General features: G+C 43.0%; 2 protein-coding genes and 1 long non-coding RNA gene across 3 annotated transcripts; all 3 read left to right on the top strand.

Moving 5' to 3' along the window:
- Positions 1-24,413: 24,413 nt before the first annotated feature.
- Positions 24,414-35,930, top strand: LOC147624844 (pentatricopeptide repeat-containing protein At5g27110-like). The gene is made up of 4 exons (XM_086818072.1): positions 24,414-28,481; positions 28,561-28,655; positions 28,767-28,856; positions 34,914-35,930. Exon 1 carries the CDS (start codon positions 24,728-24,730, stop codon positions 28,151-28,153), a length of 3,426 nt encoding a protein of 1,141 aa, XP_086674198.1. The 5' UTR covers positions 24,414-24,727; the 3' UTR covers positions 28,154-28,481; positions 28,561-28,655; positions 28,767-28,856; positions 34,914-35,930.
- Positions 34,941-35,930, top strand: LOC147624845 (uncharacterized). The gene is made up of 2 exons (XR_015268860.1): positions 34,941-35,072; positions 35,391-35,930. It is a non-coding gene; the product is annotated as an uncharacterized LOC147624845 (long non-coding RNA).
- Positions 35,931-63,578: 27,648 nt separating this feature from the next.
- LOC147624846 (uncharacterized) lies at positions 63,579-66,962 on the top strand. Its single transcript, XM_086818074.1, has 2 exons — positions 63,579-63,695; positions 63,792-66,962. The coding sequence occupies exon 2, from the start codon at positions 63,870-63,872 to the stop codon at positions 66,456-66,458; it is 2,589 nt and encodes an 862-aa protein (XP_086674200.1). The 5' UTR covers positions 63,579-63,695; positions 63,792-63,869; the 3' UTR covers positions 66,459-66,962.
- The last annotated feature ends 5,127 nt before the right edge of the window (positions 66,963-72,089 follow it).

The following is a 72,089-nucleotide window of genomic DNA, read 5'->3' on the forward strand; positions in this document are numbered from 1 at the left end:
ACAATTTTTATTTTATCCTGAGGAGCTCTTGCTGGTGGAATCATGAGGATGTTTTTCATCTTTGGGTCTATAAGCTCTGCAGGGTGTAGAAGCTTCTCATACCTCCACCTAAGCCTCTTCAGTGTCTCACTATCCTTGGGCATTATAGTCATCCTATGTGCGTGGGCACACACAACACACAGGTCATTGAAGTACTCTATGAGAAAGTCTTCAGCAACCTCCTGTAGACAGAGCAAGGCTGTCCTCTTCCACCTTACGGATAGGCTCCAGTTCTCACATATAGACCTGCACACCCTCTGGAAAGGGAGCTTGGGAACACATAACTCTACACAATTCTGCGCCTTCCTGATCTCCCTCAGAATGTAGAAGTTCTGTGAAAATCTCCTTGTTCTAGCCTGCTTCAGAATATGGATAGGTTTTCCTTTCCTTGGCTTCTTCTGAGAAGCAGCCTTTGCGGCGGCGACCAATCCAGGACCCTTACCCTGTCTCCTTGCAGTGGCCTTTGTTCTCACCCCATGATCTACCAATTAGCATGGTAGAAAGAGATATAACACAATCTGTGTGTGTGTGTGTGTGTGTGTGTGTGTGTGTGTGTGAGAGATTGATTTTGTATGTCCTATGTTAGATTGCACCAGCGAGGCCTCTATAATAATAAGTGCGATTGATTTTGTATGTCCTATGTTAGATTGCACCAGCGAGGCCTCTATAATAATAAATGCGATTTGGCGCAATATCAACTTGCGTTAGACATGCAAGCGCCATATCATGCCAAACCGCAAAAATACCTCTCTCTCTCTCTCTCTCTCTCTGTGTGTGTGTGTGTGTGTGTGTGTGTATTTATGGATGTCATGTAAGTGTATATGTGTGTGTGTATGTGTGTGTGGTTTGGCGCGATAGAGCTCTTCAGTTTGGCTTCAAAGCACCTTATCGCACCAAATCGCAAAAAACCACGCACTCTGTGTGTGTGTGTGTGTGTGTGTGTGTGTGTGTGTAACATTACTGGATGTGTATGTCTATGTCGTATGTGTTTCTCCGTGTCTATGTGTTCCTGCATGAGTGTGTGTGTGTGTGCGTGCGTGCATGAGTGTGTGCAAGAGAAACACATACCAAAGCTGTCGGTGGCTTGATGGATCGCTATCGTGCTCGATGGATCTCTCTCTCTCTCTCTCTCTCTCTCTCTCTCTCTCTCTCTCTCTCAGGCGCACCAACAAATAGAATAAAAAAAGAGTCATTTTTAATATTCACAAACCCCACGTGTCAATTGTCAACATCACATGTGTTCGTTATTACTACACATGTGGGCTCGTTTAAAGTTATTTAATCCTCACGCCACTATTAACGGTTCTCATATTTGAGAGAGAGAGAGAGAGAGAGAGAGAGAGAGAGAGAGAGAGAGAGAGAGAGAGAGAGAGCATCCACCAGTGTTTTCAGGAACCCACAAACAGAGAGAGATTCCAGTGAGACAGAAAGAGAATCCAGCATCCACGCCCACGTAACCAGAAAGCAATGGCAACAGGTACGTTTGCTTGCTCCTCTCTCTCTCTCTCTCTCTCTCTCTCTCTCGCTCGCTCTCTCTCTCTCTCTCTCTCTCTCTCTCACACACACACACACACACACTCAGATACGCACACACAGACATGCATGCATAGACAGACACAATCTTTCTTACACACACACACACACACTCAGATACGCAAACACACAGACATGCATGCACAGACAGACACAATCTTTCACACACACACACACAGACACACACACATGTAGGAACAGATAGACACAATCTATTTCTCTCTCTCTCTCTCTCTCTCTCTCTCTCTCACACACACACACACACACACACACACACATAGAGAGAGAACCGTATACAACACAGACACACACATACAATACACTCACAAAGAAAGAGAGAGAGAGAGAAGTTTGTGTAGTTGGGTGCGATATGGCTCTTGTAAGGGTAATGGAGGTGCTTTATCGTGCCAAATCGCACATACATACATATACACTTATATCACATCCACAAATACACACACACACGCACACACGCACACACACACACACGCACACACACACACAACCATATACAACACACACATACATTACACCCAACGAGAGAGAGAGAGAGAGAGAGAGAGAGAGAGAGAGAGAGAGAGAGAGAGAGAGAGAGAGAGAGAGAGTGAGTGAGTGAGTGAGTGAGTGAGTGAGAAGTTTGTGCATTTTGGTGCGCGATATGGCTCTTGTAAGGGTAATGGAGGTGCTTTATCGCGCCAATTTATCGTGCAAAATTGCACCCACATACACCCACATACATATACACTTATATCACACACACACACACACACACACACACACACCAACACATATAGAGAACCATATAAAACACAGACACACACATACAGTACACCCACAAAGAGAGAGAGAGCGATAGATAGATAGATAGATAGATATATATATATATATATATATATATATATATATATATAGAGAGAGAGAGAGAGAGAGAGAGAGAGAGAGAGAGAGAGAGAGAGATTTGTGTAGTTTGGCGCGATATGGCTCTTGTAGGGGTAATGGAGTTGCTTTATCGTGCCAAATTGCACAAATACAATAAGGGGTTTCTCTCCTTTTCTAATTCATGCCAGTGTCTTACTTCTTAAAAAAAAGAAAGCTTAAGCGGGGAGTCACTGCGCTGGATCCTGAGTTTAGTGCTACGAGTAGGAGCGACATGTGGATGAAGTCTGCAAAGCTGCTGATGAGTACAAAGAAAAGATCTATTCACTTCACTACTGAACGACCCTGCAGAGGTTATGGCAAGGATAGATGAGCCACAACTTGTGAGAGGACACACAGAAGATCAAGGGTTTCCAACTGTGGAGTCAGGAGAATCAAGCTACCACTTTTACTTTGTAAAGGATCATAGTGATGAGGAACCCCATTCAGAAGACCAGGATGTGGAGGCAAATGAACAGGAGAAAGTAGGTGTTCTTCATCTAGTGTCCCTTTCTAAGCGACCTGCTCGCCAGAGTCTCTCTGTTAAGAGGGATTTTGATTTCTCAATGGAGGCTAAGGAAGAGATGCCGAAGAGGAAGAAGCAGAAGAAGAAGGAGCAATGTCTTAGCACTGACATGAAGGAAATGGAGGAAGTTTTTGAGAGCAATGATCTAGCTCTAATTGATGAAACTCTTTGATTTTGTCTGTAACGCGGGTGCTGAAGACTTTCACATTATTGCTAAGATGTTTAATAAGCCTTTGCAAGTGGAGTCAATTTTGGATCAGCATGCAGAGTACCTATCGAAACACAGGGACGATTTTGAAAAATTAGTATCCAAAGGAAGGCTGCTACTAACAATCAGGCTTATGTGCACTTGCTAGATTGTGCACTAAGCAAGAAGGCAAACAATTTTCTATACAAGAAGCACCAGGAACTCCCATCTTCCTACAAGCCTTCTTGGTGTACCTTGCACTTAAGTTGTTGCAGAGGCTGTTATATGAGCCATTTGGATTTCTCTGCTACCTGCAGTGCCTCTAGAAAGAGCTTCCTGAAAGGGGTGAAGAAGGTACTATCCAAGATAAAATTCCCTTAGAAGATAGGTTACCCTCCGAGGAGGCAAAACTTGAGGAAGATATTGAGTTAGTACTACAGGAGGAAGAGGAGGCAAAGTCGATGGATATTGTTGCTCTTAAGACATCAACAATACAGAGACCACTGGATGTAGATCTCTTCAAAGTGGACCAGTGTGGTTTAGTATGCCAGTGCTGCCAAAATTCGTTGTTGATAACAAATGTTTTGTACTGTTGACTGACATTCAGAATATTTTTAGCCTGAGGGAAGATTTTGCTTTATTTACTATTGCCAATTTTCAGGAAGAGGATAGTGGTTTTGTCTCAGAAAAGATGATCCAGATGACAACATTGGAGGAAAATTATAATAGTAAAGAGTGTCTCAGTATTTGTTTGGACAAAGCACAGAAATTCAAAGAGGATGGATTTGTGCCACATGATAAAACCTTCATGGAGCTGTAAGCCAAATATGGCTTTGATAAGTTGAATGACTCCACAAAGGAGTTTATGAACAAAGTAGGAGAAGATACTAAAAGTTCTATTAACCTTTGGCAAGACCAACTATGATAGATGAGACTCAGGTTCTCTCTCTCTCTCTCTCTCTCTCTCTCTCTTTTTGTGTATGTGTGTGTTGTGTGTGAATGTGATATGTAGACTTATGTTTCCTTAATTGTTTTGTTTTGCAGAGTACATTTGAAGTCAAAGACAAATTCTTGCAGCGGCATAAAAGGGAGTATTGTGGCCAAGACGCACCTCTCTCTCACTACCTAAGCAAATTGTCTAAGGCAAAGATTATAGTCTACCACAATGCCATGAGCCAGGAAGGGAAAGTTGCAAATTTTGTATTCAAGACATTGTCCCATTTCCTAGGTGCAATGATTATTCCTAAAAGTTATGAGAAGATTAATTTGATAGAGAAGTCTACTGCCTTATAAATTTTTGGATGCTACCCTGGTTATGCCGGCAACCGAAGGGGTTACTTTCATACATATGCTGCAGTAGCATTGTCTCTAGGTGGCATAGAGAACCCAGAGAAACTAGAAGAGCATGGCAAACACCGTTTGCTAAGGTATAAACGAAAGCCAGATTCACTGGAATTGCCAAAGTCATTAGAATGGAAAGATACATTGTAAAAGACTTATGTGTTACATATATCTGTCTAACGATGATTAATAAAAATCTTTTGTTCTCTCCATTTGTTCTATGCTTCTATGGCATATGAGTTTTTAAATGCTTCGGAATGCTTCAATCTCTTCCTTTCTATATGTCTGAGTGTCTGCATCATCTTGCATGACCTCAAGGTTTCTTTTTTATGTAGTTGTTGTAGTATCCTTCTATAGAACCATTGGAACACTTCTTGTAGGCTGTTTGCCTTACTTTTTCCATCACCATGTTGTGTGTGCCTGAAATATGCATTTCGAGCTATATAGTGTGATTTCTTGAGTCCTTATGTGTTCCAAATGCTAGGATATCCATACTTGTTGATAAAGTAAGGCATGTGGTTGTAGAGAATATACTGCATAAGAAAACATACAATGTAAGTTAGTATCGAGGGCTAGGAAACAAGAGTAAGCTAGAAATATACCATGTAGTGTGTAATGTTGGTGTCAGTCCAAGCAGCTCTGAATGCTTTTTTAAATGCTTGTAAGTTGTCTTGAAAGCTCTTTTTGTCTTGCTGGGGAGTAGTTGACTTTCTCACACATTTGGAACAGAGTATCAATTGAACGGCAAACATCTGCTTTGACATTCCTTGAAGCACCTTCATGGTCTTTCTCACTGCATTATGAAGCTTTTTCCACTGTTTGGTATTCGATTCCACTTGTGTAGGTTGTTGTATATTGCTGTCCTAACTTCGTAGGTTTGTGTTGCTGATTATTCATTGGCTTGGAAAGAAATCTTCTTGCCTTAACACCTCCATGGAGGGCTTCATTGGAACTTCCTTTTCATTTGATGGCTTTTTAGTATCCTTCAGAATCTGGACATTACCTCCATGAAGTCCAATTTCTGATAGCACCTTCTCCAATGCACTGATGGCTTCTTTCCTCTCTGCTACATTCTTGATCTTCCAAGCAAAGCCAATGTGGAGATATACCAATTTCTCTATGATACGACACAAAGCATGAAGCGTCCATATATGAACATTGGAAAGAGGAATCTCAAACATTGGTTTAAAGTTCTCATCCAAAATTTGTCTGTTCTGTGGTCGTCTCCACCACTTGGAGTCCATCACCCTTACGGAGTCCATGCAATCAAGGCATGGAGACTTGCATTGGCCCCTTTGCTGCAATTAAATAAGCACTTGAGAGTCTTCAAATCACCCGCAAGATGCCATTGGACTTGAAATTCCCTCCTTTTCTTTACATGGATCATCCTGGTTGCATCCATCTGTTCTTTGATGAGATTGGGGATATGTGTGATGAAATACCCAAAACAAGGATTCATGGTCCTCTTTCTTGACCTCAAATGAACCTAGCCACCAAATGTTCATCTCAGACTGCACACTAAAATACTTTGGATCATCCCTACTGCAATTACAAAGAGCCCTATTCATAAGTGTTATTGTGACCCTTCCATCTTTTTCTCCTTGATAATCTCGCACTCAGCAAGCTTGATGACAAATTGAAGTACACCTCCTACCTCCTCAAATATAATATCCTAGAATTCCACCATTCTCTTTTGCAAGAGCTCCAAGTCCAAAATTCATTTTCAATAATTATACTATGTAATAAATGTCTACATAACTAACTCTCATTTAATGAGATTATTCCATAACTATCTCTTATATAATGATTATTACATAACTAACTCTTATATAATGATTGCATAACCTTTATATCTCTGCTATAATCCTAATTTAAGCTATAACCTTTCTGCCATCTCTTTTTATGATTCCTTCTATTTTTTTTAAGTAAAGAGTACATCCTTGTATTGTATAGTTCTTAAGCAACTGATGTTAACCCCAAGTAAAGATGTCACCCTATGAAGTTGATGCTAGACAATAACGTCGTACGTGTGATTGATTAATTAATTGATCGTGAGAGAAAGAGAGAGAAGTACTAGTTGGTGGGGGGTCGTGCCCTTAGTGGGTCATGGTTTACCGCTGTGAGGAGTCGCCCTTAGTTGGTGGGGGGTGGGTCGCCCTTAGTTGGCAACCCCCCCACCCACTAAGCTTTGGTTGCCCTTAGTTGGTTGGGGGGGAGGGATCGCCCTTAGTTGGCAACCCCCCCACCCACTAAGCTTTGGTTGCCCTTAGTTGGTTGGGGGGAGGGATCGCCCTTAGTTGGACACCCCCCCACACCCACTTAAGGGTGACCGTCACCCTTAAGTGGGTTTAGGAGGGGGGGTCACCCTCCTAAACCCACTTAAGGGTGACGGTCGTCCTTAAGTGGGTTTATGAGGGGGGGTCACCCTCCTAAACCCACTTAAGGGTGTCGGTCGCCCTTAAGTGGGTTTAGGAGAGCGGGTTGCCTACTAAGGGTGACTTCCCCCACCCACTTAAGCCCACTTAAGGGCGACCGTTGATCTTAGTGGGCGTTGCCCTTAAGTGGGTTTAGGGGGGGGTCGCCCAGTAAGGGCGACCATCGTCCTTAAGTGGGTTTAGGGAGGGGGGTCACCGACTAGGGGGGGTCGCTCTCACTGGGTGACCCGCCTCCCCCAAACCCACTTAAGGGCTACCGTCACCCTTAAGTGGGTGCGGGGGGATCACCCTTAATTGGTGAACCCACCCCCCACCCACTAAGGGCGACGTGTTGGAATTAGGGTTGCAGGAAAGCACACAAAGCTTGGAGAAGAAGAAGCAAGAATGCACACAACACAAAGTGTATTAGATTGTGTCAATGTACAAAAGATAAGTTAGCCCTAGAAGGATGGGCGTATATACAAGCCGGGGGAAAAAACCTCCTAAAGAGGGAAAAAGTGCCCCGACGGTCCTAAGTGTGTTCACACACATCACTGCCTATATATATATGGCAACAAATCCCCCCTGGGAGTGATGGTGTGAACGAGAGCTGGCACTCATGTATAGGGGAGTGCCATGCCCGAAGTAGATCAGTCCACAAAGGGGAGCAAGCCCAAAGCTTTGCGGAAAGCTTCGAACTTCTCAAGAGGAAGCGCCTTTGTGAAAAGATCGGCGAGGTTGTCCCGTGTTGGCACATAGGCCAAGCTGATCTCTCCTGCTGAGAGTCTCTCCCTGACATAGTGATAATGCACCTCAATGTGCTTTGTGCGAGCATGAAAAACTGGGTTTCTTGCAACTGCCAATGCGCTCTGACTGTCAGTGAAGATAGAGGTGGCAGACTCCTGTCCAACACCCAAGTCAGCCACATAAGCTGTCTGAGCCACACACACTCAACCGTAGCTGTGAAAGCTTCCCTGTACTCAGCTTCACAACTAGAAGTGGCCACAGTAGGTTGCTTCTTGCTCAACCAAGATATGCATGAGCTACCGAGCATGAAACAAAAACCACTTGTGGACACTCTTGTGTCATAGCAATCTGAGTCCGAAAAAGCATGTAAATTTGGCGGCAACGATCCCCCCTTGGGATAAAACAACCCAAGATGTATGGTGCCACTCAAGTAGCGAAAGATGCGTTTAACTGCCTTCCAATGCTGAGACCCTGGGCTATGCATAAACCTGCTCACCTGTGAGACTGCAAACTGAATGTTCGGCCTCGTAATGCATACATAAATGAGGCAACCAACAGCTGTCTGATAGAGTGTGACATCAAAGTGATCTCCAGCATCATGAAGACTCAACTTCAAACCTGTCTCCATTGGAGTAGCAATAGGCTTGTAGTCTTCAAGGCCAAATCTCCGCAACAATGTCTCAATATACTTTGTTTGACACAAAGCAATACCTCCATCACACTGCTTAAACTGTATTCCCAAATAATGATGCAAATGCCCCAAATCTGACATCTCAAAAGAGGCATTCAAATCAGCCTTAAAATCAGCAATATGACTCTCATTTGGTCCTGTGAGCAGCATGTCATCGACATAGAGAGCAATGATTAGATGTACACCATCCACACGTTTAACATACAAAGTGCTTTCTGTTGGACTATTCTGAAACCCATGTGCAGTCACATATGCATGTATCTTTTCATACCAAGCTCCTGGAGCTTGCTTTAAACCATATAAAGCCTTTTTCAACCTGCACACTTTGTTTTCCTGCCCTCTTTGAACAAAACCACGAGGCTGCGATACATACACCTCCTCATGCAAATCTCCATTCAAGAACGCAGTCTTGATGTCCAGCTGATGTACATTCCAATCATTATGAGCTGCCAATGCACAAATGCTACGAATGGTAGTCATACGACAAGTGGGAGCAAAGGTCTCATCAAAATCAATGCCCTTTTCTTGAGCATAACCCTTTGCAACAAGTCTAGCCTTATAGCAATCAACACTGCCATCTGGCTTTCGTTTCAACTTAAAAACCCACTTACATCCAATAGCCTTTTTACCAATAGGCAAATCACACAAAGACCATGTACCATTCTTCATTATAGCATTATATTCACTTTGCATTGCAGCCAACCAATTTTCTGAATTTTGTGCCTCATCAAATGAAAGAGGTTCTTCCTCTTCACACATACTAGACACAGCCAAAGCATAACAATCCGATGTATAAGAGGCATGCTGAAAACCTGAAGGAGTACGACTAGTCATAGGTGCATCAATTTTACTATCACGCAAGGTTTGCACCAGCCATTTAGGCATACCTCTAGCCTGCTCATTTTCAGCCCTATCCTCAGAAATTACATCCTGTAAATCTGCATCAGAAATAGGCTGATCTATGATGTCGTTTGAAATATGCATAGGCTGAATATTTGCCTCATTAGGACTTACATTTGAATTCCCACCTGTAAACAGAGGCAACAATGTATCAAATACATCCCCCGTGAGCTTACACCTGTCTCTTTGGTACATGATAACAAAGGCTGCATAGCATCTTCCACAAAAACAACATCTCGACTAATCAAGATACGCTTTGACTGAGGATGATACAATCTGTAACCCTTGCTCTCAGCACTGCAGCCAACAAAAATGCATTTGACAGCCTTATCATCCAATTTTCTGCGTTGTTGCACATGCACATGCACTAAAGCATAGGCCAAGCAACCAAAGACATGCAAGTGACCAATAGAAGGCTTTCTGCCATGCCAAGCTTCGTATGGAGTAATAGACTGCAAGGCCTTAGTGGGACACCTGTTGAGTACATATGCAGCACACATGACAGCCTCAAGCCAAAACGCATGTGGCAAAGCTTGGCTCTTGACCATACATCGTGCCATCTCGATAAGTGACCTGTTTTTCCTCTCAGCAACACCATTTTGCTGAGGGGTATACGGCACTGTACATTGGTATTTTATCCCACGACTAGCCAGAATGCATCAAACTCTTTAGACATGTACTCCCCCCCTCGATCAGAACGGAGGGTGCCCACAGTACAATTGGGTACATTTTCAACCATAAGCATAAACTGTTTGAAGCACAAAAACACTTCGGACTTTGTCTTCAGTGGATATACCCATGCATGCCTTGAGTAATCATCAATGAAAGTCACGAAGAACAAGTGTTTACCAAATGACGGAGTTTGCATAGGCCCACATACATCACTATGTACTAATTGCAATTTGCGAGTGGCCCGCACAGAACCATCCTTTGGAAATGCAGAACGCTGCATTTTGCCCTGAATACAGCCTTCACAAACATGTTTCAATGGTGCCTCAAGAGGAGGCAATGAAGCAACCATATCAAATTTCTGCAAACGCAGCAAACTAGCAAAGTTCAGATGACCAAAACGAGCATGCCATAGTTTTGCATCTGAAACTGCCTTTTCATCAGAAACTGCATTTGCTGAATCTTCCACACACTTGTCATAAGAATTGAGCCTATACAGCCCACGAAACAAGGTGCCAGATACAATAATCGTATCACCAGAAGTCAAATCATGAACAGTACATCTGTCATCCACAAATTTGACTACAAGTCCAAGTCTAGCAAGCGCAGAGACAGACAATAGGCACATACAAAGTATCTGAAAGTGTGAAAGCGCTGCCATTTGCAGCAGTAAGCATAATTTTACCAATGCCCTTCACTGGGTAAGAAGCATTATTGGCACATGTGGCAGTATTCCCATTAGGGACAGCCTCAAGAGAAGTGAACATATCACGATGTGAGGTAATGTGCTTTGTAGCACCACTGTCAAAATACCATACATGAGAGTCAACAGAAACTGCCAAACATGCATCATGTACAGATGGGTCATACTGGCAATACACGCTAAACGCCCATTCTATATCCTGCACAACATTTGCAGAATCTGCATTTGTAGACGCATCCACTATTGTGGCTACATTTGACTCTTTCTTCTTTGCCTCTTTAGCCTTTAGCTTAGGGCAATTCTTAATGATATGATCATTTGCCTTACAATAGTTGCACCTGGTCTTTTTCTTGCCTTTATCAAGAGCCTTCTCAGACTTATGTTGTTGCTACCTATGGAAGGAGAAGAAGTTGCAGACCTACTAATAGGAGAAGAAACAGTGGAAGGGGCTGCCTTACCACTTCTTCTCTGCTGCTCGGCAGCAATAAATGCTTGATCAACTGCACGCTGCCTGGCCCTGTTTTGCCTGGACTGCACTTCTTGCAAGAGCTTGTTGACTAAAGTATCATACTTGACAGCATCAGGTTTGTCCTCATTAAGAAGTCTCCACGTGGAAGGAAAAGTCTGATATGTCTCAGGTAAAGCATCAAGAACAGTCTGCACAAGAGAATGATCAGAAATAATCTCACCTGCAGAAATCAACTGTTCTTTGAGATCTTTAATCTCAGCAAGAAAAACATTCATGTCATCATCTTCTTGCATAATCTTCAATTCTAGCTCTTTACGCAGGTAAGCGATTTTTGCCTCGTTACGACCTGCATACAAACCAGCTAGAATATTCCAAGCCTGTTTTGCTGTTTTAGCTGAACGAATATGTGGGGTGATGTTACGTTTGACAGAAAGTGCAATTAAGGCATGAGCCTGTGCATCTTTACCATCCCAACAAGCTTGTTCAGCAGTGGGTAAAACAGCAGCAACAGTAGAGCTGCTAGAGCCTGCAATATCCTCAACAGATCCTACATCCACAGAACCTGGACGTATATCCATACCCTGCACAATGTTCCACACTCCTTTTGCAACCAAAACATGCTGCATCATGTATGCCCAAAGTGGGTAGTTGCTGTCTCCATCCAATTTGTCATCAGCAGATAACATGCGAAATACATCATTGCTGTTATCAGCCATGGCCACTGACTGAAACTGATGCAAAAGCTACCTATAATGAAGCAAAGACTGAACAGAAGACAACTTGTGCTATGTAGCACGGTCCACAATAGAACACGTATGCCTGTTTTGCAGAAAACTGCACTATCGAAATTTCTGCAGAAAATGACGAAAACACCTGTGCAGACCTTGAAATGCAAAAACGGAGCCCGAAACGACCTCAGATGCGATTTTTGAGAACGCGTAGCCTTACGGGCTGATTTCCAGAGTATAGGGACCTAGAAGCGCTCGTGAAAGCTCACCTCAATCGGAGAACGTGAGTCGGAGGGTGCTGGCGGCGTAGCCGTGGGAGCCGATGCCTGCTCTAATACCAATTGTTGGAATTAGGGTTGCAGGAAAGCACACAAAGCTTGGAGAAGAAGAAGCAAGAATGCACACAACACAAAGTGTATTAGATTGTGTCAATGTACAAAAGATAAGTTAGCCCTAGAAGGATGGGCGTATATACAAGCCGGGGGAAAAAACCTCCTACAAAGGGAAAAAGTGCCCCGACGGTCCTAAGTGTGTTCACACACATCACTGCCTATATATATATGGCAACACGACGGTCAACTTTAGTGGGTGACCCCCCACCCACTTAAGGGCGATGATCACGCTTAAGTGGGTGGGGGGCAAGGGGTTGCCAACTAAGGGTGACCGTCGCCCTTAGTTGGCGACCTCCCCCCGCCCCCCAACCTACTAAGGCAATGGTCACCCTTAGCAAGTAGGGGTGGCGGGGGAGGGTCACCCTTAGTTGGCGACCCCCCACCAACTAAGGGCAACCATCGCCCTTAGTTGGTGGGGGTGTCCCACCCCCCCACTAAGGGCAACGGTCACCCTTAGTGGGGGGCGCACACACCCTCCCCCACCCTCTATTAAATGTGGCAGCCCACTCCCCCCTCCCCCCCCTCCCCCCTAAATCTAAACGTGGCAACCCACTCCCCCCCCTAAAGCTAAACACACTCTCCCACCCAAATCAAAAAGCCCTCTCCCTCCCCCCTAGAACTAAACACACTCTCTCCCCCCCTGAAGCTAAACGCCCTCTCCCCCTCCCCTCCTTAAAAGCAAAACTCTCACCTCTCTCCCATAAGACGATAGCCCCCTCTCCTTCTCTCTCATAGACTCTCTCCCTCCCTTAACCGTAAAAGGATAGCCCTCTCCCTCTCTCTCACACACACATTCTCTTTCTCTTTCTCTCACGGAACTCCCCTTTTCTCTCTCTCTCACTAACCCTTCCTTCACTCTCTTTTTCTTCTTCTTCTTCTTCTTCTTCTTCTTCTTCTTCTTCTTCTTCTTCTTCTTCTCTCTCTCTCTCTCTCTCTCTCTCTCTCTCTCTCTCTCTCTCTATTTCTTTTCCTCTCTTCTCTTTTCTTCATTGTTTCTTCTCTTTTCTCTCTTCTTCTTTGTTTCTTCTTTCTTTATCTTCTTCCAAAACCCTAATTTTTTTTAATTTAATCTTTTTTCTCTATTTATATCTATTGTTTTTTTCTCTATTTTTATCTTTTGCTTTATTATATCATTTAGGACTCTTTCTTCCTTGTTCAATCTCCTTCTTTGTGTGCTACTTCTTTGTCCTCATGGTGTCTCCCCAATCCCAAAGAGGGACACAAGCGTCTTTGATGCTCGATGATACCAAGGTAGCTACTGGGACCGTTTTGCATGTAGACCACACCGTGGATACTGTCCAAGGAATTGCTTTGTCGCTTGGTCATGTTGGCATGTCGATAGAAGATGTTGAAGTGGGAGAAGTTCTTCTTCCTTTTCTCCTTAAAGATGGTGATATTGACAAGTTAAATCAAACTAAAGGATACATCATTGTGTGGTGAGTCAGAGATCGTGTGCGTCTTATTTTATCTCTCTCCACCTTTCCAATTATGCTTTTTTTAGTGATTTTTTTTGAGAACAATCTATATTGTATATGTCAATGTTTTTAGAGTGTTACAAACACATCAAATGAAATCCCATATCCAAAGCGTGCAAAACGTGTAAAGAGCACACCTGCCAGGCAAGTAAGCCAAGAAGTGACAAGTACCAAGAAGAGGAAGAAAGTGAAAGAGGAAGATGATGATTGGATTCCTTCCTCGAAGGAATCTAAGTCAAGTTGTTAAATCTTCGAAGAAAGTTTCTTCTTCAAAAACCGTTAAAGAAACTAAGAAAATAGGAGAGGTGGACGAGGGAATTGAAAAAGAAGGCGAGAATGAAGAGGGTTTCATGGTGGTGACTCATGCAACTTGCTCTTGTGATTAGAACTCCTACAAGACAATCTTAACAGAGTGAAGGTAATTGTTCCACTTTTTATCAAATCTTACATAAGGTATCTTTTGGATTACCAAGCATAATGTGTGTGTGTGTGTATGTGTGTGTGCATTGCAGGTGGTGTAATCCACTCCCTTGCCACCTATTCCCTTGTGCAGACTTATGCCTAAACCCTCTATACAAAGAGTGCAGTTTAGGTACAAGAAGTTGGCAAGGGAATTTTATACAAATGGCTATGTTGCCAATAGATGCAGGTTTATTTGCTTCATCTCCTCATCCCATAATCATGTTAGAGAAGTTACTCAAGATGATGTTATTGCAGGGGATGACATGTGGCGATTGAAAAACAAGGAGTTCAAGAATATGATCAAAGGCACATAGTGGAAATTCACGAGCAACAAGATTTTGTATGTATAGGGACGGCAATCATTGAGTTGTGGCATGGATGGAGGAGATTAATAAATGTGAGTCTACTTAAATTGCCTACTTTTTTGAATGCGGTCTTTTGTTTTATAAAATAGTTTTGGGACTAATTAGATTTACACTATCTAACTGTAGCATTCAAGAGTGTCGCATATCAAGACATCCTTGTGTTGATGCTATCCTTATTGAATTTAATCAGGATAGCAAGGGGGAGGTTCTATTAGTGATAGCTCACTTAAACAGGCAAGAGAATATATGTTTTAAGACTCTTTGAATTAGGAAGTGGGCCATGTTTCTTCTTCCCTTTTGGACAAAGTGTGTCTCATTAGGGCGCTTGGGCTAGCAAACAAAGAAACAATTATGAAGCACACTAGAGAGAGATGAACAAGGCATGGATGTGGACAAGCATGCCTCAACATAGAAAAAAAAGGGCCGCTCATCTTGGTATAACTGCAAGCTTTCAGAACTGTCTCAAATAGTATTCTAGGTAAACCTTCAATCTTTAATACTTTCAATATATGATTAACATTTTCATATCATCCACTAATGTTGTAATTCGTGAATAATAAGATTAGTACCTCATAGCCACCCGAGATATTGACCCCCTAGTAGATAGTTTACCTACACAAGAGTTTGAAGAGAAATAAAGAACAAAATTTTATAAAGATGAAAGAAAGTGGAGACATGCTACAAGGCAGCTGGCGGTGATTGCAAACCTTGCAAAAGGGGAAGGTTTCTTTAAGTAAGAAATCCTACACTATTTCCTCTGTCTATTTCGTAGAGACAGCAACATTTTATGGTTTTAATATTGCGGTTTAATTTTGTTGTTGTGTTGCAGATGACTAGTCCAAGTTAATTGGGACGAGAAACTAGATTGTTTGACAGAGAATAGGCTATACATCTTGGCAGCTAGCTCATTGGCCAAATGAGCACAAAGCACAGATTTTGAATATTTTGATTGATGGTGATTTGCAGAGGCTAAAGGATTCATAAATCCCTAAAAGTATGTAATAATTACTTTCCCTATCTTCTTGATATTTACAAAGTACTCTATGTTGTTTGAATAACAATTTTAATGGTGGCAACATAGCAAATGCAAGTTTATTCAGGGATTGGCTTCGAAGAGAAGTCATATGGCATGAGATTGGAGTGTAGGGTGTTGCCGTCCTTGCAAAAATATAAAAAAAGTGCATACATTCCTAGATGATCTCGCCGATCTTAAGAGATTGTATTTTGGGAAGCTGTTCGAGAAAATGGTGGGATCCTTAAAGAAACAAGGTGTGGTAGCTTCAAAGCCTACTATCATCAAGGCTACCAAGCGTGTGTATTCAGGTGGGTAATATTCTACAAAGCATACTTACTACTTACTTGTACTCGTATATTTTTAAACTGAACGGATATAATAATGTGTAGATGGATTTGTAAGTGCCATGCAGAGAGATCTATTGCATATGTGCCTGCAATCTTAAAAGAATGGCGCAATCCAAAACATGAGAGCACTATGTGTACACAGTAGTGTCAACTTCGAGACCTTTGGGATGTAGGGATATAAAAGAGATGCCCATTGTTCCTTGACTTTCCAAGTGGCAAATTTTCTAAGATCGGGAAGAAGATGTATACTCGGGCTTGTAAAGTGAAGCAATCAACTATGGTATGAACAATACAATTAGATATTTCACTTTATTTTAAATACTATTTCTTATATCTTTTCAAATCGTGAATTCTATTGTGAAGCCTAGAAGTCTACGTGACAAATCACATGTTCAAGGCAAGGGCAAAGGTCTTATGAAAGATGGAGGGGATGATGAAGATGAAGAGGATGATGATGATGAAGGGACAAAAGTGCCAAAAAGGATGCAACGAGAAGAGAAAGGGAAAAGGAAAGTCGCTACAAGAAGAGGATGACTCTGATACCTCTCCATCAGAATATGACGAAAGCCATTTTGATGATAGCACTCGCAAGATCAAGGCAACCCCAAAAGTTGAAGAAGTTGGTCATGCAACAACACAAGCATGGCACTCTTTTACTTGTGGTTCATTGGTATTATTGTTACATTGTTTAGATACTAACATAGATTAAGTTATGGATTCAGATAAGCTTGGCAAGAGGTGAAGTGCCAAATGCACAATTGTGACCAATTAATCCACCTAGCTTAGGTGACCTGACTCCAATCCAAATGAGTTTGCCAGGTATGATTTTACTCGTTGGTAATGATAATGTAAAGTATTTATGTGGTGCATGTACTTATAAAAGGTATGATTTGTAGAAGTGTCGCCGTACCTTGACAGTAGTCCTCGGCACTCCCAGTAACATCAAAGTGCTAGTTCCTCTACCATTAATAGAAGCCTCATCGTTAACAGGTGTAATAATCAATTGTGACCACATGTGAAAAGATTATAAAGGTGTGTCTCATATCATGTAATAACAATTGATGTATAACTCTACTCAACATGGTGTGGTAGAACATCATTCTACAAAGATGATGGCATATGTTGGGGATCCTTTGAAGATAGACCATGCATTTCTAAACCAGTAGTGTCCATCGGAGCTACATGTTTTTGATATGTTGCTGAAGACCAACGTGGGAGATAGGACTTTACTGTTAAAGATGTCAATACAAACACATCGTGTGATTGTATTGCAATGAGGTTGCCCACAGAGGTTCTGTTTATGGCTACCCCGATGACATTGTCCCACCATGGAATCTTTGCGCATGTGAGTGATGAGATGATTTTCCCTTCATCAAGACCTTATGTGTTGTACATATGTTGCGTGTATGTCATGCTTACAATTTTTTATGTATGTCATTCTAATGCCACGTAGATGGAGAGAAGCATGCATTGCTTCAGATTTGTGAGACCATCTTAGATGACAATAGCCCTATTATTGTCATTGGTATTGTGTATCAAGTGGCAACCATTATAGCTCACGCCGAGCGCTCTAGCTTCTCCTTATTAGAAACCCTGGTGAATGTGTGATATAAAACACAAATTGGAAGGGACTTTGGACAAGAGGTAAGTAAAACTAACCATAGAGGTTGCCATTGAGCATCACCTTTTGTTGCTACAAAAAATCATCTCATACTCTTGTGCACACATATACCCTCGTCGCTACTACCTTCACACGAGCATAGTTGCACAAAACCATACACAACCTTTCTTACCATATTATATCATTGATCTTGCAACATGATGCACTGGGGAAAACGCCCAGATGGAACAGCATGGCGAGGTATGGAGTTAACTGCTCATGTGCTCCAAAATAAGGGCCTTACATTTTTTGGTGGAATTAAGAGATGTTTTCTTTGCAGGTGGATCTCAGTGTGGATATGACTTTTGGGATAGCTTGTTGAGGCGTCATGTAAAGCAAGGGCAAGTGTTAATAGAGCTTTATGCTAGATGTGGAGATTGTGCTATGGTAGCACAAAAATTAGACATGAACATTGTTTGTATCGATCCCGAAGAGGATGTTATGGAGGATGTCTTGATGAAGATTTCATTGTAGTGGAGTAAACATATTTATTTGTGAATATTCAAGTGACTGGGTCATGGTCTTATTTGTAGCCATTGTTATGATTGTGTCATGATCTTATTTTTCATATTAAAAAAGAGAGAAAGAGGGTGAGAGCAACACATGTTGGGGTTTTGCAATAAGACATCATTCCCCTTTGCAACAATGTTTATATACATGTCATACAAACCAATAAAGAATCAACATTTTCTGTATTATTATGTGGATGAATAAGGTAGTGAAGCATTTGTAGACTCGAGGATCTGTACGCAAAACATGAGTTAAGTAAGCTTTGTTGAGAAATGAGAAAGAAATATAGAGAGAGTGAGCAGAGAAGGACAGAAAGAGTGAATGAGGAAGGAAGAGAGAGAGGGAGCAAGAGCAAAGAGAAGGGAAGAGAGAGAGGAAGGATAAAGAGAGCAAGCAAAGAAAGGGACTGAAAGAGTGAGAAAAGATAGAGAGAGTGAGCAAAAAAAGGACTGAAAAAGTGATTGAGAGAGAGAGAGAGAGCAAGAGCAAAGAGAAGAGTAGAGAGAGAGAGAGGGAGACAAGAATGAGCAAAGAGAAGGACTGAAGAGTTAGCAAAGAGAAGGATAGAGATAGATAGGGATAGAGACAGCGAAGGAGAGCCAAGAGAAGGATAGAGTGAGAGTTAACGAAGAGAAGGATATATATATATATATATATATATATATATATAGAGAGAGAGAGAGAGAGAGAGAGAGAGAGCCAAATGAAGGATAGAGAGAAGGGGACAGCTGGCTGGCATGTCGTCCCACGACGCCTACCTCTCCCTCCTCAATGATCCTCTACCACCCTACTCGACAGTCGGCTTACTCATTCTCTATCACCCGCTGCTTCATCCAGATCGAAGTCGTGGAGGCCACTGGCATATGCAAATTTGACGACACCCACATCGCCTTTCCATGGGAGTATAGCGAAGCCGAGGCTGTCGTCGCAGTCCATTTCTTCTATACTCATGATCCTCAAGCTGCCGCTACAACTAGCCCTAGCCCAGACGACAACAAATGATGGCACTGATGGGTAGAGCAGCTTGCCTCCTCCACCTCCAATCTCTTCCTTACCACCACCCCCTCCTCCACCATCAGGCTCCTCATCTGCATCTCCTCACACACAACCCCCACCCCCACCACCCTCCTCAAGCACCTCCACTCTTCTCCTTTTTGCTACCCCCCCTACACTTTCCCACTCCACCCCCGACTGTCCAACACCCAAATCAGCATAAGACATCTGAGCCACACACACACACACTCAACTGTAGCTGTAAAAGCTGCAATGCACTCAGCTTTACAAGTGAAAGTGGCCACTGTAGGAGGCTGCTTCTTACTAAGCCATGATATACATGAATCACTAAGGCGAAAGCAAAACCCACTAGTGGACACTTGTGTGTCATAACATCCAGCCCAATCTGAATCACTGAAAGCATGCAGTTGTGACTTACCTCCCTTTGGATAAAATAATCCAAAATACTGAGTGCCCTATACATAGCGAAAAACCCGCTTAATAGCTTGTCAACGCTTTGTACTTGGGCTATGCATAAATCTGCTCAACTCTGAGACCACATATTGTATATTTGGCCTCGTGTTGCACACATAAAGAAGGGATCCAACAGCCTGCTGATACAAACTAGCATCAAAAGAGTTTCATGCATCTTGAAGACTAAGTTGAGTACATGTCTCCATAGATGTAGCCACAAGTTTACAGTCTTAAAGATTAAGCCTCCTTAATAGCTTATGTATATATTTAGACTGCAGCATAACAATGCCATCATTGTGCTGCATAAACTGAATCCCCGAATAGTAATGCAAGGGTCCCAAATCTGACATCTCAAATGATGACTGCTGCAAATCAGCCTTAAAGGCCGAAATCTGATCTATATCGGGTCCTATGAGCAGCATGTCATCAACGTATAGAATGATGATGACAAAAAATATGTCCTTACTCCTCTTCACATATAGAGGATACTCTCTATTGGACTGTTGCAAAAATCATTTGCAACAAAGTATGCATGAATCTTCTCATACCATGCTCTAGGAGTCTGCTTAAGGCCATAAAGAGCCTTTTTCAACCTGCATACTTTAGACTCTTCTCCTTTCCATAGCAAAACCAGGAGGCCGCGATACATACACCTCCTCATGTAAATCACCATTCAAGAATACAATCTTAATGTCCAACTGATATACATTCCACCCATGATGTGTTGCTAAAGCAATGAGACACCTAATGGTAGTCATATGAGATGTAGGTGTAAAGGTCTCATCATAATCAATGCCCTTTTGCTGGGCATATCCCTTTGTAACAAGTTTGGCCTTGTAGCGATCAATGCTACCATCTGCTTTGCATTTTAACTTGTAAACCCACTTAGTACCAATGGCCTTCTTGTCATGAGGTAGATCTGTCAAATACCACGTGTCATTCTTGAGTATAGAGTTATACTTATCTTGCATAGCATGCATCCAATGATTATCATCCTGTGCTTCCTCAAAGGAAATAGGTTCCTCCTCATTACATAAGGTAGAAATGAGAACATGATCCACATGAACATAATCTGCATGGTGAGGTAGATCTGTCAAATACCACGTGTCATTCTTGAGTATAGAGTTATACTTATCTTGCATAGCATGCATCCAATGATTATCATCCTGTGCTTCCTCAAAGGAAATAGGTTCCTCCTCATTACATAAAGTAGAAATGAGAACATGATCCACATGAGAATAATCTGCATGGTGAGAACTGAACTGAGTTTTTGACAAAAACATCTCTACTTACCAAAATCCGCTTTGAGGCCGGATGGTAGAGTCTATATCCCTTGTTTTCTGAACTATATCCCACAAATATGCATTTAACTACCTTATCACCAAGCTTATTGCATTGTTTCTCAAGCACAAGAGCATAAGCAAGACAACAAAAAACACGCAAATGAGCCACAGAAGGCTTCCTGCTATGCCAAGCTTCATAAGGAGTTTTAGACTTTAAGGCCTTGGTAGGGCATTTGTTCTCAACAGATAATTTGTGCACATAGTTGCCTCTAACCAAAAACCATGAGGAAAATCTTGGGCTTTCACCATACATCGTGCCATCTCCATGAGAGACCTGTTCTTCCTCTTAATCATACCATTTTGCTAAGGTGTGTATGGCACTGTACATTGATGCCTTATGCCTTTTTCAGCCATATATGCATGAAATTCCTTGGACATATTCTCCCCCCCTCGATCTGAACGAAGGGTGCCAACTTTACATTCACATGCATTTTCAGCCATGGATATAAAGTGCCTAAAGCACATAAAAACCTCTGACTTCTACTTTAATGGATACACCCAGCTATATCTAGAGTCATGAATAAAAGTGACGAAGTAGAGATATCCCCCAATAGATGGTGTCCTCATAAGACCACATACATCACTATGTTTAAGCTGTAATTTCTTAACAAATCTCACAGATCCTCCTTTGGAAATGATGCCCGATGCATTTTACCAAGAAAACACCCCTCACATACATGTTTAGCAGGGTTTTCAAGAGTTGGTAACTCAGACACCATATCATGCCTTTGAAGGCGCAACAAACTGCCATAATTCAGATGGCCAAATCGTGCATGCCATACTTCTGCATCACTCATAGCACGAGTCGTAGAGACTGAGCAAGCATCATGCTGCGACTTCTCAAATACATCCATCTTGTATAGGCCATGAAATAAGGTACCTGAGGCAATGATAGAATAACCATCATTTCTATCTTGAACTGTACATCTATCATCCACAAATTTCACCATCAAGCCTGACAAGGCTAAGGTTGAAACTGACAACAAGTTCTTCTTAATGCCTGGCACATATAAAACTTTTAAAAGAGTAATTGCACCCCCATTTGCGGCAGTGAGCACAACTCTACCAACTCCTTTAACAGGATATGAGGAACCATTTGTACATGTGATGGTTCTTGCACTTGGGACAGATTTCAGAGATGAGAACAAATTTTTTTGTGAAGTAATGTGCTTACTAGTACCACTGTCAAAGTACTAAACATCCGATTTTGCCACTGACATGCATACATCATGAACAGAAGGGTCATAACTGCAATGTATAGTCCATGCCCAATCATCTTGAGAAAAACTTGTAGATTCCTTCTTCTGTGCACTTGGTGCAGATGCATCAACATAGCCATGCACGAATCTTTCTTTTTCTCCTTCTCTAGCTTTTTCTTGCACTTATTTATGTAGTGCCCTAGTTTCCTGCAATAGTGACACTTGCCCTTCTTTTTAGGCTTTTCACCTTCTTTCTCTGCATCCTTACATGAGGATTCTGATTTTGGCTTATAGCCACCATGCAAAGAAGCTTTACCTTTGCCTTTGATTGGTAAAAACAAAAGCTTGGTCACCAACTCACATAACATATCTGTTTTGCCTAGACTGCTCTTCTTGCAAGAGTATTTAAACCAGCTCATCAAATGTAAGGACATTTGGATTTCCCTTCACCATGAGTCTAAGGGTAGAGGTAAAACTTTGATAAGAATCCGGCAATGCATTGAGAACTGTGGTCACCAATGTACTACTGTCAGGATATATCTCATCTGCACTAGCGAGCTGCTCCTTAAAATCTTTGATCCTGGTCAAGAAGTTGTCCATTGAGTCTCCCTCATTCATGTGCTTAGACTCTAACTGTTTGTGCATATATGCAACACGTGCTTCATTGCGCACCTGGTATAATGCAGCAAGTGCATCCCATGCCTGTTTTGAAGTCTTACATGACCGAATATGAGGAATAATGCTTTGCTTCACAGAAAGTGCAAGCAATGCATGTTCCTGTGCATCTCTTCCATTCCATCTCGTTTGAGCAGCAAGTGGGAGAGGTACTAGTGGTGCATGTGGAGGAGCCACATTTGTATGAGATGTACCTATAGCACTTGGTTGCATTGGTAGTTGTTGTGAAATAGGATGAGTTTCACTACCACTGACCACATTCCAAAAGCCTTTAGCAACTAGTACATGCCTCATCATATAGGACCACAATGGGTAGTTAGTCCCATCAAGTTTGTACTCAGCAGACAACATGTTGAATACATCACTACTGCTGCCAGCCATGACTGTTTACCAAATGCAAAATCTTTCAACACACTGCAAGTACTTAGTATTCACTGAATGCAATCCCAGATGGTTGCCAACTAACTAAATCACTTACAAAGTGTATGAAAAATAACACAAAGTAGAGAATAGAGTGTTACTGGCGAAAGTATGATGGTCGATGTTCTTGAGACACTATAGATGCTGCTGCACACCAAATCTTTGTCGTTGTACACAGTCCAAACACCCAAAATTGAGCAAAACCAATCCAAAATGACACCTCTCTAAAACGTCTACAAAAACCTTGCGATGCCCAAAACGTGCCCGAATCACGCCGCGAACCCCGAAAGTGTTGTATACAACACACTACAGTATATACCTTCTTCTCCTAAGAGGGTATCTCAATCGGAGACAGAAAAACAGGGTCGTGGAGGAGGGAGACAGACTACTAGATCAAGTGTTAAGGAAGCTAGCTCTGATATCAATTGTTGGAATTAGGGTTAGGGTTGCAACAATGCACACACACAAGATAGAGAAGCTTGAGAGCACACAAAACTCACTAGATTAGAATAAACAAATGTGTGCCAGATACAAAAGATAAGTACACACCCCAAAATGAGTAGATAAGAGGGTGTACATACACATGGGGAAAAAAACCTCCTAGTGAGGAAAAAAGTGCCCCAGCGGTCTTAAGTGTGTTCACACACATCACTATCATATAATGCTACATGAACTTGGATCTTTACTTGAATAGAGATGTAGCCCTAATCTACTCCACATTGCAAAACATGCTATATTTTCAATGTTGGACTTGGATCTTGACTTAGATCCTGCTTATACATACCTATTTCTTAATGCATACAAAAGGTTACTAGCTGTCCTCCACTTTGTGCATGCTCTAATGCACACGAGGGTTTATCGATCTTGTTGCTTTAGAGCTTTTGTGGTGATTTAGTTGCCTTGGTTGGTGTTGCCTTTGGTCTTGGTTCTCTAGCTCATGGTCTTGGCTTGGGAACCTCTATATGTGAATGCCTTTATGTAGGGAAGTGATAGCAAGTTGGGTTCTAGTTGGTTAGGGCTTTCATGACCCCAAAAATTCATCTAAAGGGTCTTTTCTTGTGTTCATATTGTGTCCAACTTGTGTCCTAAGTTCTAACTATTGGTCCAAACTTGTGTCCTAACTATTGGTCCATGATCTTGGGCACCTATTGGGAACTGCCCTTTACTCTTCCTCCTACTTTGCCTAGAGTAGGAAGCATATGGGGGATGCACATGACATGCCATTGATGGAAACCCTCTTTGCCAAACAACCACTGATGAAAGCTGGTCTCATCATAAGATGTGTACCAACACATGCAAAGAATTAGATGGTGTCTCACATTGTTTTATTTTTCAGATTGTTATGCGACTCCCTTCTCCTCCCGGCTCCTCTCCTCTTTCAACTTGCAGTTGTGTCCCTGTGCAAGTGTACCCTCTTCCTCCCTGCCAGGACTTTCAGAAAGAGGAGGCTCCGTTGTACGAAAGTGGCACTCTTCAAAAATGTTGTGAACAACTTTTTGGGCTGTTTGATCTGGTAGCTCAGAAACTCATGCAAGATGGACGAATCAGGAGTACTTTTCATGGAGAATCATCTGCACTTGCAGGAGTTGCCTGCACCAGACAGATTACATGCTGTTCTGCATGAATGTGCTGGAAAGAAAGACTTGCGGACTGGCAGGAGAGTGCATTCACTTCTCATTACCCGTGGCATCAGTTCAGCGACGAGTATAGGGGACCATCTAGTCCGGCTTTTTATACTGTGTGGAAGCTTGCTGGAAGCAAATCTTGCCTTTACCAACATCACAAGTCCCAGTATTCAAACATGGCACGCAATCATCGCAGTGCATGCCAAGTTTCAGGAAAGCAAGAGGGCCATAGAATTGTTCTTTATAATGCAACAGGAGGGCCTGATACCAAACAAGTCCATATCTTTGTGCGTCTTGAAAGCATGTGGCAGTATGAGGGCTCTAAAACAGGGCAGAATAATGCATGCGGAACTTAGTAGCAGTGGTCTTGCATCGGATTTGGCGGTTGCAAGTGCACTTATAGATATGTATGCAAAATGTGGGAGCCTTGATAAGGCACAGGAGCTGTTTGAGGAGCTACGGTATCAGAATATTGTGTCGTATAATGCGATGATTTCAGCATATGCACAACATGGGTATGAGCTTTTAGCTCTGGAAACTTTTGAGAAAATGCAAGAAGAGGGCATCAAGCCAGATGAAGTTTCATACATGTCGGTTCTGAAAGCATGCAGCCGCACAGGAGCCATACTGCAGGGCAGGCAAATACATGATCAAGTCTTGAAGAGGGGGCTGGAATCAAATGTTGTAATAGGAAGCTCTGTCGTGGATATGTATTCTAAATCTGGGGGCTTGGAGGATGCCTGCAAGGTCTTTGATGAATTGGCAAATAAAGATATCATACTATGGTGCACAATGATAGCAGGATACACAGAAAATGGGAATGGTCATATGGCTTTTGAGCTTTTTGGGAAGATGCAGCAACAGGGGGTTAAGCCGGATAAGATTGCATTCTCTAGTATCCTGAAAGCTTGTGGCAACTCTGGAGCTTTAGAGCAGGCCAGGTTCTTACACGACCTGATCATTAGAAATTGTTTTGAATCAGATGTGGTTGTCAGGACTGCATTGATTGACACCTATGCTAAGTACGGGAGCATGGAAGAGGCACACAGGATCTTTGATAATTTCGGGAAGCGAAATGTGGTGTCATGGGGTGCCATGATTGCAGGATATGTGCAACTTGGACACGGTATCTCTGCTCTAGCCTTGTATGAGAAAATGCAACAAGAAGGCATCAGACCAAGTGCTATTGTGTTCTCATCCATCTTGAAGGCTTGTGGTGGTGTAGGAGCCTTACCTCAGGGCATGCTGATACATAGGCAACTCATAAGATCTGGCCTTGAGTCAGACACAGTAATTGCGAATAACCTGATTGATATGTATGCCAAGTGTGGGATTCTGGAGGATGCAAGGAGAGAATTTGACCGACTGTCAAATCATCGAGACGTAATGTCATGGGGGGCCATGATTGCAGGATATGCCCAGTATGGGAATGGTGACGCTGCACTTGAACTTTTCGGAAGAATGCAGCATCAGGGTGTCATTTCGGACAAGGTCACATTCCTAGCTGCCATGAAAGCATGTGGCAACGTAGGAGCTGTAGAGCAGGGGAGGCTGATTCACCACCAAATTGTCAAGAGTGAGCTTGCAAGCGATAGTTTGATAGGAAACACTCTGGTTGACATGTATGTCAAATGTTGGAGCCTGAAGGAGGCACTTAAATTGTTTGATAATCTAGTGCATCGAGATGTGGTTTCATGGAGCTCACTGATTGCCGGCTATGCTCAAAATGAGCAAGGCATTTTGGCTTTCGATCTTTTCGACAAAATGCTTGAAAACGGCATAACTGCAGACCGAGCTACGTTTCTTTCCTTATTGAAGGCTTGTTGCAACATCGGAACTGTAGGGCACGGCAGGCTGGCACATGACCACATCATAAAAAGTGGATTTCTCTCTGACATATATATTGGAAACAGGCTTGTTAACATGTATGCAAAATGTGGAGTCTTTGAGGAGGCAAACAAAGTGTTGAGCCAAATGCTGACTCGAGATGCTGTGTCATATGGCTCATTGATCGCGGGATACACATCACATGGACAAGGACATTATGCTCTAGAACTATTTGAGAGAATGCAACAGGAGGGCATAACACTAAACAAAGTAATTTTTTCATGTGCATTGAAAGCATGTGGCATCTATAAGGCCATTGGAAAGGGTATATTGATACATAATGAGGTTATGAAAAGTGGACTGGAAGTGGATATGGATATCGGGATTACCCTTGTTGACATGTACTCAAAATGTGGGAGCTTGGAGGAGGCATGCAATGTTTTTAACAGCTTACCATGCCAAAATGTGGTGTTATGGGGTGCGATGATTGCAGGTTATATTCAGCATGGCCATGGACTTCTTGCTCTTTTGCTCTTTGAGAAAATGCAGCTGGAAGGCATGCAGTCGAACGGGGTTATTCTCTCATCCATTTTGAAAGCTTGCGGCCTTGTAGGTGCAAGAGTGCAAGGCCAGGTGATACATGACCAGATCATCCGAAGTGGACTTGAACCAGATGCAGTCATTGGAAGTGGCCTTGTTGATATGTATGCCAAATGTGGGAGCTTAAAGGAGGGGTACAAGGTGCTCGACAAGTTGCCAAGCGGGGACACTGTGTCATGGGGTGCCATGATTGCAGGATGTGCTCAGTTGGGTAACTTCACTCTGGTCAAAGAGTGTCTCCAGAGCATGCAACAGCAAGGTTTACGGCCAGACGGGAGCACGTATAGTTGTATTCTTGCTGCCTGCAGTCGGGCAGGCCAAGTGGATGAAGGCCATAGGCAATTCATGTCTATGATGGAAGATAATACCATCGCACCCACTGCAATTCACTTCAACTGCATGGTGCACCTCCTTGGCTGTGCTGGGCACCTATATAAGGCTGAAGAACTACTCAAATGTATGCCGGTGGTACCAGACATTATTGGCCGGACATCTTTGCTTGCTGCCTGCATGTCATATGGAAACATGCATCTGGCAGGGCAGTCTTTTAAGCAAGTTATTTGTATGAATCCTAACATTGCTGTTGGCTATGTCCTCATGTCGAATGTTTATGCAAACTTGCATATGAGGAAGTACATTGACAAAGTGCAAGAGCAGAGAAAGTCTGCTGGTGCATGGAAGAAGCCTGGGATAGCCTGGATCGAGATCAATGATAAGATGCATGAGTTCATAGTAGGAGGAAGAGCTCATTCTCAAAGGGATACCATCCTTACCAAGCTAAAAATGCTGAAAAAGCCTATGAAAAGGGAAGGGCACGTGTCGCAATTAGACTTGGTTCTGGAGTCATTCTCAGAACAAGGCAAGGAGGAGGTTCCACATGGATACTCAGAAAGTGATGGTAAGATTTGAACCTTTCCTTTACACCTGTGGTTGGACAAGGACGTTTTCACGTGTTTCTTGGCACGTGGCCAGCCCTGCCAACCTCCACGTACCCTCACAAGCCCAGCATGGCCTCAACACCAACTGCATCAGGGGTTTACTTCAATAAGTGGAATCCAAGAGAGTCAAATTGAGCCAGCAACCAAACGCAGAGTTAGTTTTACAGAATGGGCGGCATTGAGAAGACTTTGGTCACTTCATTTTGATGGTACAGGTCGTCTCCATGAAACTGCTGACTTGATCAAGCAACTTGAGGATGCAGTCAGGGTGAACTGAAGGATGCTGGCCTGTTTTTGGGGTAAGTTTCTTACCACACAGCCTTTTGCTATTGTTGTGATGTGATAAGATGTGCATTTCTGATTCTTTGAATTTAATAGGCACCTTCAAACTGGCTCATGCCAACATTGTTGCCTCCAGTCTATGAAGGGATGGAAGTTTTGAGGATCTTTAACCTACATGGAAGTTCTTAAAGGTAACCTTTGTCGATTATTCAAGTAAAGAGTGGAAGGTAAAACCATTACTTGAGTTCAGAAGCTTGAGGCATGTTTTCCCCCCCGCTTTAACTGATTGTGACTGCTTGCAGTTATCATAAAGGTGGACATCAATGAAATTCCTTCACAGGTGGACATCAAGGAAATTCCTTCACAGGTGGACATCAAGGAAATCTACAAAGGTGGATACCAACTTTCATACTCTGTGCTCTATGTTTGTGTGTCAATCTCTGGGGCTAGACTCAAGATTGATCTCTACCCATGCATCTCTTTTATGCAAACGATCCCTGTTTGCAGGGTTGTGGTGTTGGAAAATATATCATCTCCAGAGGGTCTACATGTACCTTAGCATGCTTGTACTGGTCATTCCTATGGGGCCCTGCATTGCAGACATCATTTAGGATTTTTCTACCATTTTATGTTTTAGGCTTTTGATAGCATATTTATGCTTCACAACTGCTGTCGGCCTGCTACAGCTGGCCGACTAGCTCATATGGGACATGTATAAGGGATCACTCCCCTCTCATCATTTCCCATCTCATTCTTGCATATTTGCTGGAGGTCATTGGCTGTTGCAACAGTCTCTTATGCTTGTAAGCACCTACGGGCTTCCCTCATGCTCATTTTCAGCAATAATCAACTGTCCACAGCCTTCTACAGTTTGTGCTTTTGCCTACAACCTGTGTTTTCTCTTTCTTTCATGGTATCAAAGCTAAATGCTGACCTACAGGCAGGAAAGTGCTGCGTTTTCTGATTGGAGCAGAGGCTTCCTCAACTTTGCTGCGTTTTCTGCATCCGTACCCTGGGACTGCTGTGTTTTTGCTGTTGGACGCTGAGACCCTCCTCTAGGTGCTTAGGACAGGGTCATGAGAGATTTGCTTTCTCTATTTCTCTTTTCCCACCCACCCTCCCTCCCTTGCTCCCTTTCTTCTTTCTCTCCTCCTGCTGTGCACACTTGAGAGGAGGCTATTTGCTGTTTTTTACAGCCCTCTTGATTCATAGAAGGTTTCTTGTCAGAGGACATGGCTTCAAGAGATTTCTCTACTGCTGCTCCTCCTCCAATTGATATCGAGCACCTTCAGTGCTTGGATCCCTTGCTCTAGCTCCCCAGGTGGTACCTCTTCCCAATCTTTTTTCTTTGAGTTTCTCTCATCCAGTTCATGCTCCCACCCCTACCCATATACCATCCTACAATCCTCCTTGAGTTAGTGACTCCATGAAGCTTACAACCACCAACTATCATACTTGGTCTTTCTACACTCAGTTATTGATAGAAGGAGCCCGTGTGTGGATGTCCATCTCCACACCTCACTTGGTGGACCGTGCTTTGAGAAGCATATTGGATGCTCGGGCCTGTCTTATCATCATTCATTGCATGACTTCGTCTATACAGTTTATCTCTACACGGAGTAATGCTCATCAGATGTGGATGGAGATCCAATGGGAGAGTTTCGATAGTGAAGATTGCCAAACCGGAGTTATATCTGGAGAAGATTACAATCAATGAGTCAGATAACATGGTTGAGAAGATTGGAGAGTTCACCCGTATCAAGCTGCAGCTTGAGGAGTACGGGAGTCCAATCAACAATCCTATTCATAAACTTCTTGGTAAATCGCCTGCTTCCTTTGATTCTTTTAGGGATCATATGTACTTCCATGATCCTCTTCCCCCTTTTGAGGAAGTCGTGAGTTATCTCCACGACAAGTGCATGCTTCGCGGAAAAGTAAGTCAGAGTCTGCTTTTGTTGTCTCTGACAAGGGCAAAGGCAAAGGCGGAAAAGGAAACTCCAACAACAACAACAAAAGCAAAGACAAAGGCAAGGGTAAACAGGATTCAAAGGAGTCCAAGGACAAAAGCAATAAATGTGATTATTGTGGCAAGACAGGTCATACTGAGGCTCGCTGCTTTGCTTGCTGTGATAGCTCTTGAGTAGCCAAAGCCAAGTATAAAGCCCAGGATGCTTCCAAAGCATTTGACAAGGACAACACTAAAGACAAGAGCAAGGACAAAGTTTCAGAGGAGGGATTTGCCAAAGTAGCATACATGGCAATCATAGATTCATCCACTTTTTCATAGGATTCACTCCTAGTGATCATAGAGATGACTTCTCCAGAAGAGGTTAGTGACACACCTGAAGCGGTGGAATGGGTTGATGATAGTGGTGCTTCAGCCCACATGACTAATCAAGCCCATATTGTGGAGGACTACCAGACTCTCTTCTCTTCAGTTCGCATCGGCGACAACTCCTCGTTTCCTGTCACCGGTGTTGGTAATGTTTCTTTGGGTTCCTCTGCCACCTTACATGATGTTTTATATGTACCACGGATTTCCAAAAATCTGTTTTCAGTGTACAAAGTTTCTCAAAAGGGACTTGGTGTTTACTTTGATGATGAGTTCATTGAAGTTATCGACAAGAAGACTCTCTCGGTTGTTGCCAATAGAGTCCATGATGGGGGTCGCTACGAGATCACCAACTTTTCTTCCCAGATCCCTCACACTGACTCACATATTCATAAGCTTTTCTCCCCCTTGATGGCTTTGGATTCTGAGGCAGATACTTCTTTATGGCATTCTCGCTTCGGTCATGTACCCATTGCTGCCTTAGAGTTCCATTCTCAGCAGGTTGTCAGCGGACTACCTCAGCTCAGGCCTCTCACACATTTGCTCATCTTGCATGATGGGTAAGCATCATCGAAATGTATTTCCAGAGGAGGCTACTCATCGAGCAACCCGAAGACTAGGGCTTAAGCATACATGCTGATTTTGTTGGACCTATGGACGTTGAGTCTCTTGGAGGGGCTTGATATTTTCGTCTTCTTGTGGATGATTTCACTTGCAAAGTCTGGATATGTTTTCTGGCTCACAAGTCAGATGCTTTTGCCAGTTTCAGGACTTGGATCGCAATGGTGGAAAATTAGTATGGGGTTACAGTTTTATTTCTCTGGACTGATAATGGCGGCGAGTTTGTACCGCTTGATGACTTCCTTGCATCGAAGGGCATTCACCGATAGACAATAGTTCCTTACACTCAACAGAATGGAGTTGTGGAACGGAAGAACCAGACCATAAAAGAGATGGCTCGTGCTTTGTTGCATCATGCAGATCTCTCTCCTGCTTTCTGGGGTGAAGCTGTGGCTACCTCAGTTTATCTCATTAACCGCTCTCTCACAAAAGCGGTTGAGGAGATGACTCCGGAGGAGGCTTTTACAGGACACAAGCCTTATGTTTCTCACCTATGTGTTTTCGGTTGTGTTGCTTATGTGTATGTCCCAGATCAGAAGAGGACCACACTCGCACCGAAGTCAAAGAGGATGATCTTCACATGCTACAGTTTGAGATCCAAAGGGTACCGCTTCTGGGATCCGGAGGTTGATGACATCATCATTTCCTGTGATGTTCGATTTGATGAGAGCTTGTTTGGCATCGACTCCTCTCCACCCAATGCATCTTCCGACTTTCTGGATGATCCCCCGGCACATGTTAGTGATCTTATACCTCTTCCACGTCCAGCTCCTCCTCCTGCTGCTGTTGCAACTCTGATGCTAGCTGCTACTTTACAGCCACCAGTTCCTGTTGCACCAGTTTCCGCCGCTCTTAGTCCCTCTACGAGTCCTGCTTTGACACTCCGGGATTACCCCCACTAGTGCTTACTTCGTCACCTCTCCCAGCAACATCGGATGAGTTGCAGCTGAATCTTCTTGTTCACGCTTTGAGAGAAAGGCTGGCCTACCTCGGTGGGTTCAACAACTCTTTCGAGATTCTGGTCTCACTGATGCACAACTACATAACCAAATCTCTACCACCATCCTTGAACCTCGCCGTTCATCTCGGATTTCCACATCTCATCACAGAGTGAATTATGCTCTCATGAGTTCTCTCCAAGAGATTGATGAACTTGAGAGTCTAGAGGAGGCTCTTTCATAGCTGCAGTGGCGACAAGCCATGGAAGCAGAGATGTCCTCTATTGAGAGGAATCACACTTGGTCTTTGGTGCCACGGCCTTTATATCGTTGTGTGATTGGTGTGAAATGGATTTTCAAAGTCAAGTTTCATGCAGATGGTACTTTAGACAAGTACAAAGCCTGCCTTTTTGCTCGAGGAGGATATGCTTAGAAGGCAGGTGAAGACTTTGATGAGACATTCGCTCCTACAGCTAGGTATACCACCATCAGGATTGTTTTGGGTCTGGTTGCATACTTCAGATGGCCCGTGTTCCAGATGGATGTCAAATCCGCTTTTTTGAATGGAGATTTAGAGGAGGAAGTTTATGTTGAGCAGCCCGTGGTTTTGTGATTCATGGACAAGACATCCATGTGTATCTTCTGAAGAAGGCTCTTTATGGTCTCAAACAGGCACCCTGTGCCTAGTATCAGAAGATTGATGCCTTCTTGTTATCTCTTGGCTTTGAGAGGGCATATGCAGATATCAATCTCTATGTGCTTCTTTCTGATGGGGATATTTGTGTCATTATTTTGTATATTAATGACCTCATCCTTTCTGGCTCAGATGCTGAGTTGGTCACATAGGTTCAGTCTAAGCTTTCGGAGACATTTGAGATGAGTGATCTTGGCCTTCTTCATTATTTTCTTGGGCTGGAGGCTTGGTAGAAAGTTGATTGTATCTTCATTTCTCACAAGAAGTATGTGAAGAAGCTGCTCTCACTTTATGGGTTGTCCGATTGTACACCTCTCTCATGTCCCATGGATCCCAATGCCAAGTTATCCAAGGAGGATAATACACCCTAGGTGGATTCCACAAAGTACTGGTAGATTGTTGGCTCATTGCTTTACCTTGCCAACACCCGTCTAGATATCTCCTATGCTATGAGTGTTCTCAGCCAATTCTCATCAGCCGCTCGAAGGTCTCATTAGCAGGCAGCTTTGAGAGTTCTTCGTTATCTTCGAGTTATTTCAGATTATGGCATCACCTATTCCAGTGGTGCTGATTTGGTTGGTTTCACAGATTCTGATTGGGCAGGCTGCATTGATACTCATAGGTCTACATCCGGATATTGCTTCATGCTTAGTATTGGATTGGTTTCTTGAAAGTCTCAGAAGTAGAGAATAGTTTCTGCTTCTTCCACCGAGGTTGAGTACAAATTCTACCTTCTCTCCTCCAATGAGGCACTTTGGATTCATCAGATTCTGGAGCATTTGTGATGTGCCGACAGTTCCCTGATTACCATCTTGTCGGATTCTCAAAGTGCTATTGCTCTAGCTCAGAATCTTGTGATATGGGGACGATCCAAACATATTGAGGTGCATTGTCATTTTGTATGCGACTGGATCGAGCTGGGACTTCGTCGTCTGGTCTACTGTTTTACCAAGGACAATGTGGCTGATCTCTTCACCAAACCACGTCCGAGAGCTACTTTGGAGGTGTTACTTCAGCGTGTTGGTATTGGACTGCCCCTCTTGCGCTGAAGAGGAGGTGTTGGAAAATAAATCATCTCCAAAGGGTCTACATGTACCTTAGCATGCTTGTATTGGTCATTTCTATGAGGCCATGCATTGCAGACATCATTTAGGATTTTTCTACCATTTTATGAGTCTTTTTAAGGCTTTTTATAGCATATTTATGCTTCACGATTGTTGTCGGCCTGCAACAGCTGGCTGACTAGCTCATATGGGATATATATAAGGGATCACTCCCTTCTCATCATTTCCCATCTCATTCTTGCATATTTGCTAGAGGTCATTGGCTGTTGCAACAGTCTCTTATGCTTGTAAGCACCTACGGGCTTCCCTCGTGCTCATTTTCAGCAATAATCAACTGTCCACAACCTGTGTTTTCTCTTTCTTTCATGTGGATGACCTCTCATACTTGCACGATCCTACATGGCTGCAGAGGTTGCTTTAGCCCTGTCTTCTGCTCTAAGTAAAGGCAAAGATAGACAAGCAGGAGTTTCTCTTTTGCCAAACTGCAATCAGGTCTCCTTTATCATGCTAAAGGATTTTGCATTTTTCCTTGGCAGAGTTGCCTAGTGTGTGTTGGCTAAACTGCAATTAGGCTTCCTTTATCATGCGGAGATGAGGTTGTAAAGGATTTTACATTTTTTCCTTGGCAGAATTGGCTAGTGTGTATTGCAGTCTGCACCACTTAGAAGCTAGGGGCATATGTAGCAGTGGCAGTCTCTTCATTTTCTGGGTGGTGGGGCAAGTTGCACGTTTCAGCTTTTCTTAGTGTATTCTTGTGTGTGCTCTGAGCATCACCTGAGCTATTGTTTTTGCTCATGCAGGTTTTTTTTGCCTTGGGCATTGAGGAGGTGTATGTTTACCTGGAGAGACCAAAGGCAATTGGGTACTTCTGGCATGCAGTGAGGTTCAGGGGACTTCCCCTATGCGTGGAGTTGGAGCTGTTGCTGTGCAATGTGGAGGGTTGCCTTGCTACGAGCCAGGTGTGCTCGGTTAATTCTGTATTGCAACTTGACTTCTTACTGCTATTGCAGCTCCTTCCCTTTCCTAAGCTATGCTTGGTTGCCATAAACTTCTCCTCAGCCCTTGGTTGTCTGTTGGCACAAGAACTTTGAGATTCAGGTTGGGGGGACTGCCGTGATCGAAGTCACGTGTACGAGTAAGGTAGTGGGGGTGCTCATAGCACCCATGCAGACTCTAAAAAATAGCTCTAGCAATGCATTGGCTGTGATTCCTTCATTGTTAGTCTGGGTGGGGTGCTAAGGGGTAGGTTACTTGCCATTGATTATGTTGGTTTTCAGATTGTACTCGAGCTTCACTCTTGCTGGCATCAGCACAGCAGGTTGCCCCACTTGTGAGGGGCCGCAGGCTTCCAGCCAAAGTACTGACAAATGAGCATATTCACCATGGTGCGGTCATGGTGATTCACACTGTTTGGGAGGCTGACGTGCAGCAGGTTTCCCTGCTGTCTTCATTGAGTGTTGGCCGTTAGGAAGGGTGCAGATAGAAATGTCCAAATAAGAGCTCATGAAGATCAATTGTGTGACTTTCACGTGTTCCAAGCAACACTCAAGGACTTGGAGCGAAAGAATGTACTACATTATTTCTTTACGAGCACGCTTCCAGCCAACGTATTGACAATTGAGCATATTCACCATTCCCCACAGATTTGTTGGAGGCAGCTTTACCGATGAGAAGACGATTTTTTTTTTGTCTTTTCATTTTTCCGAAACTGTTGGCTTTCTGTATTCTAGAAAAACCATGGAGATTCCGAAACTTTTTGATCGTTCGTATTTTAATGCGTTTGGGGTAAATTAAAAATTTTAATTTTTTTTGGAAAATTAGCAAAGATTATTTTAAATTTTTGAAAAATGTGGAGTTGGTGATTGACATGTGGTGTGTCCATTCGGGCACGCGTGATCATTCAAATTTCTTAAAAAATATATTTTTTGATTCAGAAAATTAAAAAATTCATTAAAATTGTAAAATTTCATTGGATTTGAGAATTGTTGGACGGAATTAAAAATTTCGTGAACGAGACTTAGGAAAAATTAAGAATTTTTTAGAAATTATTTTTAAAAATATTAAAAATTGATATTTTTTAAAATATCAATGGTATTTTGACAAATCTATTTGCTAATTTTTTTTTTAAAAAAAATAGGTTTGGAATGCTATGAGATAGGTTTGGTGGAATTCGAAATTATCGTATTTTGAGGTCTTATAAAATTAAAATTTTTTTAAAAAAAATCATGATAATTTTTTTTGAGAATTTAATATTTTAGAGGGTTATTTAATATTGAAGTACGTTTTCTTGTGCTGACATTAGATAAATGTGGATTATTTATATATTATTAATATAATTATATCTCGTATTAATAATTATTTATGTTTGGATTAGTTTTAAACAATATTTTCATGATTTTTTACCATTGTTTAGCTATTCTTTTTGGACATGTTCTTTAATTTTTTCAATATGATGGCTATAATCTGTATTCAAAGTGTCACACTTTTGACACTTTTTCATGATAATTTATTTTGCACTTGTTTAAGTGTGGTCTGTACTTAATTTCTTAAGCTTAAAATAAATTCTATCATGGGTTAGTTGATCTGTTTGTTTTGGTGGATTTTATTGGATGTTTTTCAAGTTTTATATGGACTTATCACAGGTGTTGACTAGATTACTAGTGTGGAGTTTTTTAATGAGTGTTACACATGTGTTTCACTTTCTTACTTTGGAGTTTTGCTTGAACGAGACAACGTTTATAAACTTCGGATTGATGAGTTAGTCACTAATTTTAATGCTTCTTTTGGCATTATTAATGATCATTAGATGGCATGCATTGATTTTTATGATCAACTATGGGTTTTATGGATTCGAGGAGTTTCTATACGGTCATCTTATTCCTTTTATACATGATTTTATTGATATTTCTTACTGCAGTGCCTAGCTTGAGAGGAGGGGGAGATAGGGGTAGGGACAGATGCCATCTAGTATAGATAAATCAATGAGATTCGATTAGGCTTTGACAGGGAAGCCATATCGAAGTAGTAAGCTCTAGGTTGTGAGTGTGGCTTAAAGAGGGTGGAAGGGAAGCTCATAGAGATCATGAGGGCGTTGAAAAGTGACCAACCCCTGGAAGAAAAAATGGAGAATGAGAGTTAGGCTATCTATGGGGAGCTTGGATAGAGTATATGTATACTGTTGGCGGGAGAGGGACTCTTCTATATAGATATCGTGCTGGAAAGGTTAAGGCGGATGGCTCAGAACTGTAGATCAAGGAGCTGAAGAGGGGTTTGAGGGGGGAATGCCAAAATGGGGAGCTTGGTGGTGGTCTCCATGAGTGCATTCACCTTGTGGTTGACTGAGTTGGACGAAGGAGCCGATGGAGTGGATGGCGGCTGGGTAGCTTGGGCCTTACCATCTCCGAGTTGCTCATGCAAGCGATAGATGGTGGCCTTTGTTAAATTGCAGTGCTTTGCAAAATCCGCGGTGGTACGGGCAAGAGTATCCTCTGCTGTATGAGCTTGGCTCATGGCCTCTTGATGTAGTCCTTCAATGACTGTGAGCTCTTTGTGGACTGTTGTTGCTGTCGTTGCATGGGCTTGGTTGACGTGTTGCATGGGCTTGGTTGACGTGTTGCTAGAGCTCAGTAATTCTGTTGATAGTTGTGCCTAGCTGCTCTGTTTGTTAGTTGAACTTCTTTTGCAGCTCCATGAACTATACATTGGTCTGGTATAACTCTTCAGACACCACTCTCTCTTGGGCTTTAGCTAATAACATTTTCCTCTGTGAAAGTTGTGCCACTTCTTACTGTCAGGAGATGTAGTCTATCATTTGTTGGATTAGCTCCCGTGCCATGTTGGCAAAGTCGTGGTGGGCAAAGTTAGACACATCTCCGTGGGCCGCATGGATACTCTATGTAATTGTGGCTGGAGCTGAAATTGCCTGTGCGAGCCCAACGGAGAGTGTTGACTGTGTTCTAGGTGTCATTGGGGGATGAAGGCCCGGTCTTATCACGAGGAGGCATCTCCGTGAATCTGTCAGGGAGTGGGGTCTCGTATAAACTCTGGTTAAGAAAATCCTGCCTTTGACGCTCCTCTTCCTCTTCTGCGATCTTCTTAGTGACTTCTACAGCTGAAGTGACAATAACATCTTCTTGTGTGGGTGTGGGGCTTGGAGGTGATTGAGGTTGTTCTGTAGGGGAGGGTTCATGGTGGGGCCTCTTGGCCGATGGGAAAATAAGAGAGGTGGATGGAGGTTATAAAGAAGAATTGGCGGCATCCCGTCTGCTCAGCTGCATTGTCCATGACAACTCTTCCCATTCGAACGTGTAGTAGAGGACCCTGGTGAGTAATGTTGCTAACGCCAACTTGCCTTGGGGGTTGGATCAGACTGCACGGAGCTCTCGGAAGAGGTAGTCCGCCCAATTGACCTGTTGCCCCTGGTGCACACGAGCCAAGGTTGTTAAATCGTACTTGTTGAACCTGTCAATCCACCTTATGGTGAGGAGAAACTGCAGAGCGCGTGCTCGCATCACAAGGTCGTCTTGGGTAATGTTTCCCCACTCAACTCCATCTTTGTTAGCATTCCCCCTGTACATGCCAATGGTGAGCTTAAGGATGTTGATTAGCCGTACATATGGTTGCTCCATATGGAGGAGCGCAAGTGCCTCTCATACAAGCCCTACGCCGCTGAGTTGGACTGAATGCCTGCGGCCCTCGATATCCAAGATAACACCTGTGTGTTGATTTGCATCATAAGATTCAGTGAAGTATAAGGCATTATACAAGTCTTGTCCCCAAGACTCTAGGGTGGGTAGTCGGCCCACCCAACCCAAGCTGCTCCAATTTTTGTACCACTGCTGGGTCAGCTCTGCGAGACAGCTCCATATCAGGAATCGATGTAGTGAAGGAGCTTGTGCTTAACTTTACAGTGATTCTTCATAAGGGAATGGATAGTGTGTCCATTAACCTGCTTCATCAGAGCTTCGCCCAGGTGGGAGAGCTGGTGGGGTGCTTTGCGTACTCAAAGCGGCCACTGGTAGGCCTCTTTCTCCTCAAAAGGAAGTATGGTGGAGCACCTCCAGGGAGGAATCGGAAGCTTCTGACATCTTGAATGTTGGCTGTGAGCATAAGGGCTTGGGAAAAATTTTTGCAAGGGTTTGGCTAGGCTGAGAGTGAAAAGTGAGGAAATGGAAGGAGTGGGCTCATATTTATAACCATGTGAAGAAGACACGGTCGTGGTATGTTCAACGAACAGGCGTGTGCGACTATAAGGGTACGAGCATGGCAACTCAGACTGTGAGCGAATGGGCATGACAAGAGGATTGAACGACCGTGGGCAAGTTGAGCAAATGGCCGTGGGCTCGCGGGACTGGTTGGAATGGTCGGGGGCTTTTGAATAGGGAGTCGGTATACGACTGTAGTGTGCGAGAGGGAACGACCGTTCCAAACTAGGAACGTCTGTGTAGTAAGTCAGACTTTGAGAAGGGAACGACCGTGCGAAACTTAGAACGGCCGTGGGCTTTGTGGTTAAGGGAGGAACGACCGTGGCACTTCGAATTGTGAGAAAGGAACGGTCATGGTGGCAAGGTTTTTTTTTTTGGTGTGTACCCTTTAATAGGTTTTGTACACAGAGGCTATGCTGCCAACATCCCATCGCGGGTTTTGTACTGACTGCGTGCCCAGTGTGCCAAAGAAAGGAGTTTATGCCAATAAGGTAATGGCGAAGTAGGTGGTGGCACATCCTGAAGAGATTTCGATGTGGGTGGCAATGGAGCAGTTGGGATAGAGGAAGTTGAAGGGAGTTTTGCGGTCCTATTGAGTATGTGAATGATAGGCGGAGGAATTGTTGATCTTGAAGGTATATCTGTAAGGAAGTTCATTGGCAATAGCTTGGGGGTGATTGTGTCACATAGGACTTTCTGCTTCCCTTTGTCTTGAGTAATCTTGACTGCAGATGTTGCCTTGGGTACCCACACGGAGGAGAGATTTTGGGATCCACCGAAGGGTTGAGTGCATGGATTTAGGGTTTGGTCGAGGTTCAGAACGCCTAGGAGAGCGCATAGGTTTGCGTCAATCCTGTATCATGTAGGCTTGAGGTTGGCAAATGTGGAGCCTACATTAGGAACAAGAAGCTCTAGATGCCTGTTTGGTGAGGGGGATGGTGGGACCTTCTGGGGATCCACAATGGAGATGCTCCCTCATAGTAGCCTTGTCTTGCAAGAAGTTGCTTGGGCACCCAGTGGTGGTGAGATATCGAACCCTGTGAAGATTTGTTAGTATGGTTAGCAGTGTAAGTTTGGTTAGTGTGATGTGGTAAGACAATTGCTTGTGATTTGGCCATGTGAGAGTGCGTTGCCACTGTGCATGGTGGTGGTGTGGGTGTGAGAGGTATTGATGTGGATGGCATGTTGAGCGACCTCTTTTTTGGGGGAACAGAGTGATAAGGATAAGGTGTTGGGGTACTTGTGGGTGGTGGAAGTGGGAGTTCTTGGCATGGGGAAGCAACGGGAACTGGCTCTTCATCTGTCATTAAAACGGCAACATGGCTAGAAGCCAATTGTAGGGTGGCCGTCCGTGCATCCCAATTGATGTTGCATCTGTTATGGCCCATCCAGGCCTTGCTAAGGAGGATCTCTTCACGCATAGTTCTTGTAAGCCATCACATAAAACTTCCCTTCCAAAAGGGATTATTTCCAATGTGGAACAAAAGTGTGATTGTGTGAATGCAATGAATATGCTATGAGGCAATCGTGGTGACAACAACAGGTGTTTCTTTCAATGTGGGTTCCCCAAGGGAACACCATGTTTCACAAGACAGTAAATTGTAATTAGTCCCTGTATCAACAAGAGCTAATTTTTGGACAAAGCTAGTTAGTGTGGTCATTTCTAACCATAACTGAGCTGGCTTCACCTCCTAGTCTTCTTCTGCTAAGTCAATTACTTGGGCCATGTTGACCATGATATGCTTTTGCTTTAGCTTGGCTTGCCTCACTTTGGCCTCTTCTTGTGCAATTTTTTTCATATCCTCATGGTCTTGTTTTCATTGTTTTTTTATTAAGGATGGCTTTCAAGGTGGCCACAGTGAGAGGGCCATAGTAGCATTTAAGTTTGCTACCATTGAAGTAACCAGCCATCTCAACACCATCAAGTGTTTCAATGCGCACAATGTTGTGATCTCAGAGACTACGAAATATCATAAGCCCCTAAGCTTGAGATTTTTCTTATGTGTTTAGTGCTGAATAAGAGGACCATGTCACCCTCATTCATATGTTTGTCCTTGAGCGGACCATCAAACCATTGTTTACACCTAAGCTTCTCTACGATCATGCTTTAGATTGCAAAGAGGCGGGTTTCATCAAGCTTTTCAAGCTCAAACAGGTGACAACTTAAGGCATTTTCGATGCGTTTTTCGTGCACCACGACACGGACTTGGGACTAAGAACTCCATGGGCATGATTACTTTAGTACTGTAGGTTAAATTGAAAGGGATAGCATTGGTTGCTGCTTTGTACGAAGTTCTAGAGGCCCAAAGTGCAGCCGACAACTTTTGTTCCCAATCGTTGTTGCGGGCCTCCACTGTTTTGGTGAGAATGGCACACAGGGTTTTGTTTGTGCTTTCGGCTTGGCCATTCGCTTGAGGATAATAAGGGGAGGATTTTCTATGGGTGACAAGGAACTCTTGCAAGAGGAATCTGATTCTCTCGTTAATGAAATGCGTTCTATTGTCGCTGACAAGCTCACGAGGACAACCAAAGGGTGTGATTACAGACTCATAGAGAAATTTAACCGTCGATCAGGCATCATCTTTGCGGGTTGCACGAGATTCTATCCACTTGGTGCAGTAGTCCGTGGTAACAATTATATATTTGGCTTGAGTGTATTTGACTGCTGGACTGATGGGTCTTACGAAGTCTATGCTCCATTTCTCAAATGGTTGTAAGGACACAATGGAGTTCAGGGCATGTGATTCTTGAAACGAGGAATTGCTACGCATTGGCATTCATCACATCGTTTGACATACTCAGCAGCGTCAGCTTACCACCATAACCCAGTTGTGAGAACCTTACGAGCAGTGATGTCGGCCACAAAGTGCCCGCCTAGCACAGGCAGAGTGAGTCTATTCAAGGAGGAAGACATACTCGTTTTCTCTAACACGTCTTAGGATTTTGTCCTTGCGCTGCTTGTAAAGTTGACGCACGATAAGCTGGTAAGGAGCCACTTTTTATTAAATGACGGGCATGGTCCTTGTTGAGGAGAGGATCAATTGGTAAGTCATTGGCTAAGAAGTGAGCCACTTTTTCACTCCATTTTGGAATTAAGCAAAGTTGGAACAGGGTGGCGTCTGGTAAATCATCGTTTACTTTCACTGGCTGTTCGCCATTGGGGATCCTTGACATGTGGTATGTAAGAACATGTTGAGAGCCTTTCCTCACCGTAACGGTGAAATCAAACTCCAACAAGACAAGCAGCCACCTGGCGATTCTTCCTGTCATACTATAGGGCTTATTGACCAAGTACAAGAGGGCTTGATGGTCTACAAAGAAGATAAAATTGGTTGCCAAAAGATAATGGCGGAACTTCTTAACCGTGTAAAGCATCGTTAATCCTTCTCTCTCAGTTGTGGTGTAATTTCTCTTAACTTCATTGAGTTGGTGGCTGGCAAAATTGATGTGGGGAAGTCCATCTTGTGTTTGCCTGGTTGGTGGGCCAGCACGCATCCTATGGCAAATGCTCAGGCGTCAATATGGACATGGAAGATGAGATCCTAGTTGAGGGATCTAAGGATTGGAGCGCTTGCCAAGACGTGTCCCATGAAGCATTGGACACCCTTGAAGTTGGCAGGTGGGAGCAACTTGAGAATGAGCCGCACCTTGTTGTCTGTCAATCGATATTTCTTGTTTGGAGACAACGTGTCCCAGGATCACTCCGTGTCGAACCCAGAATTGGCATTTAAGAGGGTTCAATGAGATGCGGTATAGTCTGCATTGCTCTAGCACCTTGTGTAAACATGTGAGGTGCTCCTTCCAGGAAGAATTAACACAAAGGTCATCCATGAATTTTCGGACATATTCCCTATAAGATGTACACATTAAGCGTTGGAAGGTTCTGGGGGCATTGGTTAACCCAAAGGGCATGACTCTGTATGCGTATGTATCCCATTCAGTAGCGAAAGCAGTTTTGTACTGGTCCTTGGGATCAATCAACACCTGGTTGTATCTTGAGAATCCATCTAGGAAGTTGTAAGCTTCCTTTCCCGCTACTCTCTCTAGTACATGTTATGTTCAGTGTGAATGGTAAAGGATAGTGATCGCTTATGGTGGCGGCATTGACCTTTTTAAGGTCAATGCATATCCTGACTTTTTCATTTTTCATGGGCACTATCACGATTGGTGATACCCACTCTGTATGGTCAATTTCATAAATGAATCTGGCATCGATAAGTCTTTCAATCTCTTCGCGGAACATCTTGGAATATTTGGGGTTCATTGGGTAAGCTCGTTGTTTGACTAGCCTAGCTCCATCAACCATGGGAATGGTATTCCGGACCACTTCTAGGGGTACACCCTTCATATCCGTGTGCTTCCAAGTGAAGCAATCATGGAATTCAGTCAAGAAAGCAATGAGCTCGAATTCTTCTTCCTTTGAAAGGCCTTTTGCAACGAATACGGGCCTCGGCTCTTCACCCGAGCCTGCCAAGTTCACTTCCTTAACCTTGGCTGGTGGACCGTCATATGAGGTCCCAGGTTGCCCACTATATTAGATCTTTGAGCCGAATCGTATTGAACAAAGTGGTCGGCCATTTGAAAGGTCTTAAAGTGCTTGGGCACCTGTTGTGTTTATTCAGCTTTAGTACTTTCCTTGTCAATTAGCCTCCGTACAGAGTGGCAAAGCTTTTCACGGACTGGTTCTGATGAATTGGTTCAACTGGCTATTGGACAGTAGTGTGGACCATAAGAGAACTGTTTGCAAACTCTTTTTTCCATATTTCATTGAAATGCTCATGTGCTTACACGGCACCCACATATTTCAACCAATGGGTTTCAGAATTGTCTGGGAAGATATACCTCTTTGGTCTAGGGAATCCTTCGGGCCTGTGAGTTTTATGGGAGCGTGCACTCCTTGATGGCTTGGCTCGAACAACATGTTCAAGCTCTTGCATGGCTATATTGGGTAGATATGTTAAAACTAAGCATATATAATGATGTAAGCTCTTGCCCATCTGCTATGGTAAATCTTGTACCAGGTTTTCTAGGCTAGATGTCGAGGTGTAGCGAGGATATGCATCCAGTTCTCAGAGTCTTTCAGCTCTGGAAGTGGTGAGCAATCCTCACTCTCCCTTTCATCTTCCAGTGTTTCATGGCATGTCTGGCATAGATGAACTTTACTAGTTCGTGTAGTTGTGAAACTGAGTCCTCTGCAAAGGGTCTGTCGCTCATGGAGTGTACTTTTCACGTGTGTAGATTGATCTTGGAGGTAAGATCTTTTCTCCGAATGTAGATGTGGTCAGTATCCCAATCATGGATCATCTTGGACTCTCACATAAAGGGTCTGCCAAGGATGCATTCATATGAAACTGGCTGGATGTCTAAAATTCATATGAAACTGGTTGGATGTCTAAAATTCATATGAAACTGGCTGGATGTCTAAAATTCATACCACAAAAGTACGGCAGTAGGTGGTTCCCAGAATCTTAATTTTAAGATTCCTTAGTAGATCAATGGGTCTAGCGGTGGCTCCATCAGTGAGTTTAACCAACAATCGAGTGTTATCATCCAAGGTAGGTGCTCCCCATTTTTCCCAGCATTGTTTTGTCACAATGCTCACTCCGGCTTTTCCATCCAAGATTGTAGTAACTTGGTGGTCGTTGCGAAAGTTATCGACAAGGCCACATTAAGTTCATCGCCTTCAAAGTATTGTCCGAGCTTGTTCACTCGAACAGTAGGAGTCTCTTTTACCTTAAGGGGCATGTGGAATTCTTCTTCCCCAGATTCATTAAAGCTATCAGGCTCCATGGTTTCGTGCATGCCTGCCCTGAGATGTCCCTCCATTCAGTCTTTAGGTCGTTCCATAGGCTTGGTTTACCTTGGAGCAAGGTGCCGATAGGAATTTGGACCTAAGGATGTTGAAATATACAAGTGAATAGGGTGTGCGGGAACAAGCCCTTAGTAAGAGGCTATAAAAGAGAATCTGTAAATGTGAGAGAACTTGTGAAAAGGTGAGAAGAATCTACTGGGAGAGAATAAAGGGTAGCATGAGAAGATTTAGGAAGTGTGGAGATATTCTGGAAAAAGTAAAGAGGTGGAGAGAATCAAGCAAAAGAGGTGGAGTGAATCAAGGAGAAATCAGTGGGATTAGATGCTTTGATGTAAACTCTATAAATTGAGGCATTGGCCTAATGAGAATTTATGGATTTTTGATTATCCATGCCTACATTAAGCTATTTGTTAATTACTCACTAATTACTTTATTAATTACTCACTAATTATATCTTAATTATTTACTAATTACTTTGTTAATGATGTTGATTCTAGTATTTGATCCACCATAGCTCATCACATTGCTGTAATTTCAACATGGTATCGAAGCTAAGCCTAGAATCCATCAATTTGTGAGCCCATTATCTTGCTAATTATTTTACTAATTATTTTATTGATTTTTGATTATCCATGCTTGCATTAAGCTATTTGTTAATTACTCACTAATCACTTTATTAATTACTCACTAATCACATCTTAATTATTTATTAATCACTTTGTTAATGATGTTGATTCTAGTATTTGATCCACCATAGCTCATCACATTGCTGTAATTTCAACATGGTATCGAGCCAAGCCTAGAATCCATCAATTTGTGAGCCTATTATCTTGCTAATTATTTTACTAATTAGAATTAGTAGAAAATTATAAAATTTCCTCTTTTTCAACTATTCTCTGCACCCCTAGCCAGTGGAGGAGCTCCCTCTCCATGCACACATAAAATTAGCTCAAACTCTTCTAGCTATAGATAGCCAACTCATTGCTACTCCAGCCAGTCGAATCAGAAGCGCAAACCGCCACGTAGAACTCTCAATTTTTGTTGAATTTTCGCTGATTAGTGAGCGTCGTTTTTTTGAGGTGAATTTAATTTCTCTACTACTGCTCCAGATCAAATGGGTCTAATTCCTCTTATCCCCAAGTGTTTTCAAGCATGCTCTACAAGCTGGTGAAGTTAGAATTTGATTTGATCAAGTCTACAGTGAGATCCAAGCTCTTCATCAAATCTGCAGGTGACTTTGGTAAAACAGAGATTAAGCATTCAATGTTTGGTCAAATCTTGTGTTTCTTGGCTTAATCCTCTACTAGACTAATTGCTATTGATGGCCTTGAAAGCATTTGAGCTCATTTGAAGTCTAAGGCCCTAGATCTGGACTCCCCGCATACTCTATTTTTTGCACACAAAACAGAGGATTAATTTGCTAATCACAGAGGATTAATTTGTTAATCAATGATTAATCAATTCTAATCACTATATTTTGGTGCAATTGAGGGTTCAAATTAACCATTAGGTATCTGATACAGATCCCTATAACTTCAGATTGTAATTCGGAGTTGGTTTGATACTCCAACCATTCCGTATAAATTAGTTACCCTTGATTTAATGTAATTTTTGGTAAAAATATACTGATAAAATTATGATAATTATCATTTTGTATTTAATCCTTAGTTAATGCGTGTAAATCTCACTCAAATTCAAGATTATTCAGAGCCAGAATTGCATTTGGGAATGTGCATAAGAATGAATGCTATATGCATTATGTATTGGGCACATTATATCAGTGTAAAAATGGGATCAGACACTGCTGCCCTTGTCCAGAATAAGACAAGAGGTAAGACCTCCCACATAGATTTGGGTTTGCATTGCATAATGACACAAGATAAACATCAAAAGCCCAAAGGAACTGTCAGCAAAACATTCAAACATGTTGCTCACATGGAGCAAGAAGACCTGACGGACAAGCTCATGACCCCAGCCATGAAAGAAGAAGAACATCTCTTTCCAAGAGGAATATCCACACCAAGAAGATCTAAAGGAAGCATTGAAGGAAGACATGGACACGAGAAGAGAAGCTGCCACAAGAAGATTGAAAGAAGAGGAAGACATGGACGCGTGAAGAGAAGCTGCCACCATGACAAGAAGACTGAAGACAAGAGAAGATGTGAGGCTCCAAAGAGTGAGGAGCCATGTGAAAATCTCTGAGAGAGAGAGAGAGACCCCACAACCCAATATAACCTACCCCAACAAAGTAAAACCACCTCTGAGCCATCGATGATGTAGGCCACGTGGTAGATAGATGTATGTGTGAGCACTTTAGTCAAGGTCGTGGCGGGCACTTGTAGTAGCCTTGGACATATAGAGAGAGAGAGAGTGTCAAGGACTATGAGTTTAGGGACTTGAGGCACTGGTCGCGGACTATCAAGTAAGAGAGAAACTTGGTACAGGGTCTAGGTGTGCTAAGATAACTTGAGGGGAGGAGTGCTAGACAACACTGGTCTCGTGGACTATCAAGTAAGAGAGAAACTTGGTATAGGGTCCAGGTGTTCTAGGAGTATTCACTTGAGGGGAGGTGTTGAAATATACAAGTGAATAGGGTGTGTGCGAGAACAAGCCCTTGGCAAGAGGCTGTAAAAGAGAATCTGTAAATGTGAGAGAACTTGTGAAAAGGTGAGAAGAATCTACTCGGAGAGAATAAAGGGTAGCATGAGAAGATTTAGGAAGTGTGGAGATATTTTGGGAAAAGTGAAGAGGTGGAGAGAATCAAGCAAAAGAGGTGGAGTGAATCAAGGAGAAATCAGTGGGATTAGATGCTTTGATGTAAACTCTATAAATTGAGGCATTGGCCTAATGCGAATTTGTTGGTTTTTGATTATCCATGCCTACATTAAGCTATTTGTTAATTACTCACTAATGTAACGTCCCTCCCAAGCCATGTATGTATGTGTCTCTTTTAATATAGATTTCAATAAGAAAAGAGAGTGTAATTAGAAAGAGTGAGACAATAAGGCTAGAAACATTAGAAAAGTGTTAGAATAAAAATGTTAGCTTCAAAAATCCTAAAAGAAATAAGAATATAAGAATAGTTCTACTAAGAGATAAGTGTCCCCAAAAATAGAATTTCGAGTTTAGGTGATAAGAGGTCATATTTAGAGTACTTTTACACATTTAGAGTCCATGCATACTAAAAATGTGGAAAAACAACGCGTTTCCAAAGATGGTGCGTTTGTGGCTATATACAGACGTTTCTGCCTATTCTGCCCGCGTAAGCTTGTAGACTAGATACCTTCCCGTTCTTTTGACTGGTTATATGACCATATTCTGAGTTTTTATCAGAGAGTTATGGCCGAAACAATTTGCTGTTTCTGTCAGGGTCTCTACATAGAGAAAACTGTGAGAAGACAGCAAGTAGCCTCAAGGTAATCCTAGAGTTTGAGATGCATATATCCCTTCATTCTTATCTAATATCTCAGAAAAGAAGCTTAGATTGCTATAGTCTTTCAGAGGAAGAGACCAAAACTCCATAGCTTTTCTTTTAGAGAAAGAATAGCATACCGTAGCCCTGTAAAAGAAGGCTATTTTGCCATAGATCTTAGAAAGAGAGAAGAGTCACAGTATGAGTAAGAGGAGATAAAGCTTGGAGATGATTGGATGATTTCAATCGTAAGAGAAGGTATTAGAAGACTCTATATTCTAAAGCTCTTGTTAATAACGAGCAAAGGCAACGATAAACGACAAATTCTATGAGGTATATACATATTTTGTTTTTTTATTTACATATCATTCTTAGGGGTTGAGGTATGGCCCCGGCTTCTCTATTGATTGTTACAGTGATCTATTTGATTGATTTACCATTTAAAGTTTGTATTCTTTTAAGCAATAGCACATGCCTTAATAAAGAATGTCTTATCGTAATCTCAAGTTGAAATGCTAAAATCTTTGTGAAAAAGATTGTTTTCTTAAAGAAGGTGACATGGATCCTAGTCATATGGTTTAGTGAGTAAATGGATTGTTATCTTGGTTAAATTAAGGTACAGGTATAACTTCTCCCTGCCTTGACGCTGCCCCGTTCTTGTGCTTGTATAGCCGGACGGCGGAGACGTTAGTAAGGCCCGGAGTTGGCCCATGGTATCCCTCATACCATTGGGAGAATGAGGTTTGCCGATTGAGGTAAGTGATTGTGATGATGCTGCCTAGTTCTGAGGGCCCAGGCTAGTGCGATGAATTAGCCCACCCGATGGAGCCTGAGAGGGCGACAGGCCAGCTTGAGTCCTCGCCAGCGGCCGACGATGAGGTGTATGGTCCCGTAGGGTTTTGCCCAGCATGTAGAGGCTGGAAGGCCGAATTCTAGATCATCGGCGGTATAAAGGAAAAGAATAAGAGAGCCGGTTTGGCTTGTATGAAATTGATTCATGTTTAAACTTTGTTTTTATAAATCTTGTCTTTGGTATGATTGTATTGTAGAAAAAGGCTATTTTAATAAACCTTGTGAAAAGGGCCTTAATTAAGGAACATGTTTATTTATGTCAAACAGTGTGGTAGGATTAATTAGAAAACAAATTGACGCGTGAGTAGGGTGGAAAGTGGGAGGATGGAATGCCCCGACGGCACCATCCTACGGACGGGTGGACCCGATTAGTCGGGTAGCTTTCCAACAGATTAAGTGAAAGCCCTACGCTAGATAAATAGGTTCTCGGGCAACTCTATTCTAGAAGACTAGGCCAGCGGCTGTGCCTTGCATGGATGAGGAAAAAAGCGTTGCCTCTAGAAATCAAGTCTTATAGTTACCCAATTTATGTGATCAATTATCTTATGGGTGATTTGATTTTAGAAGACCACGCTCCCCCTACGGGATAGAACTAGGTCTTACCTATGAATCGTATCCTTGAATCTCTGTACGGTCAAGGTGTCGATGAGTAGGAAATTTTCTCTAAGATAAGACTTAGTGGACTATCTTAAGTGTTTCCCCTATTTGTGGAAGGGGGGGAACCTTACAAATCACGTCTTAATTACTCACTAATTATATCTTAATTACTTATTAATCACGTCTTAATTACTCACTAACCACGTCTTAATTATTTGCTAATCACTTTGTTAATGATGTTGATTCTAGTATTTGATCCACCATAGCTCATCCATTGCTGTAATTTCAACAGAAGAGAGGAAAGAAGAGAGACCTGCAATGTCTCTTGGAACGGAGGTTGTCCTTTGAGAAAGGCCGGGTTTGCTTTGTCTTAAGCTTTTTGAGATGTATGGGATGGGAACATGGATTTCTACATTGGTTTCCCTATGATGTTCATCTCCTAGGTCTCTAAGATATTCCGCCACCCTATCTTTCTGTTGGAGGTATCTTCTTCTTCTGTTAACTCTTGAGAAGTGGTTGGTTTGGAAGTTTGCCAAGGATAAACCTGAGCATCATGCGGAGGTCTCTAGTTTGAGACAGACGAGCATGGTTCGAGGTAGGCGCAGTAGGAGGTTAGCTTCCAACTGAGCTTGGCACTCACGAACTAACTCTTGGGCGACTTGGAGCCTTTCTTTTTCCTTAATAGGATTCAGATACTCCATAAGCTTTTTGGGTAGCTGATGGGGGTCAATGGGTTCTTGGGTGTGGGCTACGGTACGTAGCATATCTTCTTCTTCAGATAAAGAAGTCGAAGGACGAGTAGCTGTGCCGCCAGAGTTAGAACTGCTTTTGATAATCACTTGGCTTTCACCCTTCCCAACCTTGGTGGCTTTCTTTCGTGAGCGTCGAGCTACGTGAGCTTGTTTAGGGGCTCTTTCTTGGTCCTGGTTTTGAGAGGTTGATGTCTCTGCAGCTGGATGTGCTCCGGCCCTTTGCCAGTTCTGTAGTCTGGTTACCGCGTTGAGGGGGACTGCTCGAATGAAACCATTTCTAACACTTAGCAGGTTAAGGCTGGTGCTGGGATTAGCTTCGTGAGCCTTTCGAGTTGTCCCTGGTCTTAGCGGCCAGTCTTTGGCGCGGGAGCACCTACAGGGGCACTCGCCATTCTATTCCTGTTAGGATACTCAGCCACTTGGTGAGGTCCACCACAATCATAACACTGTATGGGTGGTCTTCTCGTTGTTCGATTCATATTCCTAGCCCATGATATTGGGGGGGTACATGGTACATTTGATCACCCTCCATGACATAGTGACTGAGAATTTGTGAGGGCGGGCTCATGGGCTCTTGGGTTTCATAAGTGGGAGTCTCTAGGATTTCTCCCTCATTCTTATCCTCGACGAGTTCTGTCAGGGTTATTTGACGAACTGGTGCGACTCTGGGTAACAGGGGGCTGTGGGCTTTGGTGGGAGAGCTGGGGGTGGTAAGGGCATTTTTGGTACCCTAAGGATTCCTCTTTGGGCCACTTCTCGGCCGGATTGAGGAGCGTTGTGATGTGCAGGGGCTGGCAAAGCCAGCAGTTTCCCTAGGGTTGGTGGGTAGTACCTAAGGCATAGCTCGAGTTAAAGCAGCCTTGTGATGGTAGCACTTAGAGATCTCGTGGTTGCCCCACTTCACACAGTAGGTACAATAGAGACTTGGGCGGGGTCTCAGATGAGGACATTCAGTGCCACTATGGTTTTCTCAACAGGTTGGGCACCATACGAGTTCCCTTCTAGGATAAAGATAGACCCCCGAATCCCAACCTTGGTTGATTCTCCATTGTTGGGTCATTTGTTGCATTAGGGCGGTGGCCAGTTGCTCCATACTTTGTCCAGACGTGGACTCCTTACCCTTATTAGAGGTTTTGTGCTAGTGGTCTTGAAGGAGGCTTCTAATGTGCCTTTGTGGAGTTGTCCGGAACGTGTTCCCTTGAAGTTATCCTCAAATTTAAGAGCACTCCTGAAGCATTGTTCAAAAGAGGTGTGTCCCAAGGAGTTGCGCAGGGGAATATCTTGAAGTCCCTCAAAAAATCTCCCAAATAACCTCTCATCAGAGAACTTGTCTGCAATACTACAGCGTGAGTGGAGATATCTGACACTATTTATGTAATCTCTGATGGTTTTGCTCTCATTTTGTTTGACATTGTTGCTCTCATTTTGTTTGACATTGTTGAGCTGTTCAAACAGGGCTCCATCAGGTACCTTGACGAGAATACCCCATTTTGAAAGCTTCTTTTAGAGCCTTGAAGGAAGCTTTATCTTTCGCTTTCAAAGATTTGAACCATTGGCCAACTTTGCTATCCAAGGTAAGGCCAAGGCTCCTTATCTTAGTCTGATCGTCTATATAGCCAAATGCTTCCAGATCTGATTAAACATCTCCAGGTGAGTAACGGGGTCACTTGTTCCATCGAACTTCGTGTGATCAGCTTTGAGATGTTTGCTAGTTTGGTTCATTCCTGCCTAGGTTGAACTACTGCAAGGGAAGTAATGCTAGCTGCCACCCCTCTTCCTATTTCCATGGCAATTCTTAACATTTCAAGTGTCAACCCTATCATGGTGGGAGCAGCTGGTGCAGGTTGGGGAATAGATTGTGGAGGAGTCGAACCAGGCGGATAGTAGACCAGTGGGGGTCTTAGTCCTCTGGGAGGACCAGGTTGTGGCCCACGTGGTCCCGTTTGGTACACTGGGTGTGCCCCTTGAGGTGGGTACTGCTGATAGACCGGCGGGCCCTGTTGTGGCGATGGGCCTGGGTGGACTCATTCTCTTTGGTATGATGTCTCGGGCCGTAGTAGGGAAGATGGACATGGTTCTTGATTTAACAAGGTTTTCGGAGCTCTGAATGAGTCTGCCACCCCTAAGACAGGTATTGCTCTCCAGTCTGGTAGCTGGGTCTGGGTTTGATGGCTCTTGCTCTGGACGACTTCCACTCTAGGGTCTAGAGAAGGAGTGGGCCCACGTTCTTGACGTTGATCCATGTCTCTCATTCTTGGTTGCAGTTCTACGGTCTGTGTTTCCCAGGATAAAATTACGGAGCCTTGATGCAAAACTTTACTGAGAATAAGTTAGAGAGATAGGAGCAGGTTCCTAGATAGATGGTCTGTCTCCATACACTGTGGTTCGAACTCTCTTGCCTCAAGTTCTGGAGTCCCTCGTCCACTATTGGGGAGGTCCTCGCTCTCGCTAGTACTGTTAAAGACGAGCACCGTTTGACTCCACGCGATAATTATCGATGGGTCTAATCTGATTTGCGAAAGAGGCGTCTAAAGAGCTCACTTCGTCAAAGAGAGGGTTATTTCTCACCAACCTACCCGAGCGTAGGTGCATGGAAATATAGAAGTACTGTGCAGAACCCTCTATGAAAAGATGAGTTTTTTTTTAAAAAAAATTTGCTCTCCAGTCTGGTAGCTGGGTCTGGGTTTGATGGCTCTTGCTCTGGACGACTTCCACTCTAGGGTCTAGAGAAGGAGTGGGCCCACTTTCTTGAGGTTGATCCATATCTCTCATTCTTGGTTGCGGTTCTACGGTCTGTGTTTCCTAGGATAAAATTGCGGAGCCTTGATGCAAAACTTTACTGAGAATGAGTTGGAGAGATAGGAGCAGGTTCCTAGATAGATGGTCTGTCCCCATACACTGTGGTTCGGACTCTCTTGCCTCAAGTTCTGGAGTCCCTCGTCCACTACTGCGGAGGTCCTCGCTCTCGCTAGTACTGTCAAAGACGAGCACCGTTTGACTCCATGCGGTATTTATCGATGGGTCTAATCTGATTTGCGAAAGAGGCGTCTAAAGAGCTCACTTTGTCGTCGTCGAAGAGAGGGTTATTTCTCACCAACCTACCCAAGCGTAGGTGCATGTCGAAATATAGAAGTACTGTGTAGAACCCTTTGTGAAAAGATGAGAGTTTAAATTTTTTTAAAAGAAACGACCGTACACTTGTGAGCGAACGGGTGTATGCTCCTCAGTGAGAGAAGGAACGGACGTTTCTTGACTGGCACGGCGTGCGCTTTGAATAAATTAGGATGGAATGAGCGTACACTTTTGGTGAGGAAGGGAACAGATGTTTGGAATGAAGCCAATTGGAATGGGCGTGGCAAGCTGATGCCGTGGGCGTTCGCTTCAAGATTGGCACGAGCGTTCGCTCTCCGAGAGGAGAAGGAACGGACGTGTGAGTTTATGGGCTGCGTGGAACGGACGCGGCAAGCTGCAATAGAGGAACTTGAATGGGCTTTCGCTCCAGGATGAGGAGCGAACGGGTGTGGTAATACTTGGAACGGGCGTACGACTTGGAATGTACGTTCGTGGCACTGTCAGGCACGGAATTTTCAAATCTGATTGGCTTACAGGTCTGACAGCCACTCTGACATTACAAACTTCTCCTAGTTTAAATGCACTTCAATGCACATGAGGCCCAATTACATGCAATTAAACTAACTTTAATGGTCCTACCAAATTTAGGCAGCAAATCTATTAGATTTGGATTGCAGGTAGAAGGAACGGTGTGGCAGAGTTGGAACGGGCGTTCCCTAAACTTGCCCACAGATGTTTGCTTCTTATAAAATGCTAGCAAAATGCAATTTTGCATGGGAACCTCTCCAATCAACACTTGGTTCAGGCACCTTCCCAGGGTTTTTTGATATTTTTGTTTTTACAAAGAGCTAGAGCTAGTCTCTAGCTACTTATTGATACCTACAATGCATGGTTTAAGCTAATGGATTGAAATTAATTGAGTGATTAAGTAGAAATGCAAACATGAAGAAAAACATAGAAATTGAAAATTGCTTGGACAAATAGGAGCACTTACTTGCTTCTCCCCGCTCTCGGTGAAGAATCAAATGCTTTGATGCTTAATTAACGATCCAAACTCTGGGTAATCTCCAACAAAACACAAAACAAATAATGCTAAATAATCAACCAACCGGTGGATTTCATTCCAACCGGGCAAAATCAAGCTCTAGCTAAAGAATCAAGTAGCGGACCCTAAGCCAAATGCCACTCCCCACCACCAGCAGCGGTGCCAAAGATGTTAATGAATTAACATGCTACCTCACAAGCAGCATAAGAGAGAACAAGAAGAGAGTGCATGCAAGGGTCAAATCCGGTGATTTGTACTTGGCCAACCCTATTAGGGTTAACTCCCCAATGTGAGGCCGCTAGAGGCTCACTCTACACTCTCTTTATGTCACCCAAAGAGAGATCCAAGTAAGCTAGGTAGGAGCAAGAGGGAAGGAGCTATGGAGATCTCAACCTCCACCTCAAGCCAATCGTATGCAAACAAGACAAGATGAAGAGCAATGAGAAGGGAGTGAAAGAGAGAAGAGAGAGCAACACCATTCCTATTCACATACACCAACAATCACAAGTAAGTAAGCCACCACCATAAGCTCAAAAGAGAGAAGACAAAACTCAATTGGGACAAATGGGATTGTCCCTTTTCATATTTTGTAAAATGTCTTATATACATGAGCTCATATTTACAATGTCCGGCCTCCTAATAATTACAAATGGGGACCCAAAACTAGTCTTCCTAGTTTATCTAGCTCTATGTACATCAATTCCGTATAACCGGCATTACGCAAGCCATAAGCTCGGTCATTCCATGTCTCATTTACAATTGGCGCTTAACGCAGTTACAAAAAGATGAATACAAAAAGATGAATTACAAAGGAAGTATAGTAGCCGTGGTGGCGAAAGGTCATGTTAACCAGAGTTAACAGTCTTATGAAGGCTATTCTAGTGTATATTTACTAAGATTCAAAATTGTGAGACTTATATTACTAGAATTTTAAAATGATGCCTTAAAATGGGACTTATAATAGTAATCTAATGAAATTATACTTAGTCTCATCAATGTATTCTTTTGAAAATGAAAATTCCTTCTACTCCCACCAAAAAAATCCTTAAAAAGTAAAATTTTGATATTTGGTTTCTAACTAAAAGATATTTAATTTGTGTATTAAAATTTACGATATTAAAAAGTGGACTTGATATAGTCTCAAATTTCATAATAATGTTTTTAGAGCCAATTAAAGCATCAATATAATCTTTTGTGCAAGACACACACTAGTTGTGGATTGTATCCTCAATTGGCTAGCTGACTAGAGCAACTGACTAGAACATGCATCCGTTAATGAAGCTTGTTTAAAAATTTATTAGATCATTCATAAAAGTTGATGCTACATACATGGACCAGCCAAGAGGAGATTCCATGCATGGAAAGCCGTCCGAAAACTATAGAAAAACACTAGGGCTCCTCAATGCATTTGCCTTTTGGTATATGAGTAGGAAACATCGGAGTATGGTAAGTTCACAATTCAATTTGCAAGCAACTGGGGTGTGCCTAAAGATAGAAGGTACGAAGGGGGACACGTGAATGTGGAGGAAGCCACAAGAATAGAAGAAGAGGCAAGATAAGAGAGAGAGAAGCTGAAGTAGCTAGCCAAAGTAGCAGCTTGGGTACTTGAACAACGCATTAATAGACATGGTGAAGTTAAAGTTGGCACATCAGTACATACCCCAATGGAAGAGGAACAACAACACGAAGGGGGCTCCTCTCATGTGGTAGGAATATCAAGATGAGAGAATGAACCGACTAGAAAGTATGATAGTGACTCTGGCAAAAAAGATGTCGAACACCAGGACACATCCCAAGCACCGGCAGGGCAACAAAAGAAGCCAGCATGAGAGAGACGAGTACGACTTACAGGACGAGGGGTATGGCAAGTACAAGCCGCTCCCTCTAGAGAAATACATGGGACAAAGAGACTCACTGATAGACTATCTCATCATGAACAAGGTTTCTAACCGACATTGAACCAGAGTTACATCATGCTTGCTATTATCAAGGGATGCATACAATTGGTTTCTTACAAAGGGATCCTGGCTTAGAGGTGGGAAGACTTTAAGGAATAACAGGTATACTTTGTGCCACGAAGTGAAGTGTTTCAGGTGTGCGTGATGACTAGAGAAATCTCAAACAAGCAGATGGCAAGTTAAGGGAGTACATCAGTAAGTACCACCAACTTATGCTACAAATCATTGAAATTGATGCAATAGACCACTTACATGGTTTCCTGTTCGGGTTATGAGATTGGACCCAACAAGAGATTGAAAAGTAGGAACCTGACAACATTGAGGCACGACAGAACGACTTTCAGACACAGAGAGTAGAAAATGGCATAACAAGCCAAACTCGGTTAGAACAGTTGGGTCGAAACCGAGTGGAGCCATGGTACCCCCGAGTCATTATGAACAAGTCCGGGGAAGTGAAATTAGCAGGGAGAGTATATTGGGGCGAGGACTGTCCCAAAACTCAACTATAGGATGACTTAAAAACTTTGCCAGATGGCCTCCCACTAGGGCATGCAAGTATTGTAGGGGCATGCATTATGATGATTAGTGTAACAGACGGCCCTCTCAAAGCAGAGTGAACACTATTCAGGCATAAGGGCAGGAGGAACAATATGATAGAGTGGAAAGACTTAGAATCACAGAAATTGAAGAGCCAAAATCATCCTCTAGAAGAGGCAAGAGCCCTCCAATGAGTGGGAGAAGTGTAGGTTAGACCGAGATGCACGGCAATGTAGGTACCGACTATATAGTGGAATAGTAGATCATGCTGGACATAGGAGCCACCCACAATTTTATCACACCAGCATGTGCTAGGAAGTTGGGAGTGAGGGTGAGCACTCCAATAAATTTTCAGTATTGTTTGCACAAGGAAATGACAATAATGTAAAAATGGCCTATAATGTGGCAATACAGGCAGATTGGAAAGCTCGCTTGCCTGTAAAATGGCCTATAATGTGGTAGTATAGGCAATGATGTAAAGATGGCCTATAATGTGGCAATATAGGCGGAGTGGAAAGCCCGCTTGCTTGTAAAATGGCCTATAATGTGGCTATAAAGGCGGGCGAGTGGAAAGCTCGGCTAGACTTCATAGTGGTACCCATGGATGCCTTTGAGGTGATTGTGGGACTCACATAGGTGGATAAGTATCTCATTGCGTTTATGGGAAAGGGAGTGAACACCATGATACTAGATATGCAGGGGTAAGGAGTGATGATTCAATGCACCCGACACCGAGGGAGAATGTTAGATGATGGCAAACAAGCGGATGCCAACAATAGTGGGAGCAAAGCTAAGAGCAATGTGATCCACTACGAGAACTTGTGAGATTTGAGGCTAGGATCTTCACATTCTTGTGTGCCATAGTCCAAAAATGTACATGTGAAAGTTAGTGGCAACTTATAGAACAAAATCTTGAGGCCAAATCTGTCTACTAAGGTTCTTTGTCTCTTCCAAATGGTTGCATCTTCTATTGTATATATTTTGTTGAAGGTTAGCACAAACCCTTATGTAACAACATCAACCGTTATGTGATTTAGGCTTTGAGGATGAGTTTAACCAAGCATGGACAATATTAACTTCTTGTGGGCAACAGATGTGGACATTGAGATGATGAATCAGTTAACATTAGCAATCACATCATGAATATAATCATTTGTGTAGGACTCTTACTAGGTGTGGGATGTATGCCCAATCAACTAACTACCTAGAGCAACTATGTAGGACATCATGAATATAATCATTTGTGTAGGACTCTTACTAGGTGTGGGATGTATGCCCAATCAACTAACTACCTAGAGCAACCGACTAGAACATGCACTCCTTAGTGAAGATCATTTGGGAAAATATTAAGTCATTTAGAGGTTGAATCTAGACATAAGTACAACCAAGAGGAGATTCCATGCATGAAAAACTATTCAAAACAATATAGGGATCAATTATTATTTTTAGAATGAAAGGCTCTGCCTTAGGTAAGGAATATAGTATTTTGAGAATGAAAGGCTCTGCCGCCTTAGGTAAGGAATATAGTCTTTTGAGAATGAAAGGCTCTGCCTAGTGTGCAAGCTCTCTGTGTGTGTGTGTGTATGTGTAAAAAAAAAAACTTAAGCCGCATACTCCACATATATAGACATAAGATGTATTATGTAGAGATTAACTCTATTTTCAAATAAGCTCTATGTGTGTGTGTTAAAAAAAAAAACTTAAGCTGTGTGTGTGTGTGTGTTAAAAAAAACTTAAGCCACATACTGCACATATATAGACATAAGATGTATTACGTAGAGATTAACTCTATATTCACACGGATAGTTGTGCTAAGATGTTGAATTAGGGCACTTTAGAGGCCAGTGCCACTAACAATCATAGAACAGGTAATACATGTAATTAAACCATTAGGCAAGCCCATATCAGTGTGACAGAGAAAAAATAAAATTGAGCTAAACATTGTAACTAAAGGTGGATTCTAGGAGAAGGGTTGAGCTTCATTGTAGAAACTATTGCCACATACAATAACTTGAAACAAAAGGGAAAGTGTTAGTACCCCACACCATCCAAAAACAATAAAAGGAAAAGTAAAAGGAATATTTGTGGAAAGGCACGTGTCATTGCATTTTTCCACGTTATAGTTGTCACATTTTGAAGCCATTATATAGCTAGCATGTGCTATTTGTGGAATCATACTAAAGAGTTAGATACAAATAGAAGAGGCAGCATATGATGAGACATTCTTATTAATGTAGTGGCAGAGCAATACAAAGCCCAACAACACGAGGTCTTTTAACAACATGAAGCCCAATAGCAAGAGGACTCTCAACATTTTAATGAACCATCCCTCCTATGTTTCCTCGTAGTGGAATGTCATCTCAGCAAGGGATTGGTGGAATGCTTTTTGATGACGATGATGGAGACAAGTTAGCAAAGAGAGGAAAGAACATAATTGTGGATTCTAAGGGGAAAGAACCTCTTTAAGAAACATTAACCACCTCCATTATTAGTAGCCTCTTTGAGCAATCAAAATCTTGCATGTTTACTATATTTCATGGCTGAGCAATTTTGGAGTTGACTAAATATCAAAACAAATGTTTGAAGTTGATTGATTTTGTTTGCAAAGCTTTATAATTTAGAAATGGAACATTGTTTGATTTGGATACTCAAGGATACCCCACACTTTCTTAGTGCCTTGTTTTGCAGATGTTGGTATACATCACCTCATTATTGCTTAAAGATTGTCTCTTTGAGAACGGTATTAAAAGGCAGGTCCTTCTTTTCCACGCAATGAGTGCGGGGCCACAAATTAAGCACCATTGAAGAAATTGGTAAAGTGTGCAAAACCAGATTGGTTTTTCACAACCATGAATATCCATAGATATTCACACCAAAAAATAACGAGAGTTAGTTAGAGATAGTACAAAAGATGAATGAGTTAGATTGGTAACATGTAAGCAGTTGATATGATGTTAATGAAACACTTCTTTTTTGGCATAAAAAATTGCACTAGTTTTTCACATTCGTGAATATCCAGAGATATTCACACCAGAAGGTTAGGTCTTTTTCTTATAGAGGGAAGCAAGTTGATGATAATAAACATGTTGATGATAGGATGTTGTTAATAAGCAAATACAAAGTGAGAGGTTGTTAGGGCATGGAAAACTAGAGTATTTTTTCATGCATGATTTTTTTGGACAAAATCATGGTCAAGAAATGTCAGCTTCAAACCCGATTTATCCCATTGAGGAGAAGCTCTTCACATAGATGAAGACATTTCTGCCAAGTATTTTACCGATGTGATCGAGTAAACGTTAACATTTATTAATAACGTTCTCCAAGCCCATTATTAATGTTAATTCACGTTAATATTAACAGTATTGATTTTTTACCACCTGAAATCTTACACTAGGCTCACCCATCATGCTTTAGTTCTTACAATTGGACGATATGGACTCCAATCTAGGTGCTTGCCATTGAATTTGTGATGTTGAATAATGCGCTATATGCAAAAAAATGTTTGTTGTTTTTAATATAGCTTGTTAACGTTGTGATCACGTTAACAATGTACATAAAATTTTTGCTTGATCACGTAAATAATAAATACCTGAAATTTGCCGCCTGCACTCATGTCGTGTACAAGCTCACATAGATTTGCTACATGAGCTGTTAGACGATGTTGCTCTTGTTAACCAGCTTTGAGCTGGTCTAGCTCACACAGAGCTTTCTATAGGTTGCCGTCTCTTAAACCTTGTCACCACACAGAGGCACATGGGCTGCTGCCCGCTTCTTTACATAGGTAGTTGAGCTGCTAAATCTGCTGCTCTGTGCTGCGGTTATCTATTGTGGCTGCTCATGTGCACAAAGCTTTCTATAGGCTACCGTCTCTTAAACCTTGTCACCAAGAAGAGAGGTCATTGAAGAAAGGTTTGCAGTGCTCGTATAGAACACTTGTCCGTTATTTTCGACACATTTCTGCTCACATAGGGATACATATTGATGCTGTAACCTTGTTTGCCTGCACAGTAGGGTTGGCTTGCTGAAGTAACGACCACAGAGAGCTACTGATTGTGATGACTGACACAAAGGATGATTTTCAGCCTAGATCTACCACACACCAAAGTTTTCCATCACGATGCCAATGCCACCTTTTTGATGATGCCACACATTGAGCAGTCGTCTATACAACCACTCTAAAAAGAGGCTCCCTCTCCAATGGTTGATGAAGGTCCCTCTTCTCTTCCTCTCTACTTGCCACAATGCAAGAGAGTTTGTCACCTCCCCCCCTCTCCCCTCTCTCTCTCTCTCTCTCTCTCTCTCTCTCTCTTTACTTAGAAATTAAAAGATCTCTCGCTATTTTTACCCACATAGAAATGCTTTCTTTCAAGCTCACAAATTATGAGATTGAAGCCCTCCCTCTACACACAACAGTGACTATGAATGAAGTAAAGAAGAAGCTCTCAAACTCTTCACAAAGCTAGGAATGTTCCACTCTCTCTTATGCCACTCAAAGAGGTGGGAGCCAAAAATTTCCAAATACGAAGTACATCTCACACAGATTCTCACAAAGAAGGAAATTGAAGAAAAACCTCACTAAGATTTGATGCCTAAATGACTCATGCTTTCTCACTTCACTCTTGCTGTAAGTGAAACAATGCAAGAAAAGACTCAATGATGGCCTTTACTAAACACACACTCACATAGAGTAACCCAAAAACACAAAGATACCCTCTCTCGACAACAAATGATTAAGGACACTCCCATGCCAGGGAGCTCGATATACCATATTAAAATATAATCGGTAAGATTATCATATGCCAAATGACCCAATCATTGATTGATCATGAGTCACTAGTAATCCTTGAAAGCTTAGTTAAAGAAATGCTATCCACTAAAGAACTTGTACTAATTAAGCATGAACAACACTAAGGATCACATATAGCAAGATCTAAAGCTTAACAATATGCAAGAGACAAGATATCCACTTAGAAATACTCACAAAAAGAAATTACAAATGCTAGAGCTCTCACCCATATGAGCTAGAGTGTCAGTCTCTCAAATATATAGGCTAACAAAGAGGAGGCACTTTGAGCTACTTGCCTAACCCACTTGGCCATGTGCCCTCCACCAAATAGAGGTGCCATGAATGGATGGGGGTCAACCTACGTGGCACACAATTAAACACAGGTATGCGAACCTTACCTTAGCCTATAATTTGATGTAATCTACTACAAAGGATTTATATATGACCATACAACACATGTATGTAGATCACATTTTCAACACCCCCCCCCCTTCTTTCCCATTTCAAACACCATCCTTATGGCGTGTCTTCTTCATGTTCGTGGTGGACACATTATGTAAGACTTGCTTTTATAAAATATATCCTTTGTCGACAAATGCATGTAATACATTCATATATTCTCTCGTGGACTCCTCCTACACACACATGCACAGAAGAAGCATTGTTGTACTCAAAAGGATTAGCTTCATCAATTGATATTGGTTAAATTATTGTTGGGTGCACTTCCATGTGTTGTGAACTAATGTATGTAGATCACATTTTCAACACCCCCCCCCTTCTTTCCCATTTCAAACGCCATCCTTATAGTGTGTCTTCTGCACGTTCGTGGACACATTATGTAAGACTTGCTTTTATAAAATATATCCTTTGTCGACAAATGCATGTAATACATTCACATATTCTCTCGTGGACTCCCCCCCCACACACATGCACATAAGAAGCATTGTTGTACTCAAAAGGATTAGCTTCATCAACAATTGATATTGGTTAAATTATTGTTGTGTTCCTAACAATTACTCTCTAAATTCAAGAAGGTGCACTTCCAAAGAGCATCCTTGTTTCGTGATAAGCAAATCAAAATTAGTTCACAACTACATTGATAATGGATCGTCTACTTTGTTAGTGTTGTGTGAATGTGGATCGATTAACTAAGGCTGTAATGCTTAATTATTAAACATCAAAATATTATTTTGTTAGTGTTGTGGATCGATTAACGAAGGCTGTAATGTATAATTATTAAACATCAAAATATTATTTCTTCAATATGTGATTTTTTATATTTTAAATATACAAGAGAAGCCACTATTTTAAATCTTCAAATATGAAGGGGACTCGACGATTCACACACACACACACGTGCGCCTCAACGACCGCCCATTTTAGGGAGGTAAACTTCGTGGGGCTGAGTAAAAGTCGCTCAAGACCTACAGCCTGCCACGCGCGAGGCTGGTAAAAGCCTGCTCCTGTCCAACACGTTAGCGCACAGACGCTGAAATGCAACAGGAAACCCTAATTTGGTCTCCCCCTTCAACTCTCTGCCCTTTCAAACTATCAGGTATGTCTTCTTGATGGATCTCTCACTTCGTTTGTGAACCATGCGTCATGTGTTCACAATTCTCTCCTCTTCGTGCTGCTTTTGTGCTCATTCTAGATTTTTATAAAAAAATACCTAGAATGGAGAAGAAGAAGGCACAAGAAAGCCTTTATATCTAAGCGAGGGGGGTTGTTCATGGATCTCATCTCAACTTTCGGGAAGGGATCCCCTGCTTCAACACAAGGAGGGTGGATATACACTCCCTTGTCCACAGCTCTTTTTTTTGTGCTCTTTCATGCTGGTAGCCACGGTGTCTCTGTGTGTGAGGCCCTCAGAAAACTAGTCAGCCAGGGTTACTCCAAGCTTCTGAATTCAAACAGCTATTCACGAGCACTTCAAGTAAAGTTCGCCCTCAGAAGTTGCCCTGCATTTAAAGAGCTTGACAGCAGGAGGTTCATCTTAAGGTATAACAAAGAAGCTGAATACCGAGACCGCGGCATTTTGTTGCGCAAATTTAAAAAATCTTATGGCAAAAAACAGGGAAAATGCATGTCCATGGCAGGTCCATATGGCGAATCAGATGAGAAAGGCTTATGTTTGGAAGGTCCATGTAACAAACCAAGGACAACGCATGATAAAGGGTTATGTATGGAAGGTCCACGTAGCCAACCAAGAACAACACATGAGAAAGGCTTGTATATGATAAGTCCATGCGACCGACAAAGAACAGTGCACACCCTTCCATTGACAACACACGATAAAGGATTACTTAGTTTAGGTTCTTGTGGCTCATCAACATTAAGTTATGCAGATGCTCAACCCTTTGACGGCAGGAGGAATGGGAAGGTCGAACGGTGCTATATGACAGATGAAAAGCATTGGGGCTGCATCCAACACACAAACTTGGGGTCTCTCTACTCTGACCACAGCAGTCAGAATCGGAGAAGTGAGAGAGAATCTCCGCCATGTAAGGACCAGGGTCAGAAGCCACAGTTTTTACGCATGGAAAAGTGGGACTTCATTATCGATAACTTGTCAGGGCAAAGCAGGGAAAAGCATCAAGAAGAGAAGCCTAAGCTGAATAGGTGTCGTAGAACTGATGGCAAGCGTTGGCAGTGCTTTAAGCAAGTACAATTGGGCTCTATTTATTGCGAGCATCATCATAAAACAAGAAAAAGGGGGCTTAAGTCTAAGGGTGATGGATCTGGACATATCATTGGAGCTAGAGAGGCAACACAACAACTGCAGTCATTAGATGTGCCAAGTAAAGAGAGCACAGGCAAGCATGTCATTGATGAGAAGGGGGAAGCCACTCTGCCAGAGCCAACGACCGTTGCAAAAGAACAAAACTGGGCATTATGTGGTTCTGAGGCACATGGTGTAGTGAGTTATTGCAATGTCGTGATGGAAAAAAAAATGCATGAAGGACAAGGAGCAACAAAACTAGAGCTGCATGCATCAGAGTCAGGTGATTTGGAGGACCTGCAAAGATCAATGAAAAAACCAAAGTTAATGGGGCATGGGCTATCTGTACCTCTAGAGGTGAAACAAGAGGTCCTAGAGGCATGTACTGTAGCTGAAAATTTGAGTGCAGATTATATAGGAAATCCTTTCCAGGATGGAAGTTCAAATGCAAAGAAAGCTGTAAATATGCGTCACTTTTTGCTTGAAGATTTCAATAGAAGACTTACAGAACTGCGAGATTTAAAGCAGTTAGAGGGGCGGGCCTCATATATGGACAGATCTTTAACTGTGTCGGAAAAAAGCACAGATGTACGAGGCAAGGCACAGCAGTGTCACAGAAAGGATGGAAAAGGATGGCAATGTTCTAGACAGTGCGAGCCTGGGTACATTTATTGTGATCACCATCAAGGGCGACGCTCCAGAGGAAAGAGCTCTATTAATGGTGAGGAAAAGCTGATTCTACAGCTTGAGCTAGACAAACATGTTCTAGGAACATGCCTGAAGGGGCATCCAGACACACAAGTGCTGCGGGTAGCCATAGATATGCCACAGTCTGTAGTCAATGGCTTGAAAACCAAGGCCAGCCAACCTGGCCAAATTGCAGGGGAGAGAGTTGCCGAGCAAGGACATGCCATTGAAGCATTGGGCTTTCTGAATTCTACCTGTGGCCTTGTTGCAGAAAGCGGGAACATTCAAGGTAAGAATGCTGCACAGCAGTTTGAAAGGTGTCACAGAAAAGACGGGAAGGGTTGGCAGTGCTCTCAGCAATGCAAACGTGGATCTATATACTGTGACCGACACCAAGGACGACGCTTTAAGGGTCGGCCAGCTGTTGATAGCCAGGAAAAGTTTGTCATTCCCAGAGAGCTAGAGAAGCAGGTTACCGAACGCCCCGGCAATGGGTGCACAGACTTGAAGCAGGTTTTACAGTTTGCAGTAGACATGTCTCACTCTAGTTTGAAGTTAACAGCCAAACCCAGCCAGCGAGGTCAAAGTATAGAAAGGAGAGGTGGTAATCAAGCTCACTCTAGTTCAAAGTCAATGGTAAACCCAATCCAGAAAGGTCAAAGTATAGAAAGGAGAAGTGGTAAGCAAGAAGTTCAGGGAGTACAAGCCTTTGGATTGAGGACTTCTTTGACTGCATCCGATGGCTGCTGCTGTGTGGAAGAAAGCACAACAGTGGAAACGAAGGGCAAAGAAGAAAAGTTGGAGAAGTGCCATAGAAGAGATGGGAAGAAGTGGCAGTGTTCTCAGCTATGCTTGCCTGGATATAATCATTGTAAGCACCATCAAGGAAGAGGCCGCAGAGTCAAGACTTAAACCACAAGACTGCAAGAAGAAGCTACAAAGGAGTGCCAAGGGAAAGCTGGAAGGCTTTCTTGCCAGCACGTTTTTTGCAAGAAGAAAATGCATTTCTTTCTAACCATGTGAAGTGCAATGAAAGCAGAGGTCTTTGCTCAACAATTGCAAGGCTTCTATCCACGATGATCATGTGGTAGTTTTGGAGTTGTGGGTGTTTGACTATTCCTCCTATGTTTGGTCTATGACCCTGAGTAGTGTCCATCGTCGTTTGCATGCCAAAGACATGGGTTAGTGAGGACAAATCATCTGTCTTTATTTTAATAGAGATGAGTACTTTCTCTGAATTGTATTGCTAGTATGGCGACCTATTTATGACTCGATTGAGCCACAGCCAGGGATCGAACCCGGTCCCTGCAATTTAGCAGGCCGGGACGATACCCACTCAGGCTGGTGTCCACTGGCTGTTTAGATTGATTTTAAGTACAAGCAGTGTGTCCAAGTTTATGAAGCCATTTTTATTTGCCTGTGTCTGAACATCTTTACTTTTCCTTTGTTCTACTCGCAGTTGGTTGGTGTGATTCACCCAGGCGGGTGTGACACTCGATTTAAATGGAATAGCATGCAAAGCTGAAAATGAAATAGCAACACTGATAAATATTATTGCAGTATTTTATTTTGTACAAATTCCATGGGCTTTCAAGCCAGGTTTTCCATGAGCAAGCTGTATGAAAACATGCTACCAACAAACAATCTGTGTCGGTGTAGATTGATGGAATGAAATTCCCATTGTAGATGAATAATCACAGGCAATCCTCACTTTCGTGTGGATGAGAGCACGTCACTGGTGTTCTAGGACACCACACAATTGTTACATGCGGAAGCTCTGGGAGTCTTCTTTCAGCTCTAAACACCATTTAGAACATGCTGATGCAGAAATGCAAATAGAAGAGAGAGTAGAGAGAGAGAGAGAGAGCTGGAAATTCAGTATATCATATAGTACAAAAAGGTACAAGGGATCTTGCAGCCATAGGCTGCACTCTTGAAAAGGTGAAATACCTAAAACTATGCCTAGCTCTATGACTCAGCCAGCAAGGGGCTGAATGAATAACACGATGAGCAATGTTGCCCTTTTATAGGCCTTGGGAGACATAGTGAACTGGCTGACCAGCAGTCGGCCAGCTCTTGGACAAGAAACCCAAGTCGGGTTGCAGCCGACTGCTGTCTAGCCAGCCGATAGATCTTTGCAGCTGACAGGAGATTCCTCTTCCATCACCAGTCCAGTACTTGCCAAATCTAGCAAATAATGCTCCAAATCTTTGGCTTTGATCCTTCTTTATCTGGTTGCACTCTAGGATTAGTCTTGGGATTAGCATGTACATGTGCATGCACATGACATCCCCCTCTGCTAAACTTGATGACGGGATTCCAATCTGTCTTTCTTGGATGACTGTCATCATCCCATTCTATTCCTGGAGTCCCCTTGTCATCCTTCATACTTTGGCAACCTTTTCACTGAATACTCGGCCCGGTCTCCAAATCCACTCTAACTCTGAAGAAGATCTATGCATTTGTTCCATCCAGTCCCCATTGTGTTCCTGCCCTGTCTCTGAACATTGTCTTGGTCTTCATTCCTTAGAAATGAGTCTGGCACTCTCACTCCGTCCCTTGGAGGATCATCCTCCTTTGGAACCGTTGCTAGAAAGCCTTTCTTGGTATGCCCCAAGTGGCATCCAACTCATAGGACTGCCATTCCCTTTGAGCTTTGTGGAACACCACCAACCAACCTCTTGGGAGTTTTTCCCGTTCTTGTGTTCCTTGCCTTGGGCCTCTTACTTGTGCACTTTTCTGTACCTTGGACCTGCACACCTCCATACGGGACTGAATTAGTGTTTAGCCTTGCTGAGCCTGATGCTCTGGTACCAATGTTACATGCAGAAGCTCTAGAAGTCTTCTTTCAGCCCTAAACACCATCTAGAACATGTGAATGCAGAAACACAAAGAGAAGAGAGTAGAGAGAGTTGGAAATTCAGTACAAAAGGTACAAGGGATCTTGCAGCCATAGAGAGAGAGTTGGAAATTCAGTACAAAAGGTACAAGGGATCTTGCAGCCATAGACTGCACTCTTGAAAAGGTGAAATACCTAAAACTATGCCTAGTTCTATGACACAAGGGCTGAATGAATAACACAATGAGTAATGTTGCCCTTTTATAGACCTAGTGAACTGGCCGACTGCTGGGCTGAATGAATAAAACAGTGAGTAATGTTGCCCTTTTATAGACCTTGGGGCACATAGTGAACTGGCCGACCAGCAGTCGGCCAACTCTTGGACAAGAAACTAAGTCGGGTTGTAGCTGACTGCTATCCAGCTAGCCGACAGGAGATCCTTGTAGCCGACAGGAGATTCATCAGTGCAGTACTTGCCAAATCTACCAAATAATGCTCCAAATCTTTGGTTTTGATCCTTCTTTATTTGGTTGCACTCTAGGATTAGTCCTGGGATTAGCACGTACATGTGCATGCCCATGACAACAACATTGGCGCTCTTGTACTAGTGTCGAGCTTTCTTAACCATGGTGTGGCCAAAAAGTTGGTTCTCCGCAGTACGCACAACGGTTGTGAGGTCGTATTGGGAAGGGTCAACAACAACTACAATCCATGGGATGCGTCAACGGGAACCAAACAAGCCCCACATGCACCAAGTAGGCACAAATATTAGTGCACAAGAGCACCATGGGACTAGACTACATATACGCACCACCCAACGAGGCTATGTGCAACTATACATGTAGAACTGTATAGTGTACAGTCTCAGATGATTGTGGGGTGTTCAAGTCAAAAGAGACTTACCTTGTTGTTTCCGAAGCACGTGTTGTTGGGTCTTGCCTTAAGAGCGGCAAACCACAACTTGCATATGTGGGTGCACTAGTAGTAGCCCTTGCGAGTGTGTGAACACCACAATTGTGCTTCATGGATGGGAAAGAGGGTTGGGCTGAGCAAGGATGAGACACAATGAAGAAGAGAAGATAAGACAATTTTATTGAAGGCAAGCATGCAAGTGTTGGCATGGGGCATGGATGCTGCGTGCAAGAATAGGATCTGATGTTGGAGTGCCTTAATAAGGTGCGGTTGAGACCATTGGGTGCAATCGATGGAAGGCATGGGTGTGTGGATGGGTGTCAAATGGACAAGAAGGTAGGAAGGACTAAGTGCCGTTGGGGAAAGGATCCGAGTGAAGAGGCTTGAATGCACACCGAAAACTTGCAAGGGTTGGTTTGTAATGGAAACTAATTTGGGTTTGATCTTAGTGAGATTTTCTTTTGGGTTTGCGGGTTATTTAGCAATCTTTTCTTAACAACCACTCTCTCTCTATACCCAAACCTCCATATCTTCTTTTCTCCTCCCTCCTCCTACCACGCCTCCTAGCTTGACCCGGCCCGGTCGGGTTGCCCAACCCCTCATTCATTCCTCTCTCTCTCTCTCTCTCTCTCTCTCTCTCGTGTTTCCTCTCCTCTTTACTTTTGTCTGTTTATCTCTCCTCTCCTCTCTCTCTCTCTCTCTCTCTCTCTCTCGTGTTTCCTCTCCTCTCCTCCTGTCTGTTTATCTCTCCTCTCTCCTTTCTCTCTCTTCCTCTTTCTCACTTTCTCTCTCTACTTTGCTCTTTGTCTCTCCCTCTCTCTCTATTTATCAACCTCCTTATCTGATCTCTCTCTCTCTCTCTCTCTGTCTCTCTCTCTCTCTCCTCCTCCTCCTCCTCCTCCTCCTCTTCTTCTTCTTCTTCTCTCTCTCTCTCTCTCTCTCTCCATCTACCTCTCTCCTCCTCCTCCTCTTCTTCTTCTTCTTCTTCTTCTTCTTCTTCTTCTCTCTCTCTCTCTCTCTCTCTCTCTCTCTCTCTCTCTCTCTCTCTCTCTCTCTCTACCTCTCTCCTCCTCCTCCTCCTCTTCTTCTTCTTCTTCTTCTCTCTCTCTCTCTCTCTCTCTCTCTCTCTCTCTCTCTCTCACACACACACACACACACACACACACACACACAATCCCCTTCTTCTTCTCTCTTTATCTCTCCTTCTTGAACTCTCTCTCCCCCTTATCCTCTCCCCACGCCCCTCTCTCTATCTGTCCTCCTTGAACTATCACACAATCCTAGAAAGAAAGAAAGATATATTAAATGTCTTTTAAAAACCTAATGGGTCTGTGTGAGACCAAAGTGATACAATGCTATCCATGGTATGTCTCATCATTGGAAAAGGAAAACAAAACAAGTAACATAGCTCTCTGAAAGTGGAGCTTGATACAATGATCATCATGTGGGAGTACATGGGATATATAAGCACTAGTACAAGAGAATCTCATGGAGTGCTTGAGAATATGAACCACCTAGAGCACATCATCCTCCAGTAGAGGGTAAACCTCTCTCAACTATATCAAGCATGGGGTTACTGATTATGGCCGCCGAGAGGTCCCGTTCTGTCATCTCACGGTACATGAGAAGGTGTGGTGGCGGTGGAGCATGTCTTGGATCTAGAGTTAATGGGAGGATCACGGTTGACATCCGGTGGGCTAGGGACGCCATGTATGTTAAAGTGCACAAGCCCGTTTTGAAGTGACTCCTCAGGCACGGGGTAGAGATGAGGTATCATGTGGGGTTGGTATCCTCTCCCAAAAAGGACCGGAAGAAACTGGTGATGGTTGGCTGGTGAGGAAGAAGGGGCGGTTGGCTATGGGGCTGACACTCTCTTAGGAGTCTCTCTCTATGCTTGCGAAGCTCCACTAGGAAGAGTCCTAGGAAGTGTTGGTCTAGGAAGTCCATGATCCTGGATAATGGTCCAAAACCCTCATGGAAGAGATAGTGGTACCTCCCTCGGATCTCATTGTACACCGGGCAACAGTCTCATGAGGTCTCCATATGAGCTCTCCATCTCTGAATATGTGTTGCCCACCCTGTCTCCCCCCGTAGTAGAAGAGGTGGTGGGAGCATACCCGTAGTAGCAACCCAATCACGATCCTCATGGCATGTGACATGTGAATACCCAGGTAGAGCCTAGTTGCTGGTGGATAAAGGCATCCACTACGAACCTAAGGAAATGATCTTTATAGAAGTGCATCTTCGGTAGGAGCTCTGAAGGTGCAACCCATGTGCTGTGTATGTGGAGTCTAAAAGGAGGTCGAATTGGATAATCCGGTTGATGTTCCCATGGGAGATCCGGAGAAAAGGGGAGTCCAAGATGTATTGAAGAGGTGGGAGGTGGTCCATTGAGAGCTCATGTCCTGAAAACGAGGTGGAAACTCTGGCGTACCATGCTTCAGGGTCACCCTCAAGTGTGAGCTATCTTGAGGACTATAGGGCAAGCCTCGGGTATCTATGGGGACTCATTGTGCTAATGCGGTTGAGGTAGGTGACTGTCTGAAAAAGTGCATCCACCACCATCGAGGCCATTGTGAACTCTACCTAAATGATTGCATGTGAGATCGTTGGTTTGCTACGAATCATGCAAGAGAACATCATGACTTGGGGCTTCTCCACATGCTGCCAATCCTGCTCTAATCTAGAAAGGTGCTTCATACATCAAGCTTGGTGTGACAAGGGTGTCGAAGAGCCAACCCTTTATGTTAGGCTCCTAGAAATGGGCTTGTAAGCATTGTCACTCAACGAGG

The sequence above is a fragment of the Cibotium barometz genome, chromosome 24, assembly GCF_041138505.1.
Source record: "Cibotium barometz isolate CiBa-2024 chromosome 24, ASM4113850v1, whole genome shotgun sequence".
In the NCBI taxonomy this organism is placed as follows: Eukaryota; Viridiplantae; Streptophyta; class Polypodiopsida; order Cyatheales; family Cibotiaceae; genus Cibotium; species Cibotium barometz.

What these genes read in the sequence shown, in the direction of transcription:
- LOC147624844 (XM_086818072.1), top strand. Translation starts at nt 24,728, where the DNA reads ATGGACGAATCAGGAGTACTTTTCATGGAGAATCATCTGCACTTGCAG.
- LOC147624846 (XM_086818074.1), top strand. Translation starts at nt 63,870, where the DNA reads ATGGATCTCATCTCAACTTTCGGGAAGGGATCCCCTGCTTCAACACAA.